Raw genomic sequence first — 72,089 nt, forward strand, 5'->3', positions numbered from 1 at the left:
TGCTGGGTGAGAGAAATATCTTGGCAAAAGACAACTTTTCCCATTTTTTTATACAAAGTTGGCATTTGACCAAGATATTTATCTCACCCAGCATGGTGAACACATTCCCCAACTTCTTCTGAGTACGGCGATACCAGATGTGTGACACTTTTTTGCAGCCTAGGTGGGCAAAGGGGCCCACATTCCAAAGAGCACCTTTAGGATTTCACCGGCCATTTTTTACAGATTTTGATTTCAAACTACTTTGCACGCATTAGGGCCCCTAGAATGCCAGGGCAGTATAACTACCCCACAAGTGACCCCATTTTGGAAAGAAGACACCCCAAGGTATTCTGTGAGGGGTATGGCGAGTTCCTAGAATTTTTTATTTTTTGTCACAAGTTAGTGGAATATGAGACTTTGTAAGAAAAAAAAAATAAAGAAAAAAAATCATCATTTTCCGCTAACTTGTGACAAAAAATATAAAATTCTAGGAACTCGCCATGCCCCTCACAGAATGTGATCAATGACAGGGGGGTGATCAATGACAAGGGGGTGATCAGGGAGTCTATATGGGTGATCACCCCCCTGTCATTGATCACCCCCCTGTAAGGCTCCATTCAGACGTCCGTATGTGTTTTGCGGATCCGATCCATGTATCCGTGGATCCGTAAAAACATACGGACGTCTGAATGGAGCCTTACAGGGGGGTGATCAATGACAGGGGGGTGATCAATGACAGGGGGGTGATCAGGGAGTCTATATGGGTGATCACCCCCCTGTCATTGATCACCCCCCTGTAAGGCTCCATTCAGACGTCCGTATGTTTTTTACGGATCCACGGATACATGGATCGGATCCGCAAAACACATACGGACGTCTGAATGGAGCCTTACAGGGGGGTGATCAATGACAGGGGGGTGATCAGGGAGTCTATATGGGTGATCACCCCCCTGTCATTGATCACCCCCCTGTAAGGCTCCATTCAGACGTCCGTATGTGTTTTGCGGATCCGATCCATGTATCCGTGGATCCGTAAAAATCATACGGACGTCTGAATGGAGCCTTACAGGGGGGTGATCAATGACAGGGGGGTGATCAGGGAGTCTATATGGGTGATCACCCCCCTGTCATTGATCACCCCCCTGTAAGGCTTGATTCAGACGTCCGTATGTGTTTTGCGGATCCGATCCATGTATCCGTGGATCCATGTATCCGTGGATCCGTAAAAAACATACGGACGTCTGAATGGAGCCTTACAGGGGGGTGATCAATGACAGGGGGGTGATCAGGGAGTCTATATGGGTGATCACCCCCCTGTCATTGATCACCCCCCTGTAAGGCTCGATTCAGACGTCCGTATGTGTTTTGCGGATCCGATCCATGTATCCGTGGATCCATGTATCCGTGGATCCGTAAAAAACATACGGACGTCTGAATGGAGCCTTACAGGGGGGTGATCAATGACAGGGGGGTGATCAGGGAGTCTATATGGGTGATCACCCCCCTGTCATTGATCACCCCCCTGTAAGGCTCCATTCAGACGTCCATATGTGTTTTGCGGATCCGATCCATGTATCCGTGGATCCATGTATCCGTGGATCCGTAAAAACATACGGACGTCTGAATGGAGCCTTACAGGGGGGTGAGCAATGACAGGGGGGTGATTAATGACAGGGGGGTGATCAGGGAGTCTATATGGGTGATCCCCCCCCCCTGTCATTGATCCGTAAATCCGTGGATCCGTAAAAATCATACGTACGTCTGAATGGAGCCTTACAGGGGGTGATCAATGACAGGGGGGTGATCAATGACAGGGGGGTGATCAGGGAGTCTATATGGGTGATCACCCCCCTGTCATTGATCACCCCCCTGTAAGGCTCGATTCAGACGTCCGTATGTGTTTTGCGGATCCGATCCATGTATCCGTGGATCCGTAAAAATAATACGGACGTCTGAATGGAGCCTTACAGGGGGGTGATCAATGACAGGGGGGTGATCAGGGAGTCTATATGGGGTGATCAGTGGTTCATAAAGGGTTAATAAGTGACAGGGGGGTGTAGTGTAGTGTAGTAGTGTTTGGTGCTACTTTACACAGCTACCTGTGTCCTCTGGTGGTCGATCCAAACAAAAGGGACCACCAGAGGACCAGGTAGCAGGTATGTTAGACGCTGTTATCAAAACAGCGTCTAATATACCTGTTAAGGGTTAAAAAAATCGCATCTTCAGCCTGCCAGCGAACGATCGCCGCTGGCAGGCTGGAGATCCACTAGCTTACCTTCCAATCCTGTGAACGCGCGCGCCTGGAAATCACAGGAAATCTCGCGTCTCGCGAGATGACGCGTTTATGCGTGACTGTGCGCAGTGCTGCCGCCTCCGTAACGCGATCCTGCGTTAGGCGGTCCGGAGGCGGTTAAACTTTACAAACTATTGGCGTCATTTATCAAACTGGTGTAAAGTACAACTGGCTTAGTTGCCCATAGTAACCAATCAGATTCCACCTTTCGTTTTGGACAGCTCCTTTGGAAAATAAAAGGTTGAATTGAATTGGTTGCTATGGGCAACTAAGCCAGTTCTACTTTACACCAGTTTGATAAATGACCCCATATGTTACTAGTTTGGGTTCAGTCACAGATTACTGCCAATTGCTGCGGGTTTGAGCAGCAGGACCTCCTGCGATCTGCTTATTCTCAAGGAGGACAAGTGGACAACCCCTTTTAGAGTCTCTGCCTAACTACTCTAGTGGCCTCAATATTGACTGTGTTATACAATAAATTCCAGAGCCAAATATAATAGGCTATAACAAATTAATGAATTTAGCAGTTGGAAGATAATTGAAATATGAACTGGCAGTAATATTGGCCAGTAAAAAGATTGCTTCAAGGAGTCTAGAAGATGCAAGCATTGCCCAGTCATGAAACTTGCCACTGGGGACCATATAAAGTTAGACTTTCTGACTAAAAACATATCTCCATCATTTTTGTTAGTTGAGGAGCCTTCAAGGATTCCAAAACCAATCTATTATTTTCTAATCCATCATAGTCCAGTCAAGTCAACATTGTGAGGACCTCCGCCAAGACTGAGTTATTTTAGCTAAAAAAAACCTGTTGATTATCTGGCTCGAGGATCGTTATTTGGCCGTTGTATATTCTGAGAATTTTATTTGGACCGAGCCTAAGCTACTGTAGTTTGTAGGTATCTGCAGATACAATTTGTTGGCCTGGATATAGCACGAGAGTGCTTCTGGTAAAATGTTATATTTTGTTTCTTTTGACAAAATTTTGAGGATGATCTCCCCCCGTCCCCCAGAAAAAAATTAATTTCCTTTTCATGAAATAATCTATAAAAATTTGAGTATGAGCTGACCTGCCAAGGCTTTTCTAACCTATTTACATACTCTTCTGGTTCCATTTACGGGATATTTAGATATTTACAATGATGTTAGGGTCATTTAAGGGGAAATACAATCGTCATATCAAAAAAAAATATTTGAAAGCCGTACAACAAAGGATTTAACTTCACTCTGGTGGAACATTACTGAATTTCTAATGAATCCCAGTCTGTGCTCTACACACTGGGCTTACTACAGCAGCAGAAGCATGCTCTGGATCTGTGTGCATAGATGTGTGTGTCACTGTTTGCTAACACTGAGCAGGCACTAAATCACCCACCCCATCTCCTCGCCAACTCCAAGACATTCCCTGGGGGGGAGAGTTAAGGTGTAGATTCAGTTGCAGATGCCATCAAAGACCTGAAGGATTTTCCCCAGTTACAGTTCTCTCTGCTTCTAGTGGATGAGCAGGTTACTTTCTAAGGTCAATCTTCCAGTTCTCCTACTCCTTCTGACTCAAGGATACAGGTATGTGGATGACTCTGCTGTACTGCGCCGATCTACAGCTCCTAATATTCGATATATTTTTTATACTATAATATATAGATGCATTGACTGCATGTAACCAGATTTTCTTGAAAGTAAAAATAAAATAATAATGTTATTATTTAAAAAAAAATGTGTGCAATTATTCATTTAATAGTATGTATTTTAGGAGTAAAAAAAAAGTATTGTTTTTTAATCAATTTAGTTGTATTCGTTTAAAGATTTATTTCATGGGTTAAATTTTTTTATTGCATGATGTAATGTAACCATTTTTTTATTTTGAAGTTTGCTTTTCATCTTTATTGTATATTCTGTGTAAAAAAATGTTGATGGTCATTACAACCGAAATGATATATAATAGTAATACTTAGCAATTGTATAATTTATATTATTATAGAATATATTTTAATGTTAGTAGTATTGCTAACAATCATAAACGTATGCATACTACATTATATATATTATACATGTTCTATTATTAATAGTAATAATACAGCATCAGATAATGCAAGTCAAAATTACAAATATACATACTGTAGTAATAATAGTAAGAATGATAAAGAACAGTACATTCTGTCATTCTTATTTGATGTTATTACTATATTTATAGCGTATCGTTATTATATTAATGTTACTACAATACTATAAAAATACTATACTATTGTTTATAACAATGATAGATAATACATAACAGCTGCTGTGACCATCATGTTTCCATAGAATTACAATTGCATGCATGGCCAATATTTGCCTAAGGGCTCATGCACACGAACGTATTTTCTTTCCATGTCCGTTCTGTTTTATTTGCGGACCCATTCATTTCAATGCGCCTACAAAAAAACAGAAGGTACCCCGTGGGCATTCCGTTTCCGTATGTCCGTGTCTCCGTTCCGCAAAAAATAGAACATGTCCTATTATTGTCTGGGTTACGGACAAAGATACCACTGTTCTATTAAGGGCCAGCTGTTCCATTCCGCAAATTTGGTATGCACACGGACGTTATCCGTATTTTTTGCGGACTACAAAATGCATACGGTCGAGTGCATGAGCCCTAACCGCGTGACAGTCGCATCCAATACATGTCCCTGCTATGAGTATGTGGCTTCTATGGAAACATGTAGGGTGGAAAAATCTGATGCACTAGGTGACGCAGGTCACTGGCCCACATTTGATGTAAAATTGCAACTTTGCTAAACTTGAAAAGTGACAACAAATGTAAGCATGGTCTCCAAGGGGGCGGAGTTTAGGCAACAGTAAGCAACACTGGTCAAAATGGCACGAATTTGGAGGCACATCTAAACCTGCATCAGTGCACCAGACTTAAGCCTCATTCACACGTCAGGGTTTTGGTCAGGGATTTCCATCAGTGATTGTGAGTGAGCCAAAACCAGGATTGGAGCCTCCACAGACATAAGGTCTCATGCACACAAATGTATTTTCTTTCCGCGTCTGTTCTGTTTTTTTTGCGGACCGTATGAAGAACCATTCATTTCAATAGGTCGGCAAAAAGAACGGAAGGTACTCCGTGTGCATTCTGTTTCCATATGTACGTATTTCTGTTCCGCCAAAAAATAGAAAATGTCCTATTAGGCTCCATTCACACGTCCGTAATAATGGGCCGTATCCGTTCCGCAAATTGCGGAACAGGTGCGGACCCATTCATTCTCTATGGGGACGGAATGGATGCGGAGACCACACCATGTGCTCTCCGCATCCGCATTTCCGGAGCGCGCCGCCGATCTTCTGGTCCTCGGCTCCGGAAAAAAATAGAACATGTCCTATTCTTGATTCGCAATTGCGGACAAGAATAGGCATTTCTATGGGGTTGCTGGCCTGGTGTATTGCGGCTCCGCAATTTGCGGACCCGCAATGCACTACGGATGTGTGAATGGACCCTTAGGCTACATTCACACGACCTTATGTGTTTTTCCGTCCGCAAAACACTGATCCGCAAAAAATAAACGGATGACGTCCTTTTGGCATCTGTATTGCATCCTTTTTTTTGCGGATCCATTGTAACAATGCCTATACTTGTCCACAAAATGGACATGCTCTATATTTTATGCGGGGCTACGGAACGGACATACGGATGCGGACAGCACACGGACCCATTGAAATGAATTGGTCTTCATCCAATCCGCAAAAAAATGGAACGGACACAGAAACAAAATACTTTCATGTAAATGTAGCTTTATTGTCCGCATTACTGACAAGGATAGGACTGTTCTATTAGGGGCCAGCTGTTCCGTTCTGCAAAATACGGAATGCACACGGACGGTATTTTTTGTGGATCAGTTTTATACGGACCGCAAAATACTTACCGTCATGTGCATGAGCCCTAAGGCCTCTTGCATACGACTGTATGGCTTTTTCTATATTTTGTGGTCCGCAAAAAACGGATCCGCAAAAATACGGATGATGTCCATGTGCATTCCGTTTTTTGCGGAAAGGAACAGCTGGCCCCTGATAGAACAGTACTATCCTTGTCCGTTATGCGGACAATAATATGACATGTTCTATCTTTGAACGGAAAAACAGAAATACGGAAACGGAAGACTTACAGAGGACCTTCTGTTTTTTTTTTTGCGGATCCATTGAAATTAATGGTTCCGTATACAGTCTGTATACGGAACGCAAAAAAAAACAGAAAGTAAACGGGAAAAAAACGTTTGTGTGGAACAGGAAACATCTGCACCTGTTCTGTGTTTAGAGCCGCACCTGGTTTTGGCTCACAATCACTGATGGAAATCACTGACAGAACACTGACGTGTGAATGAGGCCTTACTGTGTACCTTTTAATAGACTGGCACAAGTCACTACAACTGTCTTCTTAGATGGGCATAAGATAAGGCAAAGTTAAAACTATGCAGCGCTGCAGGACACCTGACCCGGAGATTCCTTAAGTATTTTTACTATTTCCAGAAAAAAATAATAATACACGTTTCGGAGATGAAACATCCCTTTTGTCAGTTTCACTGGTCATTCGATAGTCAACTTTGCCTTTTCTGTGATAATCGGACATACGACGTGCAGCAGCAGACTCCACGCAAAACGGATCCGGCATTGCGGTCTGCGCATGCTCAGACCGCAAAAAATGTGAAAAAAAATAAATGCCGGATCCGTTTTTTCCAGATGACACCGGAGAGACGGCTGCGGCATCTCAATGCATTTGTCATACGCATCAGGATCCTGATCTGTCTGACAAATGGCATCAGTTTGCATACGTTTTGACGGATCCAGCAGGTAGTTCCGGTGACGGAATCCTCTGCCGCAAGTGTGAAAGTACCCTTATAAAGTACAGTATAATGGTACCGTCATCAAGACAATTTCTTGTGTAACACCTTTCTGATTTCTAGGAAGAGGCCATCAGCTGCCGGAGAGTGCAGACATGACACTAATACACATGCATCCCTTCCTCCCTGGCTTGCTCCTGTGGATTATACAGCTCTCCATTACTTTTGTGCTGGCCAGTGCTACTGAACTGCTGCATCCTTCCAACAGCACCGACACTGACCTCATGTTTGGCATTGGGATTCCTAGAAACAGGAGGAAACGTTACATATCTCCCAGAGACATGAGCGCCTTGTTGGACTATCATAACCGAGTGCGATCCAAAGTCTCCCCTCCAGCTGCTAACATGGAATATATGGTAAGTGCCGAGTCCTGAATAGGACACAAAAGATGTGGCGGTATAGCAGGGCCGAGTGTGTCCTTTGACAAATCTTATTGCAGCAAGACCAGGTGTTTTCTGTGTTTTGTGCCAGTTTTTGTTATATGGCAAATTTTGTTCTGCTAGGTCTGTAATACTCTATCAATCCAGTATAAGTGGCTCTACAATAATGATTTTCTGGAATTAGAGAATTAGTCGGCCTTTTCCCAGAAACAGCGCCACTCTTGTCCATGGGTTTGTGTGGGATTGCAGCTGAACTTCATTTACAGTAAGTTATGCGGTACCAGACACAGTCTCTAGACAAGAGTGGCGCTGCTTCTGGAAAATGATCAGACCCAGACAACCTTTAACACAAGTAACCTGCTGTCTATACGGAACATCTTGGATTGTAGCCAGCAGTTCCACTTCTCACCACCAGATGGCAACGCACAAATTTCATTCAAATAGCAGATATAGTATTTCAACAATGGGTTCTTGATGAAGAACAACAACAAATACAAAATTAGTAATGTACTTTTCTCACAAGGAAGTCTTTGTGAATCTTAGCACATACTTTATACATTTTTAGGTTGTCCGGGGGACTTAAATATTGATGATTTTAGAATGGTGGGGGTCTGACTCCAGGTACCCCCGTTCAGCAGCTGTTGGAAGAGGCTGCTGTTATCCGGCAAGTGCTACAGCTTCTTCTTTGACCTGTGACCTCACATCCATCAGTCGCATGACCTTTCTGAAGCTCGATCCCATTCAAGAGAGTTTGACTGAGCTGCAGTAACAAGCACAACCACCAGGGACGCACACACATTTTATTATATGATGGAAAAAATGGAACAAGTGCTTTAAAACTATGGTGCTTGTTCTCATTACCATATTTCTCTACCTATTTACACCAGACAATTGGCATAAATACATTGTTAAATCTCTTCACGGCTATTAATCTGCTTCCTTTCAGTGCATGAATAAACTGGCTGATTGAAGCGTGGAGGTACTGCATTGGATCTTATAAAGTTACCATTGATTTCAATAAAATCTGTAAAAATCACTTTGCACTGAACTCCCCCTAGTGGCATCTGGAGCAAAATGCCAATCTTTGTCTGGACTGGGAGAATTTCAGTGCTGCACTCCCTTTCACTCTGCACACAAGGGGCGTAGCTATAGGGGAAGCAGGGGAAGCGGCTGCTTTGGGGCCCAAACTCAGAAGGGGCCCACCCAGGAGGAGGACTAAAAGATTTTAATGTCAAGGCCCCCATAACAGTATTATACAATGATGATATATACAGCGACACCAGGCTTGGACTGGCCCCCAGGGGTACAGGAGAATCCCCCAGTGGGCCCCTGAGCGAGGTGGGCCCCTAGTCTCCCACCCCCTGCACAAGTGGCACAGAACACATTAGATTTACTGCACTAAATACATATATTCAATGTATAGCACCTCAACCAGCCTATGTTCATATAAAAAACGTGTTAAATTATTTATTATATTTGAATGTATCCAGACGGTGGGCCCCCAAAATAAATTTTACGGTAGGCCCTAGGTACCCCAGTCCGACACTGAGTGACACTGTAGGAAACAGATGGAGCAGCTACTGGGTTTGGTCTGAGAGAGTTATCTTGACTAGCCACAAGAGTGGGGGTTTCACAGGAGGAGGTAGTTGCGAATAAGTTTCTTGGGGGGGCCCAATCAAAAATGTGCTGTGGGGCCCAGTCATTTCTAGTTCTAGTATAAGGAGCTATTGCCACCTATTCACAGGATAGGTGATAAATGTAGGATCTCTGGGGGTGCAACTGCTGGGCCCCCCCTCCCCCAATCCCAAAAATAGTTGTGCACATATCAGTCCACCGCTCCCTTAACTTCTATGGGATCAATGGAGCACTTGCTTTAATTACTTTTTATTTCAGTTTGAAAGCAGATGACATGAACACCAGACCCTAAGCTGCAATTTGGGACATCGGACAGTCTAAAGGGGCCATAAATCTTATCATCATTCAAGTAAAAGTAATACCAGACTCAGTCCATGCCCTCGGCATGGTGTGGCAGGCCTAGAGGTCCTTCAGAATGCACCAATCCTCTGTCCATCCTCTGATCCTGCTGCTTGTTAGGCCTCTGTGCATCTGTTATGAGCAGGCTTTTGAGTTCTTTTTAGAGGTCATATTTTAAAAAAAATTGCACAAATAACCCTGTAATCCACATGAAAACCCAACAAAAATCACCTGGGTATTTGCAGACTATCTATAAATTTACAGATGGACAGCAACCCTTCACCATGAGCCAGATATGGTACTTTGGAGGTAGTCATAGACAGCATAGATTTGCTCTAAATAAATTTTGGGCCATGAAGAATATACCAAAGAAGGGCATCTAAGGAGCTCACTGGTCACATCTTTGTGCCATGGGAGTTTCCCCATGAACCCTTGAACTGTTCATTGATAACATTTTGTGGAGCTGGAAGAAGTAGACTTTCTGTTGTATGCCATACCCTCAGTAAGATCATAGGACATATGTGGGGTTCTCGATATCTGGCTACAGAAGACTGTCGTTTGACAGAAATTTTTATATTTTGGTAGATGTGAAGTAGTTTGGAATTCATATGGGGTCTAAATATACCAAAGGACTGAATTTTTGGAAGCATCAAAGTAGTTAAGACATTAGGTTTCTTGCATGGTATTATGGGGACATCTAGAAGTACCTTGTATCTCATTGTAGACTTCGTCATAACACAATGGGGCACATTTATTAACACTGGTGTTTCATAAAAAACTGGCAATTCATAAAAGAAATATGCTGGAGTACGACGTGTCAAATAAATAGTCGCAGGTCTCTTAATAAATTTGGCGTATCTTCTGGCAGTATGTGCGCCATAAAATCAAATCTATGTCAGTTACGACCTGGCATAGATTTTAACTATAATTTCTGATGTAAATTATAGTAAATCAATCAGGCTGAGGGAAGGTCCACCTACATTTTTCAAAAGTCTTGAGATCATGATAAAATTGGAAAAAGTTGCATATTTTCGGCACAAAATGTTGCTTGCTATAATTGCCTATTCTGTATGTGAAATGATACACTGTCACGTTGAATTCTAAAAATATTTAACTCGAGACTCTTAGGTTACTAGAATTGTGATACCTGGAGCTTTACAATGATACACTTAACTCTTGAGACTTATATTAGCCACCTAACTGTTTTGCCCAAGTCCAGCTCCAGCAGTGGGAAAAGTAGCTAACTGGAGGGAGGAGAGCTGCTTTAGATGCTGCTATTTCCTGAATGGTAGCTAGAAACATTCAACTGGTCTTGTTTGAAAGCTGACATTCCAGGCTTTCATACAATACCAGAATGACAGCACATTCAGTACAGGGGAAGATATCACTGATAGAAATCTGGATGCTGCTAATGCAGCTAAAAGTGAAAGTAACAGCAGGTTTCTAGCTGCTACCATTCAGTAGAAAGCAGCATCTGAAGCCACCCACCCCCCTCCAGTTAGTTACTTTTTTTTTTTGATGAGGCATACTTCTGCCTCATCAGAATGCAGTAAGAAAATCATCATTAGAAACTCACTGCTTGAAGGTACTGCTGGCGGTTTGGGATGGCTTTTGCCGCTGACAGGTTCCCTTTAAAAGACACAGGGTTAATGATGTCAATAATCTCATAAGGGTCAATAAATCGAGGTGCAAATTTACCCGAACGTACCTTAAGACGCAAATTATTGGTGGATAACCATACCTTGTCTCCCAACCCAAAATCCACCCCTCTAGAGCGCCTTTTGTCAACATTAATCTTTTGAATCTCCTGGGCTTTTTTCAGGTTGGACTGAACCTGGGCCCAGACTGTGCACAGTTCTTTAACTACTAAATCCGCTTCAGGAATCTGAGAGGAAGATGGCGAGAATGAGCTAAATCGTGGATGAAATCCAAGAATACAAAAGATTTTTAGACAAATTCACTTGATTTTTAATGGCGAATTCAGCCAACGACAAATGTTTCATCCAAAGATGTTGGTTGTCGGAGACGTAACACCTCAAATACTGTTCTAAAGACTGGTTTAAACGTTCAGTTTAACCGTTGGTTTCAGGATGAAAGGCCGAAGAAAAAGGTCAATGCAGCTAGCTATCAGGAGATTTTGGAGCACTTCATGCTTCCATCTGCTGAAAAGCTTTATGGAGATCAAGATTTCATTTTTCAGCACGACCTGGCACCTGCTCACAGTGCCAAAACCACTGGTAAATGGTTTACTGACCATGGTATTACTGTGCTCAATTGGCCTGCCAACTCTCCTGACCTGAACCCCATAGAGAATCTGTGGGATATTGGGAAGAGAAAGTTGAGAGATGCAAGACCCAACACTCTGGATGAGCTTAAGGCCGCTATCGAAGCATCCTGAGCCTCCATAACACCTCAGCAGTGCCACAGGCTGATTGCCGCCATGCCACGCCGCATTGAAGCAGTCATTTCTGCAAAAGGATTCCTGACCAAGTATTGAGTGCATAACTGAACATAATTATTTGAAGGTTGACTTTTTTTGTATTAAAAACACTTTTCTTTTATTGGTCGGATGAAATATGCTAATTTTTTTAGATAGGAATTTTGGGTTTTCATGAGCTGTATGCCAAAATCATCAATATTAAAACAATAAAAGGCTTGAACTACTTCAGTTGTGTGTAATGAATCTAAAATATATGAAAGTCTAATGTTTATCAGTACATTACAGAAAATAATGAACTTTATCACAATATGCAAAATTTTTTAGAAGGACCTGTATATGACAAAAGGCCCTCCAAAATTTTGAGACGAATGGAACACCTCTATCCGAAACCACATTCTCCAGAATTCCATGTAGGCGTATTACATGGTCCACGAAAAAGGGAAGCTAAAGTTTTAGCATTGGGTAATTTTGAGGAATGAAATGAACCATTTTGCTGAACCTGTCAACGGTTACCCACACAACCGACTTACCCTTCGAAACCGGACCTAGGAGTCTTGGACCTGGCACAAACCAAGGTGGGCCACCAGTAGAACCTGAAAACTAGTTACTTGGTGGCATTAATGCCAAGATGCCCACTGAAAGCAGAATTGTGGCACTCATCTACCAGTCGGAGACGCCGATGACCAGAGACAAACAACTTATCTTTAGGGGATTGTACCGGAGCCAAGTGTTGTCCCGCAGTAATCTCAGTCGTCAAATCGGAAGAGACCACAGCCACAATGATACCTGCTGGCAAAATAGGTTCTGGTGGAGTATCAGGAGACTGAAAGGCACAAAAACTCTGGGATAGTGCATCAGCTTTGACATTTTTACTTCCTGGCCTGAAAGTAATGCAAAAGTTAAAGCGTGTAAAGAACAATGCCCACCTAGCCTGTCTGGGATTCAAACATTTAGCAGACTCCAAAAACATTAAATTTTTATGATCAGTAAGTACCGTAACACAACGTTGAGCCCCCTCCAAAAAATGACACCATTCCTCAAAGGCCCATTTAATAGCAAGTAACTCTCGATAACCAATATCATAATTTCTCTCAATAGAAGAGAACTTACTAGAAAAGAAGGCGCAAGGCCTCAGGTTCGTGAGAGTTGATGACCCTTGGGATAGTACTGCTCCTACCCCATCCTCAGAGGCATCAACATCAACCACAAAAGGCCTTTTTTGGTCTGGTTGAACCAACACTGGGGCATTAAAGAACCACTTCTTGAGTGTATCAATAGCTTCCATGGCCTCAGGCAACCAATTCACTAGATCTGTCCCTGCTTTGCAATAATAGAAACATTTTTTATAAACTTCCGGTAATAATTAGAAAAGCCCAGAAAGTGTTGTAATGCTTTAAGAGAGGAGGGTCTTACCCATTCCAAAATAGCCTGCACCTTCCCCAGATCCATCTTAAAGGAGTGGGGTGTGAGAATATATCCCAAAAATGAAATTTCCTGCACTCTAAATATACACTTCTCACCCTTCTTGAATAATCGGTCCTCTCGAAGAACCTCCAGTACCTGTCTAGTGTGAATAACGTGAGAATCCCAGTCAGGTGAATAAATCAGAATATGATCTAAATAAACAATCACAAATTTTCCAATAAATTGGCTAAACATTTAATTGACAAAATTTTGGAAAACCGCTGGAGCATCACCTCAGGAGTATTAAAGGCCGTTTTCCACTCATCCCCCTCCTTAATTCGAATAAGATTATAGGCCCCACTGAGATCAAGTTTAGTGAACCAGCGAGCTCCCATAACTTGATTTAACAGGTCTGGGATTAAAGGCAAAGAGTGCTGGTTCTTAACAGTAATCTTATTTAACTCTCTATAATCAATGCATGGTCTCAATCCACCATCCTTTTTTCCCACGAAGAAAAACCCTGCCCCTATAGGAGACACCAAGGGTCTAATATGTCCTTTTTGTAAGCACTCCTTCAAGTAATCCCTTATAGACTTCCGTTCCGGACTGGACAGATTATAAATACGACCCTTAGGGTATTTAGATCCCTGAACAAGATTGATGGCACAATCATATGGTCTATGAGGGGGAAGGAAATCAGCATTGGACATGGAAAAAACATCAGCAAAGTCATTGATATACGTGGGAAGAGTTTTCGACTCCGTAGTGACTCCAGCCTGAATAATAGGTAGACAGCATGAATCACATTTTAACCCCCATTTTTCTTATTTACCCGTGGAACTGTTGATGACTGGGTTATGAACCTGGAGCCAAGAACTACCTCCACGGGTAAATTCTTTAAAATCAAAAAACAAAACTCTGTATGAAGAGCCCCCACAGTCAAGGTCACCTCAGGGGTACAATATTCTACTGTTCACCCACCAAAGGAGTGGAGCCAATAGCAATAATATGAATGGGGTTAGCAAGAGACAAAATGGGCACACCAAGGGAAAGAGCAAAATTGTGGTCAATAAAATTAGAGGCAGACCCAGAATGAATAAATGCCTTCCCAGAACCCTTACAGGTACCAAAAGAAATAACAACAGGTAACAATACTTTCTCTTTAATCATCTCGGGAAGTACCTTATCCTTTTGGACCTCAGGGCGCGGAGATCTCCTGGATCGTTCCAACCAGAGGAAATGTACCATTTCTGGAATTTGGTGCAGTATTCCTCCACAGGTCTGTGTCCCTAAGAGACTTTAATTAAGACTCTGCCACAGCCAACCTATCGGGTTCATCATAGAGTACACTTAAAGCCAGAAAAAATGCTTTAACAGTAGCTAGGCAAGGGAAATCTGTGGGGAGAGAGTAGGCCCATTATTGTGGGTCTCCCTGCAACAAAGAGCTAATAATTCCTACTCTCTGTTGTTCGGAACCCGAAGAGTGTGGGCGTAGACGAAAATAAAGCTTACAGCTCTCCTTAAATGTGTCACGGATGGTGTTGCAGAAAACAAGAAGTAACAAATAAAGATCCGACTGACTTGATCCCAAACCAAGGAACAAATGGGTGAGCCCTATAAAGCCCTAGAGCTCTCCCTGACTGATCAGCCCATGCAAAGATCTTTATGATAGAAAGTTGCATGTCCACATACCTAGACTGAGTGACACCTGCAAATCCTATAATAGTGAGGGGACATGACCACCGGCTCCCTGCACTTAATACGGAGGGAGTCAGGGTCACCTAGAATCAAGCCAACAGGAAAACACAAATACCGAAATAGACTTGTCTGAGAAACCAGCAGTAGTAGCATCTAGCAGTGAGCACAATCCAAGAAGTAGTATAAACCGCAAAGTGAGGCGGTATGGGGAGGGGATATAAAGGGAGGCAATCACTGCTAATAGATGACAGATGGAAGAGGGAGAAGAGATGTCAAAGCGAAACTAAAACAAAAGAACATCATGCAGGAGATACTGAAGAACGTCTGTCAAAACTCTGGCGGTGAAAAAATGTCAGAAACTTCTGGTTACGATCCTCTGAGAAACGAACCGGCAACTTAACATGAGGTTCAAGATTCTGAAAGGAAGAGGCCACTATAAGTGGGGTCTGAAGTAACTCCTGCTGCTGTAGTCTCTCTGCTGTTTCCTGCACCATTTGGGCGAGATTATGTACTTGATCTGTAAGGACTCACGTAGGGTCAATTTTTAGGTAAGGCCTGTGATTCTGTCACGAAAGGTAGGGATAAGTGCAGCCCTAAACTCCACCCACACCTCTGTCCCTACCTACTTGCACAGTCTGTCCTAACCGACGGGTTACAACTGGGCAGCAGTCCCTAGATTGCGTACATGCAGGGGCCTAAAGGATGGAACAACAAAGGGAGGGAACAAAATACACTGACAGGAAACACAGAAGCAATGCTTACCAGGCCGGGTAAGAACCGCAACCAGAGTCAAATACAAGCCGAGTTCAGGAGCCAGGAGATCGCATCAGTACCAGGGGTATCACAAGGTCTAAAGTCAAATACAAGCTGAGATCAGGAGCCAAGAGGTCAAGTTAGTACCACGGGTAATACCAGATCAAAGTCTAATTCAAGCCGAGGTCAAACAAGCAAAGTCACATATGCAGGGTACGCTAGTGAGGTAACAAGAGCAATCACAGGCATCCTGTGGCCAGCAGGTTACCTGTTTAAATAGGCCTAATAGATGGGTCACATGATGTGGCCAGCGTCACGTGACCCACGTCCAACACATCAACACACCTGAGCGCCGACTCATCAACATCGGCGCTCAGTTTCCCCCCTGCTCGTTGTCTAGGGGATGAAGGACATGCTGAGAAGGCGTGCACGGCCGGGTCCTCCCGCCCCCTTGTTACAATGGAGACGAGGACACAGGCCGCGTCCTCGCTTCTCCTCACACATTGGATGCCGTTGGCGCTGCAGGGAGCGAGCGCGTCGCTGGCTCCCGTTACAGATAGCAATAGGAAAAGTGAATCCTCTTCTACTGCGCCACCTCCTTTCCGGAAATAACACTATGGAACACAAATGCACTCCACAGTGCATCACAAGGAATTTTTACTCCATTACTGGAAATATACAGATTGGATAAGACCAGGTGTCTAATATACAGAATCCCTGTTATCCCTATCGAAGGCTGAAAATTATAAAGATCTAATCCAACCAAATAAAAAATATATAAATTGTTAATTAATAATGGGTTAGCATATCTGTACAAGGTATGGAGAAAGAGAGTGGGTGGGGAGTAAAAACAGGTCCAGGGGCTATTCTTTTATTGCCCACTCAAAATAGGAGTATCCAAAAGATATGCCCAAATATTATTATGGGTCAATTTCATAATGATAGATAATATATCCTTCACTTAACCTATTTTGGTCTGATGTGTATGGGCTGCTGGTACATGATAGGGGTTATTAATTAAAAACAGAAAAATGGCTAAAGAAAACAAAATCAAAATATAGAGGAGATTAGTATATCTCAAAGTAAACAACTGAAGGAAAGCTGTTCGTTTAAACCTTCTGGGTGTATTGTTTTTAAATAATAGATCCATCTGGTTTCCCTTTGTAGGATCTTTTTGTTCTAATCCCCTTTCCGGGGAGGGGGGTTGATCACCTCAATTACCTGGAATTTTAAGTCATGTGGATTGCCCTTATTGACCCGTAACACATGATTGGCTATTGGGTATCTCTCTTATGTTTAATATCACCTAGATGGTCCCCAATCCTTCTCCTCAGTTTACGCTTTGTTTTTCCCACATAGTTATACGGACAGCTACACGTAATCGTTTTGCAATTGGAGTAGTCTCACATCTTGTACGACTTTCCTGTTGTAACACTATTAAAGGTCTTAGAGACATTGATAAAGCGACACACTATACAGCCTGCACATTTATAAGTCCCCAATGGTTTTCGGTCAAGCCACATCCCTAAGGGTTGTTGTTTCATGTACATGCTATGAACTAAATGGTCCCTAAGTGATTTTCCTCTCCGAAAAGTAACTGCTGGGTATGGAGTCAGGATATCTACCAGATCTTGGTCCGTGCAGAGGCTGTTCCAATGTCTCCTAAGAATCTCGAAAATTCTACCATGTGCATTATCAAACGTTCCTATTATCCTTATGGGATTCTTTGAATCAATCACTTTTTGGGGTTTTAAAAGTACTCTCCTATCCATAGTTAGTGAATGTTTAAAAGCCTCTTTCGGTATTCTTTCTGGATAGCCCCTGTCGAGAAATATGTTCTTAAGGTCCCTTGACTGTTGAAGGAACATTGTAACATCGGAACAGTTTCTCCTAATTCGAATATATTGCCCCTTTGGTATTCCCTTTTTAAGGGGTTGGGGACGATGACTCTCCCAGTGGAGCAGACTATTCTTGGCTGTAGTTTTTCGGAACGTTTTAGTGTGCAACATGGCTCGTTTCTTCGAGATCCTTAGATCCAGGATGGATATCACATCTTAATTGGCTTCCCATGTAAAATGCAAGTCTACAGGTTTTACATTGATGATTTCTACAAAAGCTTTAAAAGAATCCACTGGGCCATCCCACAATGCCAAGCAGGGCTGTCTTTAACGCGGGCAAAAGGGCCAGCTGCCCCAGGCCCGGTTGCTCCTGGGGGGCCCAAAGTAGCTGCCTCTTGAACCCTGCTGGCCACTACCCCAAATTCAATGACTGTACTAGTACACTACTCACTATCAAAGTAGCGCAGCAGGCAGGCCGGCCCGGATGGCAGCATAATGTCACTCACTTCGTCACGCGCCTGCTTCACCTGCTTCATTAATAAAATGGGAGGAGCAGGCACGTGACGCAGAGAGTGACGTTACGCTGCCATCCAGCTGGCCTGCCTGCTACGCTACTTTGATAGTGAGTACTAGTACAAAGCCGGTACTGGGTGGGCTCCCCCATCTGCAGACGCTCGCAGCTCAGCAGACACTTGGTCCTTTCAATCACCGCCTCCTCCAGTTGGGCCCCTTGGAGCCCACATTGATCCCCGCATCTCAGCTGGTCTCCACAGAAATCCTAGAGGCTCTGCAGCGCCCCCAAAGTTTATCCCGGGCCTCCGATCACTGTCCGCGGGAAAAGAGAGAGACCCCATCCCAGAGCAACTCATCAGGGGGCTGCAGGGTGAGGGAGTGGATGAGCCCCAGGTTGAGGAGCAGCAGAGGGGCCTGCAGGCTGGGGGGCTGCCGGGGAAGCATGAGTGACAGGCCCCGCCAAATATGACATCCCAGGCAGAGGAGGAGGAGAGGTAGGGGGCAGGTAGGTCGGCCAACGTGGACGAGGGGAACACAGAGAGCCCAAATCTAAGGGGGGAGTAGCAATGTAACAGAGGACTGGGGGGGGGGGTCAGTCTGCCGTATACAATGTAACAATCTACAGGTCAGAGAAGACTGCAGGACACTGTTATGGGGGGTGGGGAATCTATGGATGACACATATATATGTGTCATCCACCGATCCCCTCAATAACAGTGTCATCCACAGATGCCCCCATAACAGTGCGTCATCCACAGATGCCCCCATAACAGTGCATCATCCACAGATGCCCCCATGACAGTGTCATCCACAGTTGCCCCCATAACAGTCCATCATTCACAGTTACCCCCATAACAATGTGTAAGTATTTACAGTAATTCACTGTAAGCTATATTTTATATATTACTTGTTTTATGTGACTAAGGGTGCTGGGTGGTTGGAGAAGGGGGGTGTTGTGGTGGAGGGCGTGATTGCATGCTAGGATGTGGGAAGGCGGGATCCAGGGGGCCCAAGTAAATTCTTGCCCAGGGTCCAATCAATATTAAAGACGGCCCTGATGCCAAGATGTTATCAATATATCTTCCCCAAAAGAGAATGTGGGTGGTCCAGTGGTTCTCCTCCTCCGCAAAGATAATCCTGTCCTCCCACCAGCCCAGGAGCAAATTTGCATAAGTGGGTGCACATGGGCTACCCATAGCGGTGCCCCTGAGCTGGTGGTAGAACTTTAATCTAAAGAGGAAGTAATTGTGCATTAGAATAAATCTAAGTAGATTTATTACAAACGCATTATGTGGGCGAAAGTTAATGCCTCTGGTATCCAGAAAATATTAAACGGCTTTTATACCCCACTCATGAGGTATACTGCTACAGCCTTATCAATTGATGCCAGCAAGGTCTGTTCCTCCACAGCAATATCCTGAATTTTGAGTATAAGACCCGTTGTATCCCTGTTGTAGGATGGTAAAGAGGTAAAAAACAAACCCAAAACCCTATCCACATAGATGCTAATATTCTGAGATAGAGAATACACCCCTGAAACTATCGGTCTACCCTTCAAAGTGGTACATCCTTTGTGTATTTTGGGTAATGAGTAAAAAGCCGGGATCTGTGGGTTATTCGGGGTCATAAATTTTATTTCGTCCTTTGATATTAATTTGCACTCAAATGCTTCCACAAGAATAGATGTAATTTCCTCAATATAAATATCTGTAGGATCAAATTGTAACACCTCATAACAGGAACGATCATCCAGTAATGAGTGACACATTTTCAAATAAGTATCGTGATCTAAAAGTACTATATTCCTGCCTTCATCAGACTGTTTTACAATTATCTCTTTATCCCTTTCCAAGGTGGATAATGCTTCTCTTTCCTCCAATGTTAGATTAAACCATTGGTCTCTACTAGTGTTGGGTGAGCATACTCGGCCGAACACTAATTTTACTCGAGCATCGCGATGCTCAGCACATCGTGGTGTTCGGCCGAATACCGCGCGTGCTCGAGCACGATGCTCAAGTCTCCTCCCCGCACATTTGTTGGCTGCTACGCAGCCAATAAATGTGCAGGTGAGTACTGGCACTCACTGATAATGCTGCTGCAGACAGCAACATTATCTGCGCTACATCTCCTGTGTAACATGTGCGCAGCCTAAAAATATCTGTGACATCCAGTGTACTTTTTCAGTAGGCGGTGTCCGCTGCGGACAGTTACATTACCTGCGCTACATCTCCTGTATAACGTTTGCGTATCTGAAATATCAGTGACATTCAGTCAAATTTTTTTGCTGCTGGTGGCAGCGACATTACTTGCGCTACATCTCCTGTATAACAGTTGCCCATCCTAAATATCAGTGACATTAATTCAGTGTAATTTTTTATTAGCCGCTGGCGACAGTGACATTACTTGCGCTACACCTCCTGTATCACGTTTGTGCATCCTAAAGATCAGTGACATTCATTCAGTGTAATTTTGGATTAGGCGGTGGTGACAGCGATATTAATTGCGCTATACCTCCTGTTTAACGCGTGCGCATCCTAAATATCGGTGACATTCATTCAGTGTAATTTTTTATTAGGCGGTGGTGACGGCTACATTAATTGCGCTATACCTTCTGTGTAACGTGTGCACATCCTAAAAATATCTGTGACATTCTGTGTACTTTATTTGTGCATACACTTACAAAACCTGCGCTACTGTACGTGTGACATACTTGCAAGCATATATACCATTTAATATGCGCAAGGCGAGCAGTAAGGGACAGGGATGTGGCCATGCTGCTGATGGTGCATGCAGAGGCCGTGGCCCTGGGCGCGGTGAAACTGTGCCTGCTGCCAGAGCACAAGAAACACACTCATCCACTATACCTAGCTTCATGTCGCAGCTTGCAGGGCGGCGCAGGACACCAGGATCAGTGCGACCAGGTGGTCGGTTGTATTGCAGCAGATAATGCTTCCAGTCGGTTAAGCACCACCCTGTCTTCCACAATGTCTAGTTTCAGTAGCCAAGTCAGGTCAACAGAATCCTCACCCTGATACTCCTTCCACCCACCATGAAGAGTTTTGGCAAACAAGTGATCCCACACTTGGATATTCCGAGAAGCTGTTTTCATCGCCATTCCTTAATTTGGGCCTCTTGCCAAGCCTGCTTGAAGAGAGACATGAGGAGATCTTGTGCCCTGATTCCCAAACTCTGGAGCATCCACAGTCAGAAGAAGTGTTACGAGGTGGATGATGATGAGACACAGTGGCCAATAAGTCGATCGCAATTAGTGTCTCAAGAGGTTCATGATGAGGATGAGACACAGTTGTCAATAACTGAGGTTGTTGTTAGGTCAGCAAGTCAGGAGAATGACCAGAGTGTTGAAGTGGAAGAGGAGGTGCCGGACGATGAAGTCACTGACCCAACCTGGGAAGGTAGTAATCTCCCTTGCCAATGGGTAGGTGTTCTGCAGTCTGACGCTTTTTTTAGGAAAGTGCAGACGATAAAATAATTGTCATTTGCAAGCTGTGCCGTACCGAAATTAGCAGGGGCGTGAACACTAGCAACCTCACCACCACCAGCATGATCCGCCACATGGCATCAAAGCACCCTAATAGGTGGGCCGAACGCCTGGGTCCACAACCAGTGTCTGCGGGTCACACCACTGCCTCCTCTTCCCCTGTGTTACGTGCTAGCCAATCCCCCGTCCAAGACTTAGGTCCGGATGCCTCCCTCCATGCACCTGGACCTTCGTAAGCACCATCAGCTAGCACATCCACTTCTGTGTCCCAGAGCAGTGTACAGATGTCTATAACCCAGGCCTTTGAACGAAACCGCAAATAACCATCCACCCACCCACAGACCATAGCACTAAATGCGCACCTTTCCAAATTGCTGGCCCTGGAAATGTTGCCATTTAGGCTTGTGAACACTTTCCCGTGACTCCCGCGTTGTACGCATTTTAGCCAACACCGATTACTGGTTGTTCACCCTTCTCGACCCCTGCTACAAAAAGGACTTCTGATCTCTCATTCCTGTGGTGGAGAGGATGAGCAAAATGGTGCAATACCAGAAGGTCCTTGTGGAAAAATTGCTCCAAAAATTTCCAGCTGACAATGCTGGCTGCAGAGTACGTAGTTCCTTGGCCAGCCAAAGAGGGGAGACGAGGGGAAAACACAGCAGTTCCAACAGAGGCAGGGCAACACTTTTTAGATGGTCAGCTCGACAGCAGGCCCTCGCCCACAAAATATTTTAGATGGTCAGCTCGGCAGCAGGCCCTCGCCCAGAAAATATTTTATATGGTCAGCTTGGCAGCAGGCCCTCGCCCACAAAATATTTTAGATGGTCAGCTCGGCAGCAGGCCCTCACCCACAAAATGTTTTAGATGGTCAGATCGGCAGCAGGCCTTCGCCCATAAACTTTTTTATATGGTCAGCTCGGCAGTAGGCCCTCGCCCACAAAATGTTTTAGATGGTGAGATCGGCAGCAGGCCTTCGCCCATAAACTTTTTTATATGGTCAGCTCGGCAACAGGCCCTCGCCCACAAAATATTTTAGATGGTCAGCTGGGTAGCAGGCCCTCACCCCTAATGTTTTTGAGGGTCACCAGCAGGCCCTTGCTCCTAATGTTTTTGAGGGTCACCAGCAGGCCATCAATCATAATTTTTTAAGAGTGTGTATGATGCTCTCCTTTATGTGTAATAAAGGGTGTATTCTAGTGCCGGTTCCTTGTAATTTTTGGCAGCCCTTTCCATTAGTGCATAGGCTTTATGAGTGTAGGAGTCCCACTACCACTACAATTGTACCACAATGTGAATGAGGCCCTCCTTTATGTGATATACAGGTTGTAACAGAGTGCCTCTTCCTTGTAATTTTTGTCAGCACTTGCACTTTATATACAAGTAAATATACAGGAAAGAATGTTTCCTAACAATTTTTCCTCTAAAATCGATTTTATCTTTGGTTTGGTGCGTATTATTGTCAGTCTGTAAAAGTGGCATACTACTCGGACAACATTGTTCTCAGCAGCGACCTGGATGTCCAAGATGCATCCAGACATCCTCCCCATGCTGTTCCTGAACCATTTCAGTGGTGTTTCTATCAATTTCTGACCTTTTCCTCTGATCCAGACACTCTCCCCTCTTCAGAGCAGGGGTGCCTGGTTTAATGCTCGGGTTCTCCCATTGACTTCCATTGTGCTCGGTAAAACACCCAAGCATCCCAAGGGGTTCTACTCGAGAACCTCAGCACTTTGGTGCGCGACCAACACTAGTCTCTTTTCGTGGACATTTTTTCAAGTTGTTGTGTCACTAACCTACAAAATATGTCCATAGCGGAAGTATCATGTTGTGGTGACATTCTTTTACTTTTCATGCTTAAATCAGTAAACGGACCCTGTCCTACAACTCTCTGTTCTTCCCTCATTAATCATTCTAAAATTCTGGTACCTTCCAAACAATCTAGGTGGATGCCCAATTTGGCACATTCTTATCTGTCATTATTCTTTTAGAATTTATACCACTTTAACCTGCGTACAAATAAATTAATATCCTTCACCCAGGAGAAAGTGCCAAAGTTGACAGTTGGAACAAACGATAAGCCCTTGGAGAGTACTCGTAATTCATTGGAGGAAAGAGTTTTCCTTGTAAGATTAACCACTTGATTTTCATTCATTTGTGTTTTGTCTTCTCGTTGTTGAATATCCCTGTTCCTTAGGTAGTAAGGTGGACCTGTCTGATTCCCCCCTCCTCTTGATAAAAAATTGGAAGAGGAGCCACCCAATGAGGATCCATTTGAGGCTTTTGAGGTTTCTCCATGTAATCTCCCTTGATTTCGATTGGGCCATTTTCCACCCCTATTGCCCCTATTACGTCCTCTACTTGGGGGTTTACAGTGGTGGAATAATCCTTGTTTTCTTTTATCCTCCTTAAGGAAATCAAATGCTCTTTTTCACGGAAGGTAGTGAGATCCCTAATAAACTGTTTATGTTTCCGTTCCTTGAGTGTCATTTGGAAACATTCAACAGATGTTTGTAAGATTGTTTCCCTTCTATTGAAATCTAGGTCACCCCTATATGTCAAGGCTAGTTCAATCTGACTATTTCGTTTTTCACAGGTATTCTTGAGGATCTCATTTTCTTCCTCCAGTAACAATTGCATAAATCGAATTGAGCTGTCCACAAGTTCCTTTTCCCACTTCTTTAGGAGTTTTTTGTGACCGATCTCTTGCAGCAGGGATACTTCGCCCCCTCAAACATTTTGGTACTATTCTGTGCTTAATATAGTTTTCCAGGGTGCGTGTTTCCCACCAAGATTTCAGGTTCTCCTTGTAACTATCATAGAGCTCCTTAAATACCACCTTCAATGTTGGAGTGTTACCCCCAAATTCAACATCTTCCTTCTCGGAAAAAAACTCCTCCACTTCCTCTAGCCAATGGTCTGCACTTATTGGTCCCTTCAAAAAAACAGCCATAACCCTCTACTAAAACTTCAAAACCAAAAGAAAATATATAATATTGAATAATCATCAGGAGTATTAAACCACAAAAACTAAAGTATTTACCTCCATTATTAAAATATACCTTTTATTGAATTCAAGCATTTAAAAAAATGTCTTTTGAAAAACCCCTCATGATAATATAATCTTAGATCCTTAACAAATATTCAATATACCATCTACGTAGAGTCAATATCTCAGGTAGGTATATCAAGAGGCGGTACAGTTAATGTCCTTCTTACTCACGATTTGTTGATAGAAGGTAGGACAGTTTGTGTCCTTCTTGTTCACGGTTTACTGACATAAGATATGTCCCAAATAACTCTCTCCAGGTTTGTGGGAATAAAACATCTATACCTACTCTGTTCCTGGATCTCATCCTGCCTACAGGCAGAGCACCTGCCCCGAAAGGGGGGACCCTACCTCTTGGTGGCTAAACCCTTTTAAGCCCCTGCCCTTGCCCTCAAGATTGGTTGTTATTCCCAAAACAAAATATTGTTAAAAATCAGTCCAAAACAAAAAGGTTGATGAAAACAGGTCCCAGCGCTGCGTTTCCCCAGTACTGCCATGGTTCTTCAGGGGACACTTGCAATATATGGGAGACCAACCGGTAATAATACAATGATTCTGTTCCCCATCCTGGTATCTCCTCCAAACAGAAGTCCCTATGGGCTATCAGATCAATGGTGTCTATGTACTATTCAAACTTAGCGCCTTAAAAAGGTTACATCCCTCCAGACTCCTCCCCTCTATTTCCTGCCTCTCCTCCCACCTCTCATATCCATTCCTGCCTCTCCTCCCACCTCTCATATCCATAAATCAATACATATTAATCATTAATCCCTACAGATGATGCCCATCATGGGAGTTACTTGCCAGAGTAGTCAAGGCGACCACATGGGGTGTCGTATATTCTAATCAGCTAGAAAATTTGAATTTTGAAACGCCGCTGTGAAAAGCAAATGCTTCCACCAAGCTGCCAAGACCAGATGCACGTGGAGTGCATTTGCATTTCACAGTGTTATTTCCAGAAAGGAAGTGGCCAAAATAGGAATTACAGTTTGAATAAGGCCAGGATAAGAAATCAAAAGCAAAAGAAAGAAAAATAAACTAATAATAAATTCCTGATAAACCAAAATTTTTTTTTTTTTTATAATCTCATTTATGAGGCACATAATGATCACAAAAAAATAAAAAAAAATTAAAAAAATATATAAAAGTTTAAATCACCCCCTTTCCGTAAAATTAAAAAATAAATACCTAAACAACAATAAATATAAACATCATGGGTATCACCGCGACTAAAAATGCCCATACTATTAAAATAGAAAAAAAATTCAATACGGCGAATGGCGTAACTGAAAAAAAGGGTCAAAATTGCAATTTTTCATTGCTTCTCTTACCCAAAAAAAATTCATAAAATGTGATAAAAAAGTCACACATACTCCAAAATGGTGTCAATTAAAAGTACAGATTGTTCCGCAAAAAATTAGCCCCCTAAACAGCTCAGTATAAAAAAGTTATGGGGGTCAGAATATGGTGATATAAAAAAAAAATTCTCTCAAAGTTAAAATTTATTTTTATACTATTTAGACATAAAGAACCTATACATATGGGGTATCATTGTAAACTTTTCTGATTCAATTTGAACAAATCATTCCACCATTTTACAGAGCAGACAGTACAGTATGGTTCCATGGCAGGAGAGCTTGTCCATAATAGTGTCAGTGGCGTCTCTAGCTTTCAAATTTTGGGGGGGCACACTGAGGGCCAGGACAAAAGTAGGGGGGGCAGCTATAACAACGATACATTTACACAAGTACGCTTAGAAATGCTGCGATACTTTACCCAATACCTAAAACTGCAAAAGGGAAGAAAAGTCCTGCTGTCTGTGGTTTAAAAAATAAAAAACAATCACTCAGATTTCAACATATCCTTGTTGCCTGTGGATGACACTTTCATAGGGAAGGGGATCTGTGGATGACACTGCTATGGGGGGGATCTGTGGATGACACATACCATATATTGCATCTTATGCTATATGTTTCATCCGCAGATCCACCCCATGACAGTGTCATCCCCATTTCCCCCTCCATAACAGTGTCATCCACAGATACGCCTCCCTATAACAGTGTCATCCACAGATCTCCCTCCCCGCCTATCACAGGAGTGTACATTTGACATTTCTAAACTGTAATCCATATCCTGCAGTAACTTTAACCTTAAATCAGGATTAAGCGGCCGCTCATCTCTACTAGTACCTTAACCTTACACCACTTGGCTAGCTTCGGTAACAGGGCCAGGCTACAGCCTACAGGTACTGCCTGTTAGTTGCTACCGAGCGAGTGCTGATTTCTGCAGGTCAGAGCATACGGATTACAGTTTAGAAGAAATGTACACTCCTGTGAGCGGTCCAGACCAGTGGCGGATCCAGAGCCTGGTCTCGGGAGGGGCACTTCCAGATTATTTTCTGTCCGCCGCCACAGAACAAGGGTGCTAATAGAACAGACTACACAGTGTAGAGGTATACTGTACATTGTGTGGCACAGTGTAGAGGTATACTGTACATTGTGTGGCACAGTGGTGTAGAGGTATACTGTACATTGTGTGGCAGGGTGTAGAGGTATACGGTATATTGTGTGGCACAGTGTAGGCTATATTTGTATTACATAAACATATTTCACATGAAAACTTACAGTTACTTGGCTTGGCCCTTGGGGATCTCGGACACCACTTCAACACTTGGCCGGGGGCTCGGCGGAGCTGAAGTTGTGCTTTATCCTAATAAGATTTCATAATAAGGATTTGGAGAAGGGGCAGAGGGGTCACAGAGCAGGGAGAGGCTGCTGCTGCTACTACGGGATCATACCATGGGGGAGTAATAAAGCCCACCATAATGCCCCCCCCCCCAGTAGAAATAATTATCTTTATAATGTGACAGTGCAAAAAATACCCCCTTGTAATGCCCCCAGTTGAGCTAATGTCCCCAAAATGTGCCAGTATAAAATACCCCTATATACTGCCCTCAGTAAATGCCCCCATAGTGCTCCTCTCCCCACTTCCTCCTAGTGCCCCCCATAATGTACCAGTATAAAATGCCCCATATATCATGCTCCAGTAGATGCCCTCAGTGTCCCCCATGATTTGCAAGTATAAAATACCCCTTCTTAGTGCCCCCCATAGATGACACTATAGTACTCCTCTCCCCCGTTCCCCATAGTACCCACCATAATGTGTCCCAGTATAAAATGCTACTGTACAGAGCCCCCCATATAAAATACCCCTTATTTGTGGCCTCAGTAGATGCCCCTATAGTGCCCACCAATAATGTGCCAGTAATAGGTGCCCTCAATAACATGCTAGTAATAAGTGCCCCCAATAACAAGCCAGTAATAAGTGCCCCCATCACGTGCCAGTAATAAGTGCCCCCATAACGTTCCAGTAATAAGTGCCCCCCATCACGTGCCAGTAACAAGAGCCCCCCAACACGTGCCAATAACAAGAGCCCCCTAATGTGCCAGTAATAAGAGCCCAGCCCCCCATCACGTGCCAGTAATAAGAGCCCCTATCATGTGCCAGTAATAAGCCCCCATCATGTGCCAGTAATAACCCCCCATCATGTGCCAGTAATAAGCCCCCCATCATGTGCCATTAATAAGCCTCCCATCATGTGCTAGTAATAAGAGCCCCCCATCATGTGCCAGTAATAATCCCCCCCATCATGTGCCAGTAATAAGCCCCCCATCAGGTGCCAGTAATAAGCCCCCATTATGTGCCAGTAATAAGCCTCCCATCATGTGCCAGTAATAAGAGCGCCCCCAATGTTCCAGTAACAAGAGCCCCCCATCATGTGCCAGTAATAAGCCCCCCCATCATGTGCCAGTAATAAGCCCCCCCATCATGTGCCAGTAATAAGCCCCCCATCATGTGCCAGTAATAAGCCCCCCATCATGGGCCAGTAATAAGCCCCCCATCATGTGCCAGTAATAAGCCCCCCATCATGTGCCAGTAATAAGTCCCCCATCATGTGCCAGTAATAAGCCCCCCATCATGTGCCAGTAATAAGCCCCACCATCATGTGCCAGTATTGTAATAAGCCCCCCATCATGTGCCTGTAATAAGCCCCCCATCATGTGCCAGTAAAAAGCCCCCATCATGTGCCAGTAAAAGGCCCCCATCATGTGCCAGTAATAAGCCCCCCATCATGTGCCAGTAATAAGCCCCCGCATCATGTGCCAATAATAAGCCCCCATCATGTGCCAGTATTAAGCCCCACCATCACGTGCCAGTATTGTAATAAGCCCCCCATCATGTGCCAGTAATAAGCCCCCATCATGTGCCAGTAATAAGCCCCCCATCATGTGCCAGTAATAAGCCCCCCCAATGTGCCAGTAACAAGAGCCCCCCTAATATGCCTGTAAAACTATAGTAAAAAAAAAAAAACACTTATACTTACCTCCATGTCAGCGATGTGCTGCAGGCCTCTTCCGGCCTGTGTCCCGTGCTGTATGGCTCAGGCGGCGCGATGAGCCATACAGTGCCTGCAGTCTATCAGAGGAAGGAGAAGGGACACGCCTCTCCCTCTCCTGCCCCGCCGCAGCACAGGCAGATGACTATGGAGATGAGTGCAATGGAAGCGCTCATTTCCCTGTGCCCGACTGCGGCGGCTCACTTGGGGGGGCATTTTAGTTGGGGAGGCACATGGGGGGGGCATAGCGTGATGTAGCCCTCCCTGGCAACACCACTGAATAGGGTCAGCATAGTACAGTCCTGATCAAAAGTTTAAAACCACTTGAAAAATGGCAAAAAAATCATATTTAGCATGGCTGGATCTTAACAAGGTTCCAAGTAGAGCTTCAACATGCAACAAGAAGAAATGGGAGTGAGACAATTTTTGAGCATTCAATTTAATGAAAACAACGAATAAACTGAAACAGGCTGTTTTTCAGCTGATCAAAAGTTTAGGACCACACCTCCAAAAAAAACTAAACCCCCCAAAACAGAAATCCGACTTCCAAACATGAACTCAGTAATGAGTAGCTCCGCCGTTATTGTTTATCACTTCCAAAATTTGTTTCGGCATGCTTGATGCAATCGTTTCCATGAGATGAATGGGAACATTTCTCCAAGTAGTGAAGACGGCCGCACGAAGGCCATCTACTGTCTGGAACTGTTGTCCATTTTTGTAAACTTCCCTTGCCATCCATCCCCAAGGGTTCTCAATTGGATTTAGATCAGGGGAACACGCAGGATGGGCCAAAAGAGTGATGTTATTCTTCTGGAAGAAGTCCCTTGTCCTGCGGGCATTGTGTACTGTATGTCCTGTTGAAAAACCCAGTCATTACCACACAGACGAGGGCCCTCAGTCATGAGGAATGCTCTCTGCAACATCTGGACATAGCCAGCGGCCGTTTGACGCCCCTGCACTTCCTGAAGCTCCATTGTTCCACTGAAGGAAAAAGCACCGCAGACCATTAAGGCGCCCCCTCCACTGTGGCGCGTAAAAAAACATCTCCGGTGGGATCTGCTTGTCATGCCAGTAATGTTGGAAACCATCAGGACCTTCAAGGTTACATTTTTTCTCATCAGAGAATAAAACTTTCTTCCACCTTTGAATGTCCCATGTTTGGCGCTCTATTGCAAAGTCCAAACGAGCAGTTCTGAGGCGTTCAAGGAGACGAGGTCTTTGAAGACGTTTTTTGTTTTTGAAGCCCTTAAGTCTCAGATGCCGTCTGATGGTTATGGGGCTGCAGTCAGCACCAGTAAGGGCCTTAATTTGGGTTGCGGATCGTCCAGTGTCTTGACGGACAGCCAATTGGATCCTCCGGCTCAGTGCTGATGACATTTTTTTGGGTCTTCCACTTGAATTTTTTGTTCCATAACCCTCAGGATCATTTAAGAAATTCCAAATGACTGTCTTACTGCGTCCCACCTCAGCAGCGATGGCGCGCTGTGAGAGACCCTGCTTATGCAGTTCAATAACCCGACCACGTTCAAAAAGGGAGAGTTTTTTTGCCTTTGCCATCACAACGTGTGACTACCTGACAGAACATGACAATGAATCCACATCTTTGCACAGATTTGGCTTTTTAAAGGCATGTGGTCCTAAAATTTGGATCAGCTGAAAAACAGCCTGTTTTAGTTTAATCGTTATTTTCAATTAATTGAATGCTCAAAAAATGTTTTGTCTCACTCACATTTCTTCTTGTTGAATGTTGAAGCTCTACTTGGAACCTTGTTAAGATCCAACAATGTAAAATATGATTTTTTGCCATTTTTCAAGTGGTCTTAAACTTTTGATCGGGACTGTAAGTGTGTGATTGAATTTATCCATTTACAGTTCTACAGCAATATTTAAAAGCTATAGTACTCCATTTTTTATTAATGTGTATCAGCCCAATCTACAGAATATACTGTCCTGCTGTTGCAACTACTACTATCTCTTCACAGACACACATTTCTTGCCTTGTCCATTATGTTCCAGTTCACTGAAAAAAGGGGTACTCGGGTATTATGTTCCAGTATCAATTGTGCTCACGGTAGTTAGAGACTTTTAATAAGAAGTAAAACTCCAAAATCTTTATTAGGTTTGCATTAAAAAGAGGAGGGACCTCTATATCATCAAATAATTACAGACCGCCGCTTTCTCTGTATTGTAGCATCTATAAACCAGAGACCGCGATGGCTAAGGGCTCTTTCACACTTGCGTTCTTGTCTTCCGGCATAGAGTTCCGTCGTCGGGGCTCTATGCCGGAAGAATCCTGATCAGGATTATCCTAATGCATTCTGAATTGAGTGAAATCCGTTCAGGATGCATCAGGATGTCTTCAGTTCCGGAACGGAACGTTTTTTGGCCGGAGAAAATACCGCAGCATGCTGCGCTTTTTGCTCCGGCCAAAAATCCTGAAGACTTGCCGCAAGGCCGGATCCGGAATTAATGCCCATTGAAAGGCATTGATCCGGATCCGGCCTTAAGCTAAACGTCGTTTCGGTGCATTGCCGGATCCGACGTTTAGCTTTTTTAGAGTGGTTACCATGGCTGCCGGGATGCTAAAGTCCTGGCAGCCATGGTAAAGTGTAGTGGGGAGCGGGGGAGCAGTATACTTACCGTCCGTGCGGCTCCCGGGGCGCTCCAGAGTGACATCAGGGCGCCCCAGGCGCATGGATGACGTGTTCGCATGGCACGTCATCCATGCGCATGGGGTGCTCTGATGTCACTCTGGAGCGCCCCGGGAGCCGCGCGGACGGTAAGTATGCTGCTCCCCGCTCCCCGCTCCTACTATGGCAACCAGGACTTTAATAGCTTCCCGGCTGCCATAGTAACACTGAAAGCATTTTGAAGACTGATCCGTCTTCAAATGCTTTCAGTACACTTGCGTTTTTCCGGATCCGGCGTGTACCTCCAGCAAGTGGAGTACACGCCGGATCCGGACAACGCAAGTTTGAAAGAGGCCTAATCCAAAACGTACATATAATTGTCAGGGATTAAGGATTAATTAGAAGACTAACCTGACAATTTTTTGTACGTTTTGGATTAGCCATCGCGGTCTCTGGTTTATAGATGCTACAATACTGAGAAAGCGGCGGTCTGTAATTATTTGATGATATAAAGGTCCCTCCTCTTTTTAATGCAAACCTAATAAAGATTTTGGAGTTTTACTTCTTATTCAACGTTTCTAACTACCGTGAGCTCCATTATGTTCCACACTGTAGTTCTGCTGCTGGGAACTGTACCCTGCACAGTACAACAAACCTAAATCTGCTCCCAAAACAGGAATCATTTTTTGACAGCTTTTGTAAAAAGCCATTGCTTCTTCATTTTTGACATATTTGACAAAATATATTTTGTCAAAATAATCTGTTGCTACTTTCTAAAAATGGGATAATTTTTAGACCATTTGTTTACACCAGCCATTGCTTCTTTTGATACCCTTGTGTGTATATAAATACCAGCCAAGGTATTTTGGCTGTTAAGGCTATTTGTTACCACCAGCAAACATGCGTTTACCCATAGCCATATATGTCACTTTGACATTACTAGTGCTGCCTTGGCATGAACGTGCTTGAAAAGAGTTAAGGAAATCCCATAGTATCATACACAACTTTTTATGGCAACCTGAGCACTTTTGATACAGGCCCAATTTTTTCTTACTCGAATCAAATCTGGTGACCGATTCATTCAAATCAAACCTGAAACAAATTTCAAGATGTTTGCTCATCACTTTTCTTTAGTTATACTGCCATGCTAATGCTAAGGCTCTGGTATTCCCCTGACAAGCAGGGCAGAAAGCTATTTTATTAGCTGTCTACTAGCTGCAGTGAAAAGAGGATCATTATGCATATTTCTACGTTCTCATACCTGGGTTCATGGAGAACTGGGACAACTTCTCTACAGTAGGGACGGGCTGCACCTTAATGGGTAGGGTACAACTGCCCTGGGGGGAAAAATGGTTAGACGGCTGGAGGAGCTTTTAAACAAGGATCTTGGGGGGAGGTGGGAGGTCATACTAATAAGGGGGTAGATAGTGTAGATCAGGGATGGCCAACATGTGGCTCTCCAGCTGTTGCAAAACTATAACTCCCAGCATGCCCAGACTGCCTACAGCTATAAGACTACAGCAGGGCATGGTGGGAATTGTAGTTTTACAACAGCTGGAGAGCCACAGGTTGGCCATTCCTGGTGTAGATAGAGAGTGGGTTATAGAAGGAGACAGTGGGGATTTAGTAGGGGCTGGGGTTACCGAGGAAAATAGGGAGAAGACTGGGCAGAACTATACATTTCTGAAAAATAGAACTGCTGGTAACAAGAACCTGTTACATACAAAAGTCTACCACGGTAACCTAAAAAATCCCAGATATTCACTTTACAGGTAATAGTAATTTAAAATGTATTTTCACAAATGCCAGAAGTCTAGCTAGCAAAATGGAGCAGCTGGAGGCTATAGTACTAGAAGAACACAGAGATGTAGTTGGTGTGGCTGAGACATGGTCGGACTCTTCGCATGACTGGGCTGTTAATATTGAGGGTTTTACACTATTTAGGAAAAGGTGGTGGTGTGTGCATGTATGTGAGGAGTGATCTGAAGACAAGTGTGAAAGAGGCAATTGTGGGTTCGGATGGTGAGGATGTGGAAACCTTATGGGTGAGAGGTCAAAGGGAAATAACCACTGAAAAAATAATATTTGGTGTAACATATAAAGAAGTGCAGAAAATGATAGGCTGCTCAGCTAAAATGATCGCAAATACTTTAAAATGGCAACCAAAACCTGAAAGACGTGGAAGAAAGCTAAAAACTACTATTCGAATAGATAGAAGAATATCCAAAATGGCAAGGACTTAGCCAACAATCAGCTCCAGGAAGATCAAAGAAGGTCTAAAGTTACCTGTGAGTGCTGTTACATTTAGAAGACGCCTATGTGAAGCCAAGCTATCTGCAAGAAGCCCCCGCAAAGTCCCACTGTTGAAAAAAGACATGTGCTGAAGAGGTTACAATTTGCCAAAGAGCACATTGACTGGCCTAAAAAATCATTTTGTGGACTGATGAAAGTAAAATTGTTCTTTTTGGGTCTAGTAGCCGGAGACAGTTTGTCAGATGACCCCCAAACACTGAATTCAAGCCAAGGTACACTGTGAAGACAGTAAAGCATGGTGGCGCAAACATCATGATATGGGGATGTTCTCATACTACGGTGTTGGGGCCTATTTATCGCATACCAGGGATCATGGATCAGTTTGAATACATCAGAATACTTGAAGAGGTCATGCTGCCTTATGCCAAAGAGGAAATGCCCTTGAAATGGGTGTTCCAACAAGACAACGACCCCAAACACACCAGTAAACGTGCAACATCTTGGTTCCAGACCAACAATATTGACGTTATGGAGTGGCCAGCCCAATCCCCGGATCTTAATCCAATAGAAAACTTGTGGGGTGACATCAAAAATGCAGTTTCTGAGGCAAAACCAAGAAATAGAGAAGAACTGTGGAATGTAGTCCAATCATCCTGGGCTGGAATACCTGTTCACAGGGGCCAGAAGTTGGTTGACTCCATGCAACACAGATGTACAGCAGTTCTCAGAAACAGCGGTTATACAGCTAAATATTAGTTAAGTGATTTAAAGAAAAGCTAAATCTTCAAACATTTTTCAGTTTATAAAGTGAATGTTTTAGTTTGTAAAGAAGATTACAAACACTGCTAGTTATTTGAACAGTCTAATATTCATTTTTTTTTTTCAATTTTTTTAGAGGAACAACACAAATGTGTATGGAAATAAAAGCTATTAGAAGGATTTTGAGGGTTTTTTTTCACTTTTTTAAACACACTGCTATTATTTTGAACACAACTGTATAACATCTGTTATTAACCAATGTGTGTTCTAATTTATTTCCTTCATAAAGGTGTGGGATGAACGATTAGCCAAGTCTGCTGAGTCATGGGCCAACCAGTGCAAATGGGACCACGGACCTAACCAGCTCATGCGCTATGTGGGTCAGAATCTCTCCATCCATTCTGGAAGGTAGTTCATTTTCCACATAGCTAAACATAGGAGTCAATTTTTGATCCAGTCATATAACTTTTTGGCCAGAAGTGTGACCAATTGATGCCCCTGTGCACACTACAATATATGTGAAGGTTTCTCCCACCTACCATGTGCCATTTATAATACTGGTGTCTTCTTATGTATAGACACCATTCCCCTGCTACGGGAGCTAACTCTACAACCCTATTGATACACCTCTGGAAATTGTGTATCAATTGGAAATGATGTATCAATAGCTCCCCAATAGTTAGGAATATTAATGCAATGGTTGATACATGAAATAAGAGGATAAACAGTGACAAGGGTTAACCATACTTGCCAAGATATCTCCAGGAGAGAGTGGTGTGCATCACATAAAATGTATGGGGCTAGACATGCCCCTTTCTCCAAGCCATGCCCATTTAATTTCCTGAAATACCCCTATATGACCCCAGCCCTTTGGCCTTTGTAGCCCTTGCTTGTTATTTGCCCCAGTGCCACACCCAGCTAGGGGAAAATCTTTGGTAGGTGCCAGTAGTCTTCTCTGTCACTTGGAAGATTTGCCAACTCTTCCAGGAATCCATGAGGTCTCTCCTTTTTCCGAGAGCCTCACGGACATTCTGGGAGAGTTGCCAAGTGTGGAGTTAACCAACATTCATGGCCATTTAAAGGCTCTGAACAGGTACCCAGATCGGTGATAATGGTTTCTTTCCTTCTTAAAACCACCGACCCATCAGATCTATGAAAGAGAAAGTCCCATGACTGGCAATTAATGTTTACCTCAGTGATTTGTAGGACTACTGTGACAACTGCTCTAAACACCATCTTACTTCACTGCCCAAATCATCAGTTGTCACTTACTACCCCCATCGATTAAAGAGACACAGTAGGCCAAATTTATCACAGCCATCTCACAGAAAAACTACCTTGTTGCCCATAGCAGAAATGGGCTTACATTATGGAACTAAGCAACATTTTAATGAAATAATTTTTATTTTATGAAATTTGTATTCTATTAATCCATACCCTTTGGTCTGAGGATACGTTTAAAGGGGTTATCCAGGAATTTGATATTGATGGCCTATCATCCAAATCGGCTGTTTGAAGAGGACACTCACAGAAGCTCTGGTGAGCGATCCATCCTCCTCACTGCTTACAAAGGGACTGAGCTGTGCCTAGGCCACGTGACCGATGTACAGTGACATCACTGGACCAGGAAGAGACCTAAGCGCTCCCAGACTGCCGCAGCCTCTTTATAAAGCTGTTGAGTGGGGGTGCCGGGAGTCAGACCTCCACCGATCTAATATTGCTAACCTATCAATATCAAATTCCCAGATAAACCTATTTAACTTTTGGGACAACCACTTTAAATCCACCATCAGATCGCACCTGTGACTATCAGTGTTCCAGCTTGTCCTCCCTGTATAAGTAAATAGAGGAAAGCAAATAGTGATGCAGTCAGAGTGGCGGTGAATTCTGCAGCTATCCTCAGAGAGACCTGACCAGACGGATGATGAGGGTTTTCAGTCTTATTCTGAGAGTCAATTCACCCCCACACTACTTTCCCATGGAACCTGTGGATCTTCAGCTGTTATGAAACTACAACTCCCTGCGTGCCTTGACAATGGCAGTCTGTTGGATGTTGGGAGTTGACATTTCAAAACAGATGAGGCTTATTGTGTATTCCAGTCTTTAAGGTTTGTACCTATAGAGGGTGCAGTGATAGCTGTAGCACCCAGAGTCTCAAGTGAATCCTCTTCAATCTTGTATGAATTTGTCTTGCAGGTATAGATCTGTAGTAGATTTGGTAAAAGCATGGCACGACGAGAGGCAGCATTACTCCTTTCCTTACCCGCGAGAATGTAATCCCAGCTGTCCTAGTAAATGCAGCGGGTCCGTCTGCACCCACTATACACAGGTATGTTACACATATGTTACATTGATTCACTGGTTTTCTTGATGCCCCTTAAGATTATATGCACACGGTGCATATTATTTGAGGAATTTCAGCGCGGATTTTGTTAAGGAAATCCCCATCGTAATACAGTTACCAGCTAAGTAGATAAGATTTAAAAAATCTCATGAACACTGTTCGGAAATTGACCTGCAGTATGGAGTTTGAAATTTGCAGAAGGTCACCAGATTTTGCAATGCAAAGGGTGACACTGGTAGGCTCAGACTGGCCCAAAGGAGTACAAATAAATCCCCTGGTGGGCATCAAGCAAGTGTGGGCCTCCAGTCCTCCACCACTTGCACATGTGGCACATAGAATGACTGCAATACTTATGAATAGGCAGCTTACAGAATCTCACAAAGTCAATGGGAGATGTAAGGTCTTTAAAAACGATTTTAGGGAACTATGTGAGAAGCTCAAGACCAGGACCTCCAAGCTGGTGTTTTCAGAAATACTACCTGTGCCACGAGTGCCACCAGAGAGACAACGGGATCTTAGGGAGTTAAATAAGTGGCTCAGAAGCTGGTGCAGGAAGGAGGGGTTTGGGTTCATGGAGAACTGGGAAGACTTCTCGGTCGGTTATGGGCTCTACAGTAGGGACGGGCTGCACCTTAATGGGAAGGGTACAACTGCCCTGGGGAAAAAATGTTTAGATGGCTGGAGAAGCTTTTAAGCTAGGATCTGGTGGGGGGAGGTGGGAGGTCATACTAATAAGGGGGTAGATAGTGTATATCAGGGATGGCCAACCTGTGGCTATCCAGCTGTTGCAAAACTATAACTCCCAGCATGCCCAGACTGCCTACAGCTATAAGCCTACAGCAGGGCATGATGGGAGTTGTAGTTTTACAACATCTGGAGAGCCACAGGTTGGCCATCCCTGGTGTAGATAGAGAGTGGGTTATAAGAAGGGGACAGTGGGATTTTAGTGGGGGCTGGGGTTAACGAGGAAAATAGGGAAAAGACTGGACATAACTATACATTTCGTAAAAATAGAACTGCTGGTAACATGAATCTGTTATATACAAAAATCAACCAAGGTAGCCCAAAAAATCCTGGCTATTCACTTTACAGGTAATAGTCATTTAATATGTATTTTCACAAATGACAGAAGTCTAGCTAGAAAAATGGAGCAGCTGGAGGCTATGGTACTAGAAGAACACATAGATGTAGTTGGTGTGGCTGAGACATGGTTGGATTCTTCGCATGACTGGGCTGTTAATATTGAGGGTTTTACACTATTTAGGAAAAGGGGGTGGTGTGTGCATGTATGTGAGGAGTGATCTGAAGACAAGTGTGAAAGAGGCAATTGTGGGTGAGAATGGTGAGGATGTGGAAACCTTATGGGTGAAAGTGAAAGGGATATAAACACTGAAAAAATAATACTTGGTGTAATCTATAGACCCCCTAACATCACAGAAGAGATAGAAACGCAACTGTATAACCAAATAGAGCAGGTGGCACAGGCTGGAACAGTAGTCATAATGGGAGATTTTAACTTCCCAGATATTGACGGGGGTCATGGTTTTGCCTCAACAGTAAAGGGGAGAAAATTCCAGAACTTGCTGCAGGACCACTTTATGGGCCAGTTTGTAGAAGCTCCCAGTAAGGACGATGCTCTGTTGGATCTGGTAATTTCTAATGATGCAGAGCTTGTCGGTAATGTTACTGTTCGAGAAACACTAGGTAATAGTGACCACAATATAATTATATTCCCCCTAAACTATAAGAAGCAAACTCTGCCAGGCCGAGAAAAGACACTGAATTTCAAACAGGCTAATTTCCCTGGGTTGAGGGCAGCATTTCAGGGCAATACAGAGGATAAATGGGAGAGCTTTAAATCCACATTGAGTAATTGCACAAAAAAATTAATCTCTTTAGGTAACAAGTATAAACGGCTAAAATTAAACCCCCCATGGCTTACAGCTACTGTAAAAAGGGCAATAAAAGACAAAAAGAGAGCATTAAAGAAATACAAATCTGAGGGGTCAGCTGTAGCATTTGAAGATTACAAAGGGCTTAATAAAATCTGTAAAAAGGAGATAAAATTTGCATAAATACAAAACGAACAGCAGGTAGCAAAAGAGAGCAAGACAAATCCCCAAACATTCTTTAAATATATAAATGCTAAAAAACCTAGGTCTGTGCTGGTAGGTTCAATAAATAATGTTAAAGGGGGGGTAGTCACTGAAGATAAGGAAAAGGCAGAGTTACTAAATGGTTTTTTTAGCTCTGTATATACAAAAGAAGAGAAAGGAGCTGATATCTGTGGCACCGGGGTTGTTAGTACATCCAGTGATGTACTCAATCGGTTAACTGTAGATATGGTCCAAGAGAAGTTAAATAGGGTAAATGTGAACAAGGCTCCGGGTCCAGATGGATTTCACCCAAGAGTGCTTTAAGAGCTCAGTTCAGTCATTGCTGTGCCCCTGTTTATAATTTTTAAAGATCCTCTAGGTACTGGTACAGTGATTGGCACAAGGCAAACGTGGTGCCCATATAAAAAAAAAAAGATCAAGGTCTTCCACAGGTAATTTTAGACCAGTTAGTGTAACTTCTTTTGTGGAAAAAATGTTTGAAGAAATCTTAAGGGACTATATACAGGAGTATGTGACTATAAATAATATTATAAGTGATAACCAGCATGGGTTAACCAAGGACAGAAGATGTCAGACTAACCTGATTTGTTTTTATGAGGAGGTGAGTAGTAGCCTGGACAGAGGGGCAGCTGTGGATGTTGTGTTTCTGGATTTTGCAAAGGCTTTTGATACTGTCCCTCAAAGACGCTTAATAGGTAAAGTAAGGTCTATAGGCTTGGAAAGTATCAGTTGTAATTGGATTGAAAACTGGCTGAAGGACCGTGTCCAGAGAGTTGTGGTCAATGATTCCTATTCAGAATGGTCCCAGGTTATAAGTCGTGTACCCCAAGGTTCAGTGCTGGGCCCTTTATTATTTAATTTATTTATTAATGATATTGAGGAGGGGATTAATAGCACCATTTCTATTTTTGCAGATGACACTAAGCCAGTGATGGCTAACCTTGGCACTCCAGCTGTGGTAAAACTACAACTCCCAAGATGCCCCCCTTGCTTGGCTGCTCTCAGAACTCTATAGAAATAAATGGAGCATGCTGGGAGTCGTAGTTTCACCACAGCTGAAGTGCCAAGGTTAACCATCACTGCACTAAGCTATGTAGAACTGTACAGTCTATGGAAGATGTCCATAAACTACAAGCTGACTTGAACACTCTGAGTGATTGGGCATCAACTTGGCAAATGAGGTTCAATGTGGACAAATGTAAAGTTATGCATCTTGGTAGCAATAATCTATGTGCTTCATATTTCCTAGGTGATGTAGCACTGGGAGAGTCACTTGTGGATGGTAGATTAAATAACAGCATACAATGTCAATCAGCTGCTTCTAAGGCCACCAGGATATTGTCATGCATTAAATTAGGCATGGACTCGCGGGGGAGGGATGTAATATTACAACTTTACAAAGTATTGGTGCGGCCTCATCTGAAATATGCAGTTCAGTTCTGGGCCCCAGTCCATAGAAAGGACGCACTGCAGCTGGAAAAAGTACAGAGGAGAGCGACTAAACTGATAAGGGGCATGGAGGGTCTTAGTTATAAAAAAAATATTAAAATAATTTAATTTATTAAGTCTTAAGAAGAGACGTCTAAGGGGGGGGACATGATTAACCTATACAAATATATAAATGGACCATACAAACAATACAGTGAAAAGCTGTTCCATGTAAAATGACCTCAAAAGACAAGGGGGCCTCCGATTGGAGAGGAAAAAGTTCAGTCTCCGGACGTGTCAAAGCTTCTTTACTGTAAGAACTGTGAAGCTGTGGAATAGACTTCCTCAGGACGTGGTCACAGCAGGAACAGTGGACAGTTTTAAAAAGGGCTTAGATGTAAAATTAAAAGTAAATTACATTAATGCTTATGAAAACGCGCTGAGATCTGAGTCTCACTTCCTTCTGGGTTTCGCCTCCCCACCTATCCCTTGGTTGAACTTGATGGACTTATGCCTTTTTTCAACCGTATTAACTATTTAACTTTGTAACCGGCCTATGAAAACAAGTTAGATTATTTAAGACACTGCCACATTTATAAATGCATTGGGTGGTGGAGAAGACAGAGAGACAGGCCAGCCAGTATCCTCTTTTCTCAGAGACCTACCTTCTCAAAGATGCTGCAGATCTAATCAGAATCAGAAGGAATACTACAAAGGGTTAATTACTATTGAGAGAGTTAATGCAATTTTTTTTGTTAAATGTTGTGATTTGTTATGTAGATGCACTTAAAGGGGTTGTCCTGGTTCAGAGCTGAATCCGGACATAAGCTCCCCTTTACACATTTAGCCTGTATCAGTGCAGCATCGAAGCATTTCTTGCTCTGATGCTCCCCCTTGACCAGCGCTGCAAGGGCTGTTTGTTTTCTGCCGATTGCATACCTGGCATTTTTTCAGTATGCTAGGCAGAGACTTCCATCTAGCAGTAATGCTGTTGACGTCACCGGCACTAATAGGCGGTCTTTAGTGCTGCCCTAGCCTGTAAAACAGCCAGTGGTAGTGCTAAAGACTGCCCATTTGTGCCAGTAACGTCACCGGGCTTACTGCTAGGTGGAAGCCCCTGCCTAGCATGCCCATTAAAAGCCTGGAAACATCACCGATAGTGAAGAAAAAGCCCTTGTCCTGTGCTGTGAAGCAGAGGGCAAGGGCGAGCATCGAAGCTAGAAATTCTCCAATGCTATACTGATATAGGCTAAATGTTTTAAGGGGATCAGCTCTGAACCAGGACAACCCCTTCAATGGCATTGAATTTTGTTAAGTTGTCAGGAGATGGACTAAGTTCGCTCCCTGACTAGTTAGTGTTGAGGCAGTCAAGTCTGAGCAGCCTGGGGGGAAGACATGTCTGTTCAACCTGTTGCACAACTAGAGCCAATTTCAGAGAACATTAATCTGTGACCTTTCAACTGTGCAAAAAGAGGCCATACTATCACAGTACTCCTGAGAGAGACCAAACATCTGAGAAGGTCTAGAACTCACAAGGCTGTACATTGGACTTAGACAGCAAAGTATTGTGCTCGTTTATGGCAGAAAGGCTTTGCTGCTGTGGAAGGAACTATTGCTAAGGCTACTTTCACACTAGTGGCAAGGAACTCCGGCAGACGTGCTGCTGCTAGTGCATGCGTGCCCCCGGACTACCGCTCCGGCCCCATTGACTATGGCAGAAGCACGGCAAACATGCTGAGAGGTGGCCAGAATAATACTACTGTCATAGTTTTATTCCCGTCCCCTCTCGGCATGTTTGCCGTGTTGCCGCTTGAACTCCGGCCTGCCCCCATTATAGTCAATGGGGCCGGAGCAGTAGTCCGGGGGCACCCATGCACTGGTGGCAGCACGGATCTGACAGGCTGTTCACCCGCCGAAACAGCCCGCCAGAGCTCCTTGCTGCTAGTGTGAAAGTAGCCGAATTCGCCACCCGTATCTCAGAGAACCTTATTGCATGCTTGTGATTCTGCTGAGCGACTGCAAAGTGTTTTTAGGGAGAGGGAGTACTATAACCACCATGAAATGCTGCCCAAACACTGCTATTGAGAGAATATTACACTGTGACATATTGTTTGGTATTTGTACTATAATTAACTTATAAAGAGAGGGCACCCCTATCTACACAGTAAAGATCCCCAATACTAGGGTGTGCCCAGAGGGAAGAAAGAATGTCCTCTCCAGTGACTGCACAGCTCTAGGGAGCATAAGGGTGGAGATCTCTACCGTGATCTACGAGTACAACCTCCATCCTCAGAGCCACAACTATCACTCCTATTCTCCACGCACTCCCCAGCAGTCCGCTGCCCAGGGACCCCATAATCAATCTTCCTGAATGTCTTGCTGCTGTCTGCCGCTGTGTGAGCAGGAAGTATTTGCATGTTTGCTGTACATTGGGCCCCTGGAATGAATTTTACTGGTAGGCCCGAGGGACCTCAGTCTGACATTGGAGACTGGGGCAAATCTGCTTTAAAATCCCACGCAATGGAAACTACATTAAAATCCATGCAGAAAATCTTCATAAAGTACACTGCTGTGTGCATATAGCACATATAGCCTTACTGTACGGCATGTCAATTGTTTGGGAGGTCTCTACATAAAGAAAAACATCTGGGACTGCAATATTTGGGCAGGAGGAGGTCTAATTTTAGGGAATTCTTCTTAGTTGTCAATTGGGGAAATCACACCTTCAGGTATCTCAATTTGATGGTAAGGGCATACCTCCCAACAGTCCCAGATCCAGTGGAACAGTCCCAGAATTTGGTGCCTGTGCCAGTAGGATGCAGATACAGTTGAATGCAGTAGAGAAGCAGGAAGCCAAAAGGCATGATGGTGTCATTTGATCTGTGCAGGAGAGTTCACAGGCCAGTACACTCTCCTAGTCAGCTCAGTAGGCATGATGATGTCACAGCATCATGGGGGGACCATGATGTTGTCTGTTCATCTGGTCAATGGGGTAGGTGAGTATTACTTTTTTTATTTTATTAACGCTACAGGGGCTTCACTATTTTAAGCGGTCACTTAAGGGACAACAGTGCTAAAGGGGCAGCACTACTGTAAGTGGGGCATAACTACTGTGTGGGGCCATAAGAGGTATAACTACTGTGTGGGGGCACAAAGCAGAATTCTACTGTGTTGGGGCACTAAGGGAACATTTTACTGTGAAGGGGGCACTAAGGGTGCATAACTACTGTGTGGAGAACTAAGAGGGCATAACTACTATGTGGGGGCACTAAGGGGGTACAAATACTGTGAGAGGGCACTAAGGGTGGCATAACTACTATGTGGGTACTAAGGGGGCATGAGTATAGTGCTTGAAAAAGACTAGTCAAAACATTGCACGGTTGGTGAATAAACCATACATGACTGAAGACAGAAAGTGCTTCGGTAATTATTTTCTTTTATGGATTACTGAGGACCCGTCGGGCTTGGACGTAACACTGCTGGCACCGCCACCATTGGGACAGATTTTTTTGAATACATCCAGTGAATAGTGCTGTTTTCTTCTCTAACTAATATACAGTGAGGGGGCACTATGGGGCATTTTACAGTGTAGGGGCAGTAAGGGGGAAGAACTGCTGTGTGGGGCACAAAGAAGGCATAACTACTTTGAAGGGGAACAAAGGGAGTATTCTACAGTGTGGGGATGTTAAGTGAGAATAACTACTGCTGATGTCCCTCCATGGGATTTTCAAAAGTTGGAAGGTATGAATAAGGCCAGTTTCACACCAGTGTTTGGGAGATCTGGCAGGATGCCAGAACAACCTGCCCGATATCCCAAGCACTAGTGTGAAACTAGCCTAAGAGTAGTAGTACAAACTACCAATTCTTTCGTACAGAAATATTAGGCATTCTACTACCCCAAAAATGCACATGGGATACAGAAACTGTAGAAATAGTAGTGTATATACCACAATCTAGCTACTGGTCACATTATACCTTTAATAATGTGGCAGTGCAAAGAAAAGAAAAAAATCATTGCATACTGGGATATTACAACAGATAAAGCAAAAATTTCAGAATGTTTGCAATTGCAAAAATTACACTTTCTCTTTCTACCTAGAATCATCAGAAATTCCCTGTAACATTCTTCCCACTTTGGCAGAGAAGTCTGCCAATACTTTCTAGTAACTTCACTGCTCACCGCCCTCCCCTGTCTTAGGCACCTCACCGTCCATCTGCAGGCAGTTAAATATTTTTCCATAAACTGTTTTCTTGTGTCCGATCTTAGTCAGATATTTTTTTTCTAGGGAAGAATGGCTTCCTCTCACATTTCACTTTCCCTTCAGCAGAGAAGTGTTAAGTGACAGCTGGCAAATCTTCTAGAAATACAGATGTTTTTTCGTGGTCAGCCCGGAGTCTGTTGCGTCCTGTGATTCTGCTGAAGGAGTTTGCAGATGGTGGAATTGGAGATGTAAAAAACACACATCTGCAGTGATGTGATTCAGTTGAATAAAAATACATCTTTAACCACAGTGTGGCAGGACACTTGGACATTCTATATTAAGAGTACTTTCACACTAGCGTTATTCTTTTCTGGCATTGAGTCTGTCCTAGGAGCTCAATACCGGAAAAAAACTGATCAGTTTTATCCTAATTCATTCTGAATGGAGAGCAATCCATTCAGGATGCATCAGGATGTCTTCAGTTCAGTCTTTTGACTTTTCAGGATGGAGATAATACCGCAGCATGCTGCGGTTTTATCTCCGTCCAAAATTCCGAAACACTTGCGAGTGTTCCGGCAAAACGGATCTGGCATTGCGGTCTGCGCATGCTCAGACCGTAAAAAATGAGAAAAAATGACGGATCCGTTTTTCTGGATGACACCGGAGAGACGGATCCGGAAATTTCAATGCATTTGTCATACGGATCAGGATCCTGATCGTCTGACAAATGCCATCAGTTTGCATACATTTTGACGGATCCAGCAGGCAGTTCTGGCGACGGAACTGCCTGCCATAATCCTCTGCCGCAAGTGTGAAAGTACCCTAAAAAGTTTTTTTTTTCAGGATTAGTTAAGAATAAAATGTCAGATATTTCCCAGAAACAACGCCATCCTTTTTTTTTTTTTTATGGACTGTGTAGGGTCAGACACTGCATTCAGTTGTTCCTTGTGCCCACGAGACGAAATTATTCTATATCTTGAATAAGTTTTGAAAAGAAAGACATTGGGTCTAGTGCCAAGTGATTAGCCCCAAAGGCAGCTCCAAATGGGTATTTTATACTGAACCTTTGTGGCCTACTATTGAATCAGAGCCTGGGCCCACCGGATTATACTCTGGTACGCTGGTGAGCCAGTCTGATCCTAATTGCCTTGCATCCAAAGGAAAACATAAAGGTAGGAGCCTGAGAGGATAGAGCAGGGACTTTATATGATGCCTGAGTGACACTGTGACATAAATTTAGCTCCATCTCTGTTGAAAAAACTTCTGCTGTGTGGTGGACCCAACTAAAGGTATACAGAAGAATATAAGATGGTAGGAGTAGAAGAAACCTCAGTTCCGACTTACCGTTATAAAATAATCCCCATATGCCTAAAGTGATAAGTTTTTAAAGGCAGACATATCAGTCTGGTTCAACCATTTATTCCACTGGCTAATAAATCCCAATAAGACCTCCACCAATTTCTATTTTGAAGATGCTGCGGCCCTCTCAAAAGTGCTCTTCTCCTTTGGCTCTCCTTAAATTTGCATGACTTTACCCTGAGCTATTACTAATTGAGTCCCTTCCACTTAAAAAAAGTCCTCTTGTGCCAGTGAGGAGCACTGAATGAATTCACATTTTGGTATTTGTTGCTCATTAGACTTAAAGCAAGTGAGGAGTCCAGGTGCTTCTAGTAGGCCTATAGGACCTACTGTTATTCAAGATCATATACGATTTCATTTTCAGGGTTTATTTATTAGGACTTAACAGGTTTTCATGGCTCTGCCTAGCGACAAGTTCCTTTAAACACAATTGTGATATTTTGTTAAGGTTGGCTACTCGTCCTCTCGAAAGTCATCAAAAGCCAACACTTTGTGAAGCAGCTAATTTTTTAGCAATCCTTCCCATGAACCTAAAAAGGAGTAGAAAATATTTACTTTGGCTCCTGGAAAGAAATCGTCTACTAGGAATTATAAAACATTATTATTTTTGAGCAGTCAGATTTTCTGTTTTTAGTTCATTTCTGGGGATCAGATATTATAACAGCAGGTTGAAAAAAACACAATTACAACATGTTTTTGGCCAAACGGCAGGAATATGAAATCAGCAAGTACAGTTCTTGACGCATAAGTCTTGGGTCGAAGTTCTGTGTTAGGTTTCACATTGATGTATCTATTGCAGTATTTGTGTTGGACCCTGTCCTTTAACCAACAGCTGGATCTTCTGACTTTTACCTCTTCACTAACTTTTCCACTTCTCCAGAGCTGCTCTTTAAACTGACCTCTTGCTCAGTGAAGCCAAACCGACAATTAGACTTGATGGACTTGTTAACGTCAGTGGAGATCAGGTTCTGTTTTTGTGTAGGAAACCAACCACGGTGGTTAGAGTCAGAGTGACAGATATCTGCTTATATAATATCCAGTAAAATTTCAAGGGGAATTTGTCAGATCAGAGGGATAAATTGAAGCTCTTAGGCCCCACAAGCTATGCCCCAGAGTTAGGAGTAATTAAAGGGGAAAAGGATAGAGAGAGAAATGGAAATTAGACCAGCTCTGAACTTTCTAGAGAACTATCCTCAACCATGGCCAAGACTTCAATTAACTTTTTGTAATCTTTGTAGCTGCTACAAAAGTGAATGGGCTGTACGTTTCACTATAATGCACCCCAACAGTGTCAGGATGTAACAACACCCACTTAATAACTTCCCAAACTCCTGATCAGTTTGCCAAAGTGGCCAACAGGTTGGGTAAATTTCATCAAAAACCCTGGCCAGTAAGCAATTTTGTAGGTAAATTCTGTCTTATCTGACATTCAAGGGACACGTTCTATAATTTGACATTCGAATCTGCAAAATCCATTGTGGGTCCACAAACAATGTGGATGGCACATGGCTGGTATCTGTATTTTGCAGATCTGCAGTTTATGGACCGCAGAATACATATGGTTGTGTTCATGAGACCTAGCTGGGGAAACTCATTGAAAAAATTACCGTGAAGGTAATCCTTTTACTAATACTAGTCGCACTAGTTTTTCAATGTTGGCAAAGTGTATTATGATATTATATGAACATATCAAAGGACTGTCATAAGTTTATTTTTGAAACCACTAAAAACTGAGTGTCCTCTTTTGCAGATGGTGTGGGCCTCATCCAATAAAATTGGCTGTGCCGTCAACACTTGCAATAACATCAAAGTGTGGGGAAGTACATGGAGACAAGCTGTCCTTCTGGTTTGCAATTATTCCATAAAGTAAGTGGAAATTTCTCCAGGGTTTGACTATTTTCCATTTAATCTGGAGGAAATCAAAAGTTCACATAAACCAATCATAACAGGACAGTGTTTAGCCCTACTACATGGAGTGATGGCCAACAAGGCCCATGTCATTCATTACTGCAGTCAGAAAAGAAGGAATCACGGTTTATATAAAAATTCTTCAGATGCATAACTTTGTCCATAGGATGCAGTATTGTAGTAGTTATAGTCTTGTAGTAAGGAGGTAGTATTATATTAGTTATATTCTTGTACATAGAGGGCAATATTATAGTAGTTACATTCTTGCACATAAGGGCAGTATTGTGAAAGTCATATTATAGTACATAGGATGCAGTGTCATAGTAGTTATATTCCTGTACATAGGGGCAATATTATAGTAGTTATATTTTTGTAGATACGAAGCAGTATTGTAGTAGTTTTATTCTTGTACATAGGGGCAGTATCATAGTAGTTATATTCTTGTACATAGTGTAAGGGATCGCTCTTTCACAGGGGGTCGCAATCACAGACTTCTCCTCTGACAACGGGGTTCAAGTCCAAATGGTGCTTTATTTTGGCACTTCAGCAATCAGCACCAGCACAAACATAATGAAATAAACACCTGCCACTAGGTGTTTATTAGGCACTAGCTAATACAGAGGTCTTCTCCCTGACTCACCTCTAAAGCACAGTTCACACACTGAATTAGATCCAGCTTTCCTTAGCCAAACAGTCCAGCAGCCTCCAGGCTGTGACCACACCAGTACCTTTGGGGGACTATGGTCCAGAAGTCCTCGCAACTCTGACTGTGCGACCCTCTTTCAGCAGGCATCGCTGGGCCCCCAAACTTCAGGCTTTCACACAGCCTCGTGGGCCCTCAGCCCTCCTGGCTGAGACCACACAGAGTCTCTGCCGGCTTCCTTCCAAGTCCTCTCTCTGTCATATACAGAGGGTTGTTTTATCCCTCCGTGATTTCAACAGCAGGCCTCACCTGCGATCTCCTCAGCTAAAGGCAATACATGTGCTGGAAGGGTGTGGACTGTCAGATCCCACTACCAAACCTATCCACCAGACCAAATAAAATCCAGCCCAGAACAAACTCTAGACAAAACTCTCTCCGCAAACTACACTTTGCTGAAACCACTGCAGCTTTCTGGATTTTAGTTATCTCACCCAGCTGAGGTATCTGGGTGGGATATACACGCCTTCCAGCACTGTACACATTACCACAATAGGGAGCAATATTATAGTAGTTTTATTCCTGTAAATATGAACAGTATTATAGTAGTTATATTATTGTATATAGGAGCAGTATTATAGTATTTATATTTTGTACATAGGAGCGGTATTATAGTAGTTATATTTTGTATATAGGAGCAGTATTATATTAGTTGTCTTATTGTAGATAAGAAGCAGTAATATAGTAGTCATATTCTACTACTTACTATTCCTACATAGGAAGCAGTGTTATAGTGGTGATAATACTGGACATAGGAAGTGGTATTTTAGTAGTTATAAACTTGTAGTGGTATTCTTGAAGCAGAATTATATTCTTGTTCATAGAGGGAGGTAGTATGGTAGTTACGGTATATTCTTATACATTAGAGGTAATATTATATTTTAATATTAATGATATTATTATCTAAATAATGTCAGAAAATATATATATATATATATATATATATATATATATATATGTTCTGACACAGTGAGAGGTTTAGTCTGGGGAAACAGGTATTTTTCTCCCAGCATGTGCTGCTAGGCTGATTTACAGACAGGTGAGGTCAAATACCGGACCAGATTTTAAATGCCAGTCCAGGTTTTGGCAGCACCTGGCTGTCCTTAAATAGGCAGCTGGGCTCAGAAGCCATGTCTCTGTGTAAGGATCTGGGAGCCTTGTGTCTGGATGAAAGCTTGCTACCTGTTTGACGTTAAAACAGGTTGGTGCTGCTATCAGCAAGGACTCTTTGAGGCAAAATTGCCGCATGGTGTGAATTACCACCAACACCGCAAGGTGACCTTTTGTTTAAATATGACTGCTTGTTTTGTCACTTGGGAAAAAACGTATAACGTACAGCGGCTCACCCCCGTTGCGTATGGATAGGTGCTCACCCTCAGGTCCTACCCTCAGGACCCAGAAGAAATAATGGAAAATAAGAGAAATGAGGGGGCACACTCAAGAGGGATCACTGGATAGAGTATAGATAATTGTGTTTATTAATATTTTAAGAACATACCCTTAAAAACATTAAAACATACATAAGAAAACAAAAAGTGCAAGATTTCACTGGTAATATTAATCTCAGTGAGAGTTCTTTCCACAGGGGTGTAGGATTGAGGCCTGTGACGTTAGAGTAATAGTGTCAGCCCTATGGCTCAGTCCTAGTGGAGCGCTGATGATGTTAATGTCTCTTTATCCAGTATGCTGAGTATGTAGCAGTATGTATCAAATTGGAGACTGTGCTCCCGTACTTAGCAAGATGTATAGCCGGTTGGAGACTATGCTCCCGTACTTACAGTCTCTTGTCGCTTGCGATATTTCCGATCACCCCTCCTGACTGAATCCTCACAGCATTGATGTTTTAGGTTGCCGTATACTCACAGCGTCCCGTGCGGTGTGTTCGGTCAAGACGTGGCGTCCCACGTGACCTAGTAGTTTGGGGTGCCGGCTAGACGCTGAGCTGACGTCACTGGATTAGAGTTGCACTGACGTCAGTAACGTGCGACTCGTGCTCCGATTTGATGCAGGAGAAAGATCTCATATAGCGATGTCTTTAAAGTATAGATGCTTCTTGTTTTTTCTTGGAATCCACGCTCACTCTGTCTCTGCCCCTTGCGCCCAGGCGTCCCCCAATGCTCCAGCTATCACCTAGTCCCGTGGCCCCTCATCCATCCCGGCTGAGACCACTTGTACAGAGCCTCGAGCAGGACTCTATTTCACAAAGACTCTCTCTCTCTCTTTGACTTGTCTGGACTGGGCTCTTATCCCAGAATGATTGTGTCACCTTGTGCTGCCTCAGACCTGATGACTGACGGGGAAGACACAGAAACTCCTGCCATGAATCTCCCCTAGCAGCTATGAGGCCTTCTTCTTTAAGAGGCTCCTCTGTCCTCCCTTTGGAAGGAGTTGATGGGTCCGGGTTGCCCAGCGACAGCCCCAAAACATCACTGCTCTTGAGGAGATCTGCATAGAGAAATGGGCCAAAATACCAGCAACAGTGTGTGAAAACCATGTGAAGACTTACAGAAAACGTTGCCAACAAAGGGTATATAACAAAGTACTGAGATGAACTTTTGTTATTGACCAAATACTTATTTTCCACCATAATTTGCAAATACATTTCTTAAAAAATCAGACAATGTGATTTTCAGGATTTTTTTTTCTCATGTCTCTCATAGTTGAGGTATACCTATGATGAATATTACAGGCCTCTCTCATCTTTTTAAGTGGAAGAACTTGTACAATTGGTGGCTGACTAAATACTTTTTTGCCCCAGTGTATATATATATATATATATATATATATATATACAGCACAGACCAAAAGTTTGGACACACCTTCTCATTCAAAGAGTTTTCTTTATTTTCATGACTATGAAAATTGTAGATTCACACTGAAGGCATCAAAACTATGAATTAACACATGTGGAATTATATACATAACAAAAAAGTGTGAAACAACTGAAAATATGTCATATTCTAGGTTCTTCAAAGTAGCCACCTTTTGCTTTGATTACTGCTTTGCACACTCTTGGCATTCTCTTGATGAGCTTCAAGAGGTAGTCACCTGAAATGGTCTTCCAACGGTCTTGAATGAGTTCCCAGAGATGCTTAGCACTTGTTGGCCCTTTTGCCTTCACTCTGCGGTCCAGCTCAACCCAAACCAGCTCGATTGGGTTCAGGTCCGGTGACTGTGGAGGCCAGGTCATCTGGCGCAGCACCCCATCACTCTCCTTCATGGTCAAATAGCCCTTACACAGCCTAGAGGTGTGTTTGGGGTCATTGTCCTGTTGAAAAATAAATGATGGTCCAACTAAATGCAAACCGGATGGAATAGCATGCCGCTGCAAGATGCTATGGTAGCTATGCTGGTTCAGTATGCCTTCAATTTTAAATAAATCCCCAACAGTGTCACCAGCAAAGCACCCCCACACCATCACAACTCCTCCTCCATGCTTCACGGTGGGAACCAGGCATGTAGAGTCCATCCGTTCACCTTTTCTGCGTCGCACAAAGACACGGTAGTTGGAACCAAAGATCTCAAATTTGGACTCATCAGACCAAAGCACAGATTTCCACTGGTCTAATATCCATTCCTTGTGTTCTTTAGCCCAAACAAGTCTCCTTTGCTTGTTGCCTGTCCTTACCAGTGGTTTCCTAGCAGATATTTTACCATGAAGGCCTGATTCACACAGTCTCCTCTTAACAGTTGTTCTAGAGATGTGTCTGCTGCTAGAACTCTGTGTGGCATTGACCTGATCTCTAATCTGAGCTGCTGTTAACCTGCGATTTCTGAGGCTGGTGACTCGGATGAATTTATCCTCCGCAGCAGAGGTGACTCTTGGTCTTCCTTTCCTAGGGCGGTCCGCATGTGAGCCAGTTTCTTTTTAGCGCTTGATGGTTTTTGTGACTGCACTTGGGGACACTTTCAAAGTTTTCCCAATTTTTCGGACTGACTGACCTTCATTTCTTAAAGTAATGATGGCCACTCGTTTTTCTTTACTTAGCTGCTTTTTTCTTGCCATAATACAAATTCTAACAGTCTATTTAGTAGGACAATCAGCTGTGTATCCACCTGACTTCTCCACAACGCAACTGATGGTCCCAACCCCATTTATAAGGCAAGAAATTCCACTTTACACCTGTGAAGTGAAAACCATTTCAGGTGACTACCTCTTGAAGCTCATCAAGAGAATGCCAAGAGAGTGAAAAGCAGTAATCAAAGCAAAAGGTGGCTACTTTGAAGAACCTAGAATATGACATATTTTCAGTTGTTTCATACTTTTTTGATAAGTATATAATTCCACATGTGTTAATTCATAGCTTTGATGCCTTCAGTGTGAATCTACAATTTTCATAGTCATGAAAATAAAGAAAACTCTTGAATGAGAAGGTGTGTCCAAACTTTTGGTCTGTACTGTATATATATATTCTTGTACATAGGAGCAGTATTAGTATTAGTAGTTATACAGTATTATTGTACATAGGAGGTAGTAGTCCACTAATTATATCATTGTACAAAGAAGACAGAGTTTATATGTTATATAATTGTACAAATGAGACATTATTAAAGTAATTTTATTCTTGCTCATACTGTAGGAGACAGTATTATAGTAGTTATAATTTTGCAGATAGGGAACAATATTATAGTAGTTATATACTTGTACAAAGGAGACACTATTACAGCTGTTACATTCTTGCACATAGGAAACAGTATTATAGTAACTGTAGTCTTATACATAGAGGTTAGTATTGTATTCTTGTTTATTTGGCCGATGGTATACAGGCTGCATTATTGTTCATGGGGGCATTATTATAGTTCTTTATGTCTGAGTGGTACAGTGCCTCAGCAAACACCAGATTAACCCTTCACTGGCATTTTGTAGATGCCCTGCTTTAAAGTGCACCTATCTGTGATACATATTTTTAAAGTACATGCATATTAATATATTATATAAAATTGTATCTAATAATAATAACCTTTATTTTCTGTTTCTAGGGGTAATTGGATAGGAGAAGCTCCTTACAAATTGGGAAGACCGTGCTCTGCTTGTCCCCCTAGCTATGGAGGCATATGCAGCAATAACATGTGCTTTTCTGGTGTGAAGTCTAATAAACTCAGCTGGTTTTAGATCTGTGATTGCAGAAGCGCCATAGCTGTTTTATTGATACATGTCTTATATATGATTGGTGAAGAGTAAGTTGGTTGGCATTGGCTTACACATGGCCAGACACGTCTTTACTAAAAACACAGTACGCAAAGGGTGGTATGGGCCCATTTTATACCCATCAGCTGCTCTGCCAGCTCACTGACACGGGTCCATACATATTTGGGTATAAAGTCATCAAACAACTTTACACAGGACCTTATTACCATGATCAATAAGCTTACAGATCACGACTTGCGGCACTATGATGTAATCAGTACCCATTTAACTGCCCAGAACTGTTCCCTTCGGTAAGAGGTCAGTGCCAATATATTCAATAATATTCCTTTAATCCGGCACTAAGGTAAAATAAAGGCAAAATGTATGGCTACTGTCCCGTTATGTTTTTTGCCAGTGCTTGTGTCATTTTGCCAGTGATCATGTCCTATCAAGGTGTCTGCAAGGTCTGTTATCTGTGGCAACGCCATTCTTGTCCATGACCGTTCCTGGGATTGCACCCAATTATTTTATTTTCCTGTTGCTTGTATAGGGCTAACCTATTTTGCAGCAGTGTACACAGACTGCTATCATTCACATCAGTCCCTGTCCCCGGTGGGACTCACATTCTAATTTTCCTACATACACAGACGAAGACCAAATTCAAAGGAACCAGTTGGCCACTGTGGACAAGAGTGGTGCTCTTTTTGTAAAAAAATAAATAAAAAAATAGACTTTTTATATTAATATCATATAATTCTGTCACTTAAACCAACCCACTGTTTATATGTGTAGTTTTTTTTTTTATCTTAACATGAAATATGCTATATAAGCTATAGTGTCTAAATGGTTGTGTCACCATATCCGCTGATGATCATATAGACAAATGTATGTTTTCATGACATATCAAAAGATGAATTATGGTGTAAGATAATGATATTCAAAACATAATCTTAGATTTTTTTTTGTTTCTACCCTTTGTTTCACACATTTTCAGTGTCAGGTTAGTATTTGTTTTGTATATATGGCTATCGAGTGTGGTTTTGGTGAATCAGAGCCTGCGTGTATCAAGGATTGGACAGTTTTTATTTTTTATTTTTATGTAAACTAAAAGGCAATGATGTCACCGAGTCAATGTAAATTGTCAAAATCATCTGTATTATCACTGATATCCACTGAACAAAAATATAAACGCAACACTTTCGGTTTTGCTCCCATTTTGCATGAGCTGAACTCAAAGATCTGAAACATTTTCTACATACACAAAAGACCCATTACTCTCAAATATTGTTCACAAATCTGTCTAAATCTGTGTTAGTGAGCACTTCTCCTTTGCTGAGAAATCGATCCCACCTCACAGGTGTGGCATATCAAGGTGCTGATTAGACAGCATGAATATTGCACAGGTGTGCCTTAGACTGCGCACAATAAAAGGCCCATTGTTGTGCCATTCATCCACGACCATCACCTCCTGTTGCAGCATGATAATGCACGGCCCCATATTGCAAGGATCTGTACACAATTCCTGGAAGCTGAAAATCTCCCAGTTCTTGCATGGGCAGCATACTCACCGGACATGTCACCTATTGAGCATGTATGGGATGCTCTGGATCGGCGTATATGACAGCGTGTTCCAGTTCCTGCCAATATTCTACAACTTCGCACAGTTATTGAAGAGGAGTGGAGCAACATTCCACAGGCCACAATCAACAACCTGATCAACTCTATGTGAAGGAGATGTGTTGCACTGCGTGAGGCAAATAGTGGCCACACCAGATACTGACTGGTTTTCTGCCCCCCCCCCCCCCAGTAATGCAAAACTGTGCACATTTCAGAGTGGCTTTTTATTGTGGGCAGTCTAAGGCACACCTGTGCAATATTCATGCTGTCTAATCAGCACCTTGATATGCCACACCTGTGAGGTGGGATCGATTTCTCAGCAAAGGAGAAGTGCTCACTAACACAGATTTAGACAGATTTGTGAACATTTTTTAGAGTAATGGGTCTTTTGTGTATGTAGAAAGTGTCTCAGATCTTTGAGTTCAGCTCATGCAAAATAGGACCAAAACCGAAAGTGTTGCGTTTATATTTTTGTTCAGTGTATATATAAATATCACTAGTATATGTATAAATTGATTGAATATGTTATCCAAGATGCTCTTGGTGCTATTGGTTCTGTGCAGATCAATTGCATTATCACTGGTGTCACTGCTTATATCACTGTCTTGTAAATGGACTGGATTCATCATCAGTGACGTAAGTTTTTCAATGTAAACCAACTGATTGTATTGTCAGAGGTGTCACTGCCTTGTAAATTGATTGGTTGTATGGTCAGTGAAGTCACTGCTTCCCGTTAAATTAATTGGTTGCATCATTAGAGATATCAATTCTTCCATGTACATTGACAGGGTTTGGATTAGTATTGTTAGTCATGTCACTACCTTGTTAATCAACTTGTTATATTTTCAGTGATATCACTGCATTGTAATGCTAACTTCACACTTGCTTTGTTAATTCCAGTATTGAGATCCAGCAGAGGATCTCAAAACCGGAATTAAACGGATCCATTTTGATTTTGCAGGATGCATCCTTTCCATTAGGATGCGGTTGTGTGAAATCAAAACCGAAAAAATTGATCCGTCACTAAATACATCAAAAGTCAATGGATGATGGATCTGGTTTTTTTAGGCTCCATAAAAAACGGATCTGTAACCAATGACTCACATTGTTTTCAGTGCTGGATCCGTTTTTTTCCGATTTTTATTATTCAGTAATTGCATACCAACTTTTTGTATGGTCCAATAGGGACAGCTATGGCTCATTGTGTGAAAGTCAATTTTTCCTATATACTTATAAACTAATAGTTTTCTTAGCGCACAATACCGCAAAAGTCTCTGACTATAGACATTTCTATAATCCAAACTGATATACAGATAGGAACCAGACAAACACTTTATGGATCAATATTGTAGATGTAATAATTCAATTCTATACCTCAGATCAAAAGAGGTACAGAGGGATTTGGGTCCAAAATAGGGACTGTCCCTCCAAAAAAGGGACACTTGGGAGATCTGGATAATTGGTTGGACCAGACCTTATCTAGGGGTCTCAAACAAAAGGGGTGAATTCATATGCACTCACAATTTATTAGTTTTTAGTTTTTACTTAAACTATTATGCTTCACTATTCATTTTTTAATCATGATTTCTTTTTCATTCCACTGTAACGGTGACTATTTTGTCACATCCATCACATAAAATCCATTTTCATTCCAGGCTGTAATGCAACAAAACAGCAAAAACACCAAGGAAGGTGAATATTTTTGCAACGTACAGTATGCCCAATTTGCTCTCCCTGCGTATTTCTACAGGCTTACAAAAACACAGTAGTGGTAATTTATCAAAGACCAGAAGTTTACGCCAGTCTTTGATAGCCCCTGACCACCAGAGGATGCACTTCATTTATGACAAGGTGTCATATGTCCTCCGGCAGCTCAAGCACCTAGAATTGAAATCTACTCCAGCCCCTAAAATTGTCATTTATGCCAGGAAAATGCCAAAAATGATACTAAATTTGGCTCCACCTCAAAAGCCTGCCCTTACCACTGGGGAGTGGCGGGTGTGGTGGGACCATCAGCCCAGGCAAATTCAGAAGTCTACTCCAGCTAGGGGCCGGGGTAGACTTCAATCTAGGTGTATACAAATGCTACGTATGCCTAAATTTAGGTGCAGTGACCTTTAAAATGTCTCAAGCTGGGGGTTTGCAACTTTTGGGCGTATGGGGTCATAATAAATAACTCCCAGTGACTTTGTAAAAAAAAAAAATCTACAGTGTCTGCTGCCCCACCTGTTAACTGAATCTTTAAGCTGTGTATGTCCATCTGAGAATGCCCAAAATAGTAAAAAACACGGTTAGATGAAGCAAAGAGTCTTTGAAGCAGTTTAAATATTTTATTGATAGATAATATGCATTACACTTTGGCACTAGTACTTCAGTTGGTACCTGGCACCTGACCTGGAGGTTTTTTTTATGATCTTTAACCATGGAGACACATAGGTCTGTCTAGGAGCTGGAGACACAAAACAGTAGGATATTTTTAATCAAGACTATTTACAAAGTGTCATGATTTTTTTTATTTTAAATGCATTGTTATACATAATTCTTAGTTTACATATAATATCTCGTAATTGTGCTATAATCAAATTGCTGATTTCCGGTCAACTGCCTGGTTCCATGATCTCACACTTCCTTGCTGTCCTCGCTGGTTCATTTCCTATACAGGGCATGCTCTGTTATGTTGTGTTGTGTGTGGTGTAGTGTACCGCCCTGCATAAGTAATCTCAATAAAGGGGCTTTTATCAGACCAACCATTGGCCAGATCTGCGGAGGGAAGCATGCTTACCTGCTCTCCTACTGTCATCAGGTTTGACACCGCTGCAGCGGCCAATGACTGGCCGCAGCAGTTACCTGGCCCTGATGTCAGCAGCGACGGGGAATTGAAGGAGCTGGGACCCAGCGGTAGGGAGCAGGTTAGTATGCTTCCTCCCCAGGTGCAACTACGAGGGGGAGTCTGTAATCCCTTTAATATGGTGAATTCAGGTCACTTCATTGGTGTTCTTATCTATAAGTGTTTTGAGGAATGTGCCAGCATCCAATAAGATCCGTGCCTGACCATAAAGCACAAATTACACCTATGGTCAATGTAAAGTTTACAGTTCTCATTATTTGTATATATAAGGTTATGTTCACATGGCAGACTTTTGCCATGGATTTCAGCACGGATTTTGCATCTGTGATGAAACCACCTCCCATTTTTTCCAGAAGAAATCCATTGTTCACGCAACCGTGGATAATTTACTTGTGGTTTTCCAGACGGTCCATTCTTGACACGGTTTCTGAGCTGACACCACAGGAAACCACTGAAGTAGACTGCAAATGGTTTAGCTCCATTTAATGGGGTTAAACCACAAGCGCATTAAAATTGAAAAACCATGGTGGATTCTGCTGTGGAATATGCTAACATTTCTTCTGTATATGAACCTCATGAAATATTTGATAATAAGTGTGTCTAAAAATCTGAGTTATATGACTTAAAATAATCACACCATGGAATCTAGGATTTATTTGTTGTAATATGGTTGGTGAATATATATGGAAAATAAAATAATGAATTAATACAATCTGTCTACCTGAATTTATTGCAACTAACGCTGTAGCTATACCCCCCAACAGGCCTGTTTTTCACATTACTTTTTTATCAGTGAATTCCCAAGAAGAAAAGGGACAGTTCTTAAAATATCCTTGAGACTTGAGATTCAAATGCAATGCCTTAAAAAAGCAATTATACCCCGTGAGCTTTATCAAATTTTTTCACATTACACCCACAAACTTAAATGTATTTTATTGGGATTTAGGGACAAAGTGGCAAGCATGTATGAGGTGGAAAACTAACCCTGCACATCACCCTGAACACACCATGGTGGTAGCAGCATCATGCTGTGGGGATGCTTTTCTTCACCAGGGCCAGGGAAGCTGGTCAGAGTTGACGGGAAGATAGATGTAGCTAAATACAGTGCAATCCTGGAGCAAAATCAGGTAGCGGCTGAAAAAGACTTGAGACTGGGGCGGGGGTTCCCCTTCCAGCAGGACAATGACCCTAAACATACAGCCAGAGCTACAATGGAATGGTTTAGATCAAAGCATATTCATGGTGTTAGAATACCCCAGTCAAAGTCCAGACCTAACTCCCATTGAGAATCTGTGGCAAGACTTGAAAATTGCTGTTTACAGTTGCTCTCCATCCAATCTGACTGAGCTTGAGCTATTTTGCAAAGAAAAATGGGCAGAAATGTCAGCCTCTGATGGAGCCTCTGGTAGAGACATACCCTAAAGAATTGCAGCTGTAATTGCAGTGAAAGGTGGTCCTACAAAGTATTGACTCAGGGGACTGAATACAAATGCATGCCACACTTTCCAGATTTTTTTTTTATTATTTTATTTATTTTGAAAACCATGTAAAATTTTCTATATACTTCACAATTACTTGCTACTTTGTGTTGGTTAAAATACATTTTTATTTTTTAAAGGCATTCGCATACTCAATGATCGACCTACAGTGAGGAACAGAAGTATTTGATCACAGAGGGGTCTGGAATTCACATTGTAGGTGCATTCCCACTCTGAGAGACAGAATTAAAAAAGAAAATTCAGGAAATCACATTGTATAATTTTTAAAGAATGTATTTGTCTTGCACTGCTGAACATACTGTAAGTATTTGAAGACCTGAGAAACAGCAAGAATTCTGGCTCTGAAAGACCTGTTACTGTGCCTTTAAAAAGTCCATCTCTACTCCACTCATTAATCTAACTTAGTAGCACCTGTCCACCCCACAGTCAGTCAGACACCAACTACTACCATGGGCAAGACCAAAGAGCTGTCAAAAGACACCAGAGACAAAATTGTGGACATCCACAAAGCTGGAAAGGGCTACGGGGTAATTGCCAAGCTGCTTGGTGAAAATAGATCAACTGTTGGAGCAATTGTTAGAAATATAAGAGGCTAAAGATGACTGTCAGTCTCCCTCGGACTAGGGCTCCATGCAAGATCTCACCTCGTGGGGTATAACTGATGATAAGAAAGGTGAGGAATCAGCCCAGAACTACAAGGGAGGAACTGGTCAATGACATGAAGAGAGCTGGGACCACAGTTTCAAAGGTCACTGTCGGTAGAACACTACGCCGTCATGGTTTTAAATCATGCATTGCACAGAAAGTTCCCCTGCTCAAGTCATCACATGTCCAGGCCCGTCTGAAGTTTGCCAATGACCATCTGGATGATCCAGAGTTGGCATGGGAGAAAGTCATGTAGTCAGATGAGACCAAAGAAGAGCTTTTTGGTCTAAACGTCACTCGTTGTGTTTGGAGGAAAAAGAAGGATGAGTTGCATCCCAAGAACGCCATCCCTACTGTGAAGCATGGTGGTGGTAACATCATGCTTTGGGGGTGGTTGTCTGCGAGGGGACAGGACGACTGCACTGTAATAAGGAAAAGATGAATGGGGCCATTTATTGTGAGATTTTGAGCAACAACCTTCTTCCCTCAGTCAGAGCATTGAAGATGGGTCGTGGCTGGGTCTTCCAACATGACAACGACCCGAAGCACACAGCCAGGATAACCAAGGAGTGGCTCTATAAGAAGCATATCAAGGTTCTGGAATGGCCTAGCCAGTCTCCAGACCTAAATCCAATAGAACATCTTTGGAGGGAGCTGGACCTCTGTGTTGCTCAGCGACAGCCCCAAAACCTGACAGCTCTAGAGGAGATCTGCGTGGAGGAGTGGGCCAAAATCCCTGTTGCAGTGTGTGCAAACCTGGTCAATAACTACAGGAAACGTTTGACCTCTGTAATTGCAAGCAAAGGCTTCTGTACCAAATATTAACACTGGTTTTCTCAGGTGTTCGAATACTTATGTTCAGCAGTGCAAGACAAATACCTTCTTTAAAAATCATACAATGTGATTTCCTGATTTTTTTATTTTATTCTGTCTCTCTGTGGGAATGCACCTACAATGTGAATTTCAGACCCCTCTATGTTTTGGGAGTGGGAGAACTTGCAAAATCGCAGGGTGTTCAAATACTTCTGTTCCTCACTGTATTTAATCTGGTACTTTTGGGGTACTCTCATGGTGTGTGGAGGGTTATTATTATTGAAGATAAGAAACTTAGAAAAAATGTGTCTTCCTGCACTTATCACTTACTCTCAACTCACTGATAAAATCTGTACACAGTAAATCAGATTGCAGTTGTTGCCCATAGACTTCTATGGATAGAGGAGGGGGAGGAGGAGCGAGAGAGAGACACAGAGAGGCTGCTGCTTCTAGTAAGTCTTCTATTTCACCCCAGTCCTGGATTCATAGCAAACAATGTTCAGAAATAGAAAGAATGGCTCCAGCACTCAAAATAAAGTTGTTGCAATGTTCAGTACTGCAGTATAGAGTCCTTCAAGCTGCTTCTTCTGAGGGGATCGTTTCAGAAGGATAGAGGAGCGGAATCTCCTCCCCTCTATGTGTGCCGTGTATGAGAGACATCTAACATCTAGTCGTCACCCACTCTGGATCTCACTAGAGCTGTCATCTCAGGTCAAATAATAGCCAGATGTTATATTATTCCTCAAGTACACACAAGGAAGTTTATTCAAGAAATACCCTTGAAACAATAAGTACACATGCCTCCCAAGTGTCCCTCTTTTGGAGGGACATTCCCACTTTTTGACCCAAGTCTCTTTTTTTTGCTACTTAAAGGGGTTGTCCGGGTTCCGAGCTGAACTCGGACATAACCCCTACTTCTGTAACGCCCCACAAGGGGGCATTACCACTCTTTTCACCCCATCTCTATCCTATGGTGTACCCTGCGTCATCCTGCATACTTATTGCCATGTCCTGCAAAATGTGTATAGTTATTTTCCTTGCAAATGACTGTTTAAGAGTAATGTACCTGGTCTACCAGCAGATGGCGGCAGTATTGGCAGAGCTAGTTTCCCTGGAGTGGAACCTTCTAGTGTATTCCAGCCGTCTCTAGAGAGGGAGGAGTTTTAGTTAGTGAGTAAGGTCAGAGTACCTTACCCCCTGTAAGGGGAAGCAGCAGGCCCTCGTTCCTCCTGGACGAGCCTGCAGAAGTGAGTCTACCCTATCCCATCTTGGGGAGAGGTTGTGTCCAGCTTAGCCCCTGTAAGGGGATGGCTGTGTGCTAGCCAGCAGAGCACTGTCTGCTCGATTAGGCCAAAGAGAGAGAAGTAAAGAGCTTCAGAGTCAGGAGGAAAGATTCCCTGGGTAAAGATAAAGATAAAAGATACAGATCAAGATAAAGATAAAGCCAGACTGCAGAAAGCTAAGTTCAGCAGAAGAGAGGAAGTTTCTATTTGACCCAGCTAATATAGCAGTGCTGAAGAGTACAGATGTAGCAATGCTGATTGTGTTTGCCAGCCAAAACTTATGCCAAAATCTCCTAACAACCAAGATAAAGTTTGGAAGATTGTTCCTTGGTGAAAGTTTACTCAAGTAAAGCTGTGTTCAACTACAATAAAAGTCTGGACTCAATATTTCACCCTCTTCCTTCACCACCTAACCATTTCATTTGCACCGCTGCGGACGACCACGCTTGGGGTTCCGGATATCCAGGTAGGAGCACCATGGCAAGTGCAAAAGCCGCACCTCAAGGGACACTATAGGCAATCCTTACACCACTCTGGCATTCCTACACCTGGGTACCACCAGTGCCAACTACTTAGGGGGACCTAGTCCCTCCTTGCTGAAATGCAACTGGCGTCACAACAAAAACTTTTAAGCACTTATAACATCTCAAAGGGACCCACTGGCTCACGTCGCTCCCAGCTGCGTGCTGCATTTCACCCCTCCAGTCCCTCTGAGATGAGCATCGGAACATTTAATGCTCTCCGTTGCCCTGTGCTGAATCGAGCAGGACAAGGACTTTTTTTGCTTACATTTTTACACTACAAGGTGGAGGGTTCCACGTAGCAGTGTTGCCGGTGACATCACCGGCACAAATGGGCGGGCTTTAAGGCTGCCTTAGCCATTTTACAGGGGCAAGCCCCCGCCTAGCAGAGACCCAGTACGTCACCGAATCTGCTGAAAAAGTCTATGAAATGTTCAGATGCTTAAAGGGGTTGTCTCACTTCAGCAAATGGCATTTATTATGTAGAGAAAGTTAATACAAGCCACTTACTAATGTATTGTTATTATCCATATAGCTTCCTTTGCTGGCTGGATTTATTTTTCCATCACATTATACACTGCTCGTTTCAAACACCCTGCAATCCATCAGTGGTGGTCGTGCTTGCACACTATAGGAAAAAGAACTAGCTTATGTGCACTGCCACCGTCCCGGCCACCAGAGAGGTCGGCGCTTTTTCCTATAGTGTGCAAGCACGACCACCACTGATGGATTGCAGGGTGGTCGTAACCATGGAAACGAGCAGTGTATAATGTGATGGAAAAAAGAATCCAGCCAGAAATGGAAGCTATATGGATAATAACAATACATTAGTAAGTGGCTTGTATTAACATGATCAATGCCACTTGCTGAAGTGAGACAACCGATTAAGCATCAGAGCATATCATGGACTTTTAACTCAGAGGGGCTGCCTGGGTGAAGAAGGGGTTATGTCCAGGTTCAGCTCTGAACCCGGAGAACCTCTTTAAATGTCCGTCTTTTAGACCTGGGTAATAAACTTGCTAAACTGCTCACCAATCTGTCTGGCTCCTACCTAGCGATTACACCTCAACTTATATATCATCATTATTTGGGCGATTGCGGACCTTACAATGTCTATATTAGATCAGTTTTGTGTGGGGTATTCCAGCACTGGGGCTGCACATGCTGTAAAAAAATTGCGGAAGTTAGACCGCTTTACCGATTCTCCAGTGCTGCAGTTATAACAGTTACGGGTCCCTGTAACTGTTACGGGTCCCTGGTCCCCCCCCCCCCTCTCCTTGCTACTGTCTCGACATGGCAGGAAATGCCAGTGATTGGATCTTATACACAATGAGCCATAAGTGTCCCTCTTTGACTGGCCAAAAGGTGGGGTGATATGAGTACACTTTAATGTTATGGCTGATCAGTGTATACATTATCTGCTGCAGAGAAAGGTACATAAAAGTCTACACACCCCTGTTAAAATGTCAGGTTTCTGTGATGTAAAAAAAAATGAGACAAAGATAAATCATTTCAGAACTTTTTCCACCATTAATGTGACTACTAGCGCCACAGTGTATAACGCAGGCGCGCCGGACTGCAGACACTGCTGGCAGTTTGTGAGTTAAAATCCCACTGTCTTTCTGCTAAAGCTACATAGCTGGTTGTTGGTGTTCGCTCCCCCCCTCCCTTGGGGGGGCGGGGTAATGGGTGAAGATACCACCCTTAGAGTTAATAAAAAGGAGGGTCATCCCTGTGTCCTGCCTCTTAGTCTCCGGCACCTCTGGAAGGAAGCTTCCTAACAAGGTATGGCCGACGACAGAGCCCTCCTGGCAGCCCTAGCTGCTAGAGTCCAGGAAAACCCAGCTTTCCTAACATCCCTCATTGCTGGCTTGCAGGAGCCCCCTCCTGCTATGCCTGCAGGGGACTCTTTAGTTTCTGGCCGCCCTAAACGGCGTACTAGAGCCCTAGGCAGACTCAGCTCTCCCTCCCTCCCTCCTCCACGTGTGAGAGGTTCAAAGCGGGGGGGGGGGGGGGCGCAAAGCGGGGGGGGGGCGCAGCCTCCAGCGTGTGTGCAGGAGTGTTATCAGCTCAGCCTGCAGCACGTTCTGGTCTCCTGCCCCCTGCTTCTTTCATTAACCCCCGAGCTCCCTCTGTCCCCTTGCCTGTGCTAGTGCCTAGTAACACTGCTAGTGTGCCCACATCTGCTGTGATCTCTGCCCCCACTCTGGCACTAAGTGCCCAGGCATCCCAGGTCCCTGCAGCGCAGCATACTGCTGCGCTCACCTGTGTTACTGAGCTGGGTAGCGATGTTTCCAGAGAGCTGGCCGGAGTGCAGTCAGTGCTTCCGGCAGCGTGGTCTGTGGCTCCGCCCCCCTCCAGTCCTCAGCAGTTTCCCGCTCCCTGGCAGGCAAGCTCCTCTCTCCTCAGCTCCCTGCTGCAGACTGTCACCCCAGGGATTATGGGCAATAGAAATTCCAATGTGTCATCTGCAGATGAGCCCAGGGATGCCCCCTCTACCGAGGCACAGGCTCCTGGGAGTGCCAACAGTTGCACTAATGCTCCTGCCAACCCACTCCCCCTACCCCCCAATCCCACTCAGGCCACCCTGCCTGACTTTATTGTAGCCAATCCCACCACTTCCTCATCGCTTATGGCACATTTAGGGCCCCCTACTGGGGTCTCTGCCCCTATTGCGCATATGGGGGAACGCCCCAATTCCAGAAGGTGCTCATCTGATGTATCCGACCGCCGTTATCGGCGCAGGTCGGCAGCTTGTCATCCACGTCGTTCCCGTCATCGTTCACGGTCTGCGCGGCGGTCCCACAGAAGTGCCCGCTCCAGATCGTCTCGTTGGCGGTCACCTTCATCATCGGAGGTCAGCTCCTGCAGCGATATCGCTGGCAGGTCTCATTCATGACGCAGAAGGGGTGCCCATGCATCAGCTGCACGGTCTTCTCGCGGGGCCAGCCGGGCCAGCGCGGTTCAGGATCCGAATCCTCCAATCACTCCAGTCGAACCTCCAGGTCCTTCTACTACTGGTGAGTTGAATTTTACGGGGGCTTGGGGGGCCTCTTTGGGTCCTCAGTTGGTCCCGGTACTTAAATCTTTATTGTCGCACTTGGACGGGAGTAATGCTGCTGCAGGTAAGCCCCCTCCTGCTGCCCCGCCTAGGGCAGGTGATCATAAAGAATCGCTATTCTGCGGCCTGTCTCCTTTGGGGGCGCACTTGGACATGGACACTATGGAGAAAATTTGGGCTAACCAATACATAGACATCTGGTCATTAGTTACTGTAGACCAGCATACTGTAGATAAAGAGCGTTCCCCCAATTCAGACAGGTTCATCGATCGCCGGCCCAAGGTGGCGCGCACCATGGGTAATTGGCTACAGGCCTTCTCGGTCTTGGGTTATGTCATGGCACAGAAGCACCCGGAGCGCTGCGGTGAATTATTTCTGTATTTGGAATCCGTTTATAGCGCCTATAAGTCCCACGGCGGTTCCGCCTGGTGGCGCTACGACGAGGAGTTCCGTAGGCGATTGGCGCTTCTACCGCATATCGGTTGGGGTGTCAAATCCACAGACCTCTGGTTGCGACTGATGCTGTCACAAAAATCTGTGCCCTTTCAGTCAGCGGCCCCCGGCCCCACTTCCAGCGGTCAGGGGCCTGTGTCAATCCGCAGGCCAGGATCCTGCTGGATGTATAACGAAGGCCACTGTAGGTTCTTCTCTCTATGTAAATTCAAACATGAGTGTTCCGTCTGCGGGGGATCTCATGCGGCCATTCGATGCCCTAACCAGCAGCCGGCCAGATCCAACGCATCCTCTACCGCAAAAGAGCTCAGTGAGCGTAGCAGAGATGTCCCCGTGGCTAGAGCTGTACCCCAATAAAAGGGCTTCCGCTGAGCTTAGGTTTGGTTTTTCCTTCGGTTTTTCCATCCCTTTTTGGTTATCCTGCCGCCCTAGCTGTGCGGGCAACCTTCCGTGTGCCCCCCGGTATTCAGAGGTTTTGCAGTCTAAAATTCGGAAGCAGGTTGAGTTAAGTAGAATAGTTGGCCCCTTTTTCATCCCTCCTTTTGATAATATCCGGGTTTCTCCATTGGGCAGTTTTTAGACATCATTTGTCCTTCCCCAAAGGCGATTCTGTCAATGACGGGATTTCTAAGGAGGACGCTACAATCTCCTGTGTTTCCTTTGACAGGGCAGTCTCTTTACTGAGAGCGGCAGGCCGGGGTGCTTCATTGGCGAAGTCGGACATTGTGTCACGTACGCTTAACGCTCAAGCTTAAATGGGACTTTCAGGTGGCGCAGTTTTCTGCTTTCTTACAACGGCCATACGTGCTGGCAGCTCCCGGATATTTCCAGCCCGACCTGTCCCTGTTTACTGACTCGGCGGGTTCTGTCGGTTTTGGTGCCATCCTAGGTACGCAGTGGTGCGCATCTCCCTGGCCTCAGGAGTGGCGCACGGCGGGCCTTTGTTCCAATATTACTTTGTTGGAACTTTTTCCCATTATAGTGGCCATCGAATTATGGGGACCTTCGCTACAAAATAGGAGGGTATGTTTTTGCACGGATAACATATCTGTGGTTCATTGCGTTAACCGGTTGTCTTCCTCATCCCCCCCGGTTTGGGCTTTGTTCGGCACCTGGTGTTAAGATGTTTACAGGATAATATTTATTTTCGTGCCTCTCGTGTTCCAGGTATCATTAACAGCGCTGCTGATGCGCTTTCTCATTTCATTGGCAGGAGTTCCGGACCCTAGTGCCAGCAGCTTCACCGGAGGGCTCCATGTGCCCGGCCCATCTCTGGGACATCCCGCTGAGCGAGTGACTCCTCTCATCAGAGCCTCAGTGGCTCCTAGGCCCTGGACGGGTTATGGTAAGGCCTGGGCTGGCTGGGTAGCGCTAGCAGGGACCCATCTGGTCCATTCCTCTGTGTCGGATCGTCTGAGCGTAACCATCGACTGTGCGGAAAGAGCTGTGCGGAAGGGCTGTGCGCAAAGAGCATCGGCGCCCGGTTTCATTTCATCTACTGGTCCAACTGCTTCAGGCCTCGCAACAAGCTTGCCCTTCCCCGCAAGAAGTCTTGTTGTTTTGCGCTGCATTTTGCCTTGCGTTTTTCTGAGCTTTTCGGATAAGCGAGCTCCTCCCCCCGTCCAAGTTCCAGCCAGGGGGTGTTTTGCAAGAGGATGTCCTTATTACGGATTCCTTGGTGCGCATTCGCCTCCGCCGGTCAAAAAAAAAACTGATATTTTGGCCGGGGTTCTAGCGTGTCGTTATATCGCATTCCCGGCCCTGCTTGCCCAGTCGCGGCGACCTCGGAATTCGCGGCATCTCGCCCTCCATGCCCCTTGTTTTTATGCCATGCAACGTCCTCCCCTCTCACCCGCTTTCAACTTTGCTCGGTTTTCCGGCGCTGCTTAACTGTCCTCGGTTGCCTGCCGGGGATTATGGGTCACATTCTTTCAGGATTGGCGCGGCGACGGAGGCTGCCAGGGCGGGGTTACCTGATGCTGAAGTGCAACGTATTGGTCGCTGGAAGTCTAATTGTTTTGTGTCTTATGTCCGCCCTGACTTGCTTTAATTTTCTTGCAGATTCCCCTCGACCCACGGTCTGTTTTGTGGGGCATTCGTACCTGTTCTGGGCTTGTCAGAGAGCTGAATCAAGACCCGGCGGTCGGTGCCTGGGTTTCCAGAATGTGGAAGTCATTTGGCGTGGCCTTCGCTGGTCGCAGGTTTTGCCGGAAACGGTTCACCTCAGCACGCTTGCACGCTCCCCTGTGATTCTGGTAAACCATGCTGGGGGTAATGACCTCTGCTTGCTGAAAGTAGCAGAGCTCATTACCCTCATTAGAGCGGATTTGGAAAGAATTCCTTCTTTCTTTCCCGAAGTGGTTATTGGATGGTCTGAGATGATCCCCAGGGTCACTTGGCAGGGTGCGAGGGATTCCGGTTCAATTGAGAGGGCCAGAAGGTCCATTAATGCTAGAATATCCCGTTCTGTTCGATCCCGGGGTGGAGTAGTTATTCGCCGCTACCAGCTGGAGGGTGACGACCAGCGTTTGATGCGGCCCGGTGGTGTGCACCTCAATGATATTCGCTTAGACATTTTCCTCTCTGGCCTGCAGGATGGGGTTAAGCAAGCCTTGTTTTTGCTGGGTGGGGGTCGGAGCGCCGTGTAGAGGTACACGGGCTCCTCCGTGGAGGTCGGAGGATTACAAGAGTTACAACGGAGGGGAAGGCGGACTTGCGCACCAATGTTTGGTGTGGCATAGCGCTTCTCGCACTCCGGGGACCGGCTTTGGGCCGGGCAGTTTATAGTTGATGGTTATTCTCAAAGGATTGAGTCTAAAATAATGAATAAGAATAAAGCTGTGACCGACCTTCCACCCACAAAAATTTGGCTGTTAGTGTCGTTTTTCCAGGCAGAGAGACAGGAGTTTGTGTGAGGTGTGTCAGTTGTCTGCAGTCTACTAGCGCCACAGTGTATAACGCAGGCGCGCCGGACTGCAGACACTGCTGGCAGTTTGTGAGTTAAAATCCCACTGTCTTTCTGCTAAAGCTACATAGCTGGTTGTTGGTGTTCGCTCCCCCCCTCCCTTGGGGGGGCGGGGTAATGGGTGAAGATACCACCCTTAGAGTTAATAAAAAGGAGGGTCATCCCTGTGTCCTGCCTCTTAGTCTCCGGCACCTCTGGAAGGAAGCTTCCCCCCCCCCTCCCTCCCTTTGGTTATTTTTCCGATTGTTTTGCATGTTTCTTTTCAGATCTGATTTAAGTCACAGCAGGAGGTCGGAGGATTACAAGAGTTACAACGGAGGGGAAGGCGGACTTGCGCACCAATGTTTGGTGTGGCATAGCGCTTCTCGCACTCCGGGGACCGGCTTTGGGCCGGGCAGTTTATAGTTGATGGTTATTCTCAAAGGATTGAGTCTAAAATAATGAATAAGAATAAAGCTGTGACCGACCTTCCACCCACAAAAATTTGGCTGTTAGTGTCGTTTTTCCAGGCAGAGAGACAGGAGTTTGTGTGAGGTGTGTCAGTTGTCTGCAGTCCTATAAACTGTACAACTCAATTGAAAAACAAACTGAAATCTTTTAGGCTGGTTTCACACGAGCGTGACGGATTGGCTCCGGATGCGTCCAGGGTGCGTTCAGTGAAACTCGCACTATTTTGCAAGCAAGTTCAGTCAGTTTTGTCTGCGATTGCATTTAGTTGTTCAGTTTTTTCCGCACGGGTACAATGCGTTTTGATGCATTTTTCACGCACGTTATAAAAAACTGAAGGTTTACAAACAACATCTCTTAGCAACCAACAGTGAAAAACGCATCGCACCCGCACTTGCTTGCGGATGCAATGCGTTTTTTCCCGCAGCCCCATTCACTTCTATGGAGCCAGGGCTGCGTGAAAAACGCAGAATATAGAACATGCTGCGATTTTCAAGCATTGCAGAAGTGATGCGTGAAAAAAAATGCTCATGTATACAGCCCCATTGAAATGAATGGGTCAGGATCCAGTGCGGGTGCTATGCGTTCACCTCACGCATTGCACCCGCGCGGAAATCTCGCCCGTGTGAACTCAGCCTTAGGCCTCATGCACAGGACCGTTGTGTGCATCCGTGGCCGTTGTGCCGTTTTCCTATTTTTTTGACGGACAACGGTTCACGGAGCCATTCAAGTCAATGGGTCCGTGAAAAAACACAGATGCACACAAGATTGGCATCCGTGTCCGTGATCCGTGGCCATAGGTTACTTTCATACAGACGGATCCGAAGATCCGTCTGCATAAAAGCTTTTTCAGATCTAAGTTTTCACTTCGTGAAAACTCATATCCGACAGTATATTCTAACACAGAGGCGTTCCCATGGTGATGGGGACGCTTCTAGTTAGAATACACTACAAACTGTGTACAAGACTGCCCCCTGCTGCCTGGCAGCACCCGATCTCTTACAGGGGGCTGTGATCCGCACAATTAACCCCTCAGGTGCCGCACCTGAAGGGGTTAATTGTGCATATCATAGCCCCCTATAAGAGATCCGGGGCTGTCAGGCAGCAGGGGGCAGACCCCCTCTCTCCCCAGTTAAAATGTCATTGGTGGCCAGTGCCGCTCCCCTTCCTCCCTCTATTGTAATAATTCGTTGGTGGCACAGTGTGCGCCCCCGTCCCCCCCTTCCTCCCTCTATTGTAATAATTCGTTGGTGGCACAGTGGTGCGCCCCCCCATCCCCCCCTTCCTCCCTCTATTGTGAGAATTCGTTGGTGGCACAGTGTGTGCCCCCCATCGGCCCCCCCTCCCTCTATAGCATTAACAACATTGGTGGCAGTGTGCGGCCTCCCATCTCCCCTCCCCCCCCGATCATTGGTGGCAGCGGAGTTCCGATCGGAGTCCCAGTTTAATCGCTGGGGCTCCGATTGGTAACCATGGCAACCAGGACGCTACTGTAGTCCTGGTTGCCATGGTTACCGATCGGAGCCCCAGCGATTAAACTGGGACTCCGATCGGAACTCCGCCGCCACCAATGATCAGGGGGAGGCCGCACACTGGGCACCAATGTTGTTAATGCTATATAGGGAGGGGGGGCGCACACTGTGCCACCAACGAATTATTACAATAGAGGGAGGAAGGGGGGGACGGGTGGGCCGGGGGGGCGAACACTGTGCCACCAACGAATTATTACAATAGAGGGAGGAAGGGGGGACCGGGGGGGCGCACACTGTGCCACCAACAAATTATTACAATAGAGGGAGGAAGGGGGGGGCGCACACTGTGCCACCAACGAATTATTACAATAGAGGGAGGAAGGGGTGGGCGGGGGGGCCGCACACTGTGCCACCAACCTATTATTACAATAGAGGAGGGGGGGCGCACTGGCCACCAATGATATTCAAACTGGGGAGGGGGGGTCTGCCTCCTGCTGCCTGGCAGCCCTGATCTCTTACAGGGGGATATGATACGTACAATTAACCC

The 72,089-nt window shown here is 44.1% G+C and overlaps 1 protein-coding gene and 1 long non-coding RNA gene across 2 annotated transcripts in view; one reads left to right on the forward strand and one right to left on the reverse strand.

Moving 5' to 3' along the window:
* Nucleotides 1–7,244: 7,244 nt before the first annotated feature.
* LOC122941869 (peptidase inhibitor R3HDML-like) lies at nt 7,245–53,903 on the forward strand. The gene is made up of 5 exons (XM_044299358.1): nt 7,245–7,505; nt 35,022–35,140; nt 36,929–37,061; nt 47,933–48,048; nt 53,771–53,903. Exons 1-5 carry the CDS (start codon nt 7,245–7,247, stop codon nt 53,901–53,903), a joined length of 762 nt encoding a protein of 253 aa, XP_044155293.1.
* A 16,236-nt stretch (nt 53,904–70,139) lies between these two features.
* The window catches only part of LOC122941508, a 132,818-nt gene continuing 130,868 nt past the window's right edge, over nt 70,140–72,089 (reverse strand). Inside the window, exon 2 of the long non-coding RNA XR_006390462.1 lies at nt 70,140–70,178. This is a non-coding gene — a long non-coding RNA (uncharacterized LOC122941508). The remainder of the gene's footprint in view (nt 70,179–72,089) is intronic.

The sequence above is a fragment of the Bufo gargarizans genome, chromosome 6, assembly GCF_014858855.1.
Source record: "Bufo gargarizans isolate SCDJY-AF-19 chromosome 6, ASM1485885v1, whole genome shotgun sequence".
NCBI lineage: Eukaryota > Metazoa > Chordata > Amphibia > Anura > Bufonidae > Bufo > Bufo gargarizans.

Bases quoted from the DNA above. Each gene is read 5' to 3' on its own strand.
- LOC122941869 (XM_044299358.1), top strand. From the start codon at position 7,245: ATGACACTAATACACATGCATCCCTTCCTCCCTGGCTTGCTCCTGTGG. The intron at 7,506-35,021 runs GTAAGTGCCGAG...TCCTTCATAAAG, and splicing joins CTGCTAACATGGAATATATG to GTGTGGGATGAACGATTAGC. The intron at 48,049-53,770 runs GTAAGTGGAAAT...TTCTGTTTCTAG, and splicing joins GTTTGCAATTATTCCATAAA to GGGTAATTGGATAGGAGAAG.